A 72,089-nucleotide genomic window follows, 5' to 3' on the forward strand; every position below is an offset into this window, starting at 1 on the left:
TTAGTTCTTATCAAGTTACAATATATCTACTAAGTCTCTAATGTTCATCAAGTTCGAAGCTATGTTGAGTGATTAGTATGAACTGAACCTCTACTTCTACTGAATGCATGACGATGCTAAGTAATGTAGTAGATGTTGAGTATCAAAAGGTCACCAAGTTAGCTATTTAGAACCTAAGTTTCAACATTTGGGCTGACTTAGTAATATTTGTGTTAACTTGTGTTTTGGCTGAGCTTGCAAATATAAAAAATTGGAATGGTATATATGTAATGTATTATATCATTCTTAAGTATGATAAAAAAGTAATGTTTTGAGAAGAGTGAATGCAAATTAGTAGTAGAGAAAAGTATTTAGCAAGGTCTATAAAGATTAGTGAAGTTACATCTATCGCAAAGAAGTGATCAACATTCCAAGGATCTAATCAGCAATCAAGTTGTAAGTTAGATCAACTATTCCATCCTAATAGGTGAATCAAATTCAAATCCTTTAACAGGGTAGACTTAATAGTGTTTTCTTTAAATCTCTTAACAAAGTGCATACTTCATTGTATGTTTGTAAAACCTCTAACAAGGTGGACCTAACAGTACTAATTGCTCGTAAGAAGGCATATCATCTAAAGTGATCATTGTAAGTCTTAACAGGCCAACTTTATACTGCACTACTAAAGTTTTGTGAGTATCATCCCGACCCTAGTTTTACTTTATATTTGGAAGGTTTCTAGGTCACCAAATATTGTGTTCATGTGCTATGAATGTTTATCTTTCAATTTCTCATGCATGTAGTAGATTAGATCAATTAATGGTGAATGGATTATTTTGTTAAGTGCTAAATTTGTTAAAAGTTTTGAGGTTATTGATTCACCCCTCCCCTCTTAGTAACCTAGTTAGTCTTGATTATTTCCAACAATTGGTATTAGAGCTTTTTATTTCTTAGGATAAAGTTTGACAACTTGAGAAAAGATCAAGAACAATCAAGATATTTAGACTTGGCAAAGCTATTGATAATGAGAAGCTAGATCTAGAGATGGCCATAGCTCAACTCAAGGAAGCAAAAGAGCATCTTTCCCAATCCCTAAAAAGAAGGAAGGAACTTGCAAAATAGATGAATGGCCATTAGTATGTTGAAGAAAAGATTAAAGATTTTTTCCCTTAAAGTAGTTCAGATGAAGAAAATGAGGCAATCAAAGAACTCCTAGAAAAGAATGGTTCCTAGCAAGAAGAGGTAAGAAAGTTGAAAAGAGAACAAGAAATTCAGTCAATAAGATTGTGTGAAATTTTGAAACAAAGGAATAAGGCAAGTGAAGACTTGGAGGCAAGAAACAATGAAACTTAAAATCAATCTCTTGAGTAAGAAAGTCTTATCAATTAGCTCTCTAGTGCAAATGAGGAAATCATGAGTCTGAGATCTGAAAATGAAAGGTTAAGGAATGATCTAAGTACTAAAAGGAAAATAAATGAAAGATTGAAAGTTGATCTAAATTATGAGAAGCAACTCAATGAAAGAATAATGAAATCTCAAGTAGACATGGATCAATTGAATCAGCAAAGTGAATACAATCTTTATAGGTAAAAGGGTAAAATAGGACCTGGATACAATGAAGAAGGTGAATCCTCCAAACAAGGTGCTCAAAGGAATCAAAACCCTACTTGCAGTCACTATGGTAAGATGGGTCATACATCAAACAAATGTTGGAGCAATAGAAAGGTAAAATTCAATGGAAAATGCTACAATTGTAGTGAACATGGTCATAAAGCTAATGAAAGGAAGGAGAAACCAAAGTTTGAAGGTAAATGTCACAACTACAAGAAACAAGGTCACAAGGCATCTGAATGCATATCTAAACCATCTAATCTAGCTAAATAATTTGTAAAGGCAATATTTGGTAGGGACTAAAATACTTGGTGTAGATGTCATTACTATGGAGAATATGGACACATTGGCATAAACTATGCAAGGCATCACTTAAGAAAGAAAGATACAACAATAGGATGTTATACATTCACTGAACTTGGTCATATAGCTAAGAATTGCATGAATATAGGTAGATTTGAAGATGGAAAGAAAGCTAAAGTTGATAACATTAGGAAGCAAATGAGATAGCAGTGGATTCCCAAATCTACTAAGAAAACTAGTTCAAATGATGGTCATGCCACTCAAGAAGTGGGTGACTCCATCATTTCCAATTAAGTTCTTAACAAAGAACTAGAACTATACTCTCAGGCTCATATCTCAAGTAGTTCTAATGAATGGAAGGAAAGATCCAAGTTAGTATTTCAGATACAAAGAGATCATAGGAAGTTTAGCACCAAGTGAGGCCAGATCATACCAAGTGAGGTTGGAAGTAACAAGTTTTTCTTAGTCACTGAGTTACAAGGTTCTACTAAGTTATCTGGATAGATAGTGGATGAAAGCCTATCAAGCACTATGTCATTATGGCTCTCATTGTACTACGCATTAATGGAAAAATTTTCATCAAAAGGTAGAATTTTGACTTCATTTTCACCACAAATTTAGTATATCCAAAGTAGAGTGATTTTTAGAGCATCTAGACAATCTTGAGCATAGCTTGTAGGGAAATTTTCAAAGAAGTTTTTCTTAGTCTACCAAGAAATCATGACATCCACTAGTAGCAGCAACAAGGTGAAGAAAGGTTCTGAGATGTTGGTGCATGGTGTCGAATGGAAGGCTCCAAACTTCAAGCTGGTGCTAGCAATTGCAGAATCACTTAACCCTAATAGAGCTCAGTCACAAATTCTACCAAAGGTACTTCTTATAAATGATATTCATACTCATTTCAAATGTGTTGTGCAAGAAATTAGAACCCTAGAAATGGACAATGCCCTAGCTGAATTATGTCTGGATGGAACCCTCAAACCTGAGCATAAACATCTAGAGGAGAAAGGTTTGACCCACATTTTGCACCTACCAAGAAACTTCCAAATCAAATGGATTAGGTATATTTTGAGCCATGTGTAGAATGGTTAGTTATGGTTAGAGTATCTCATCTTGATAACAAAGAAGATGATTCAAATAATCACGGTTCTCCCTATGCTCACCAAGGTTAAGGTTACCAAAACCCTAGGTTAGGATGGTAGAGGACTAAAGATTAGTAATGTATCTAATGTGGAACTTAGGTTTGGTATTCATATCATTGTACATAAGATATATAGATCCAGAAAATTGAATAGTGTGCCATGTGAGGCTATGGACCTAGCTTACAAGGTAGTAAAGAAGAATTTGGAATTTGATTTAGCAAATTTAATGTTTAAACAACTTAACAAGAACATGGAAAGTATCAAGACTTCAAAGAATAATCTATGTAAATTTGGTTCTTTGTTAACTTGTTTGTTCCTTTATGTAGAAAAGTTTTTCCCCTCCAAAGGATTAGTGGTATGGAGAAATGATACTCTAGTTTTATACCAAATCAATGAGTTTATTGCAGAAATGGTTGAGAATTTTGATAATATAATGGATAACTATTTTGAAGTTTTCGAGGAGAAAATGAATAACAGGTTCCAGATTCCACCAAAACTAGTTGAAGGCTATAAGGATGATGTTTTTTTCATGGTTGACTATGATAGAGTATACATTTAGGTAGTTAGGCCTAGAATTGTGTAGGGCCCATTTGCCGTTGCACCAAAAGCCATGACTGTTAGTGAACATGGAACACCACATAATTAACCACCTGTGGGCAGGGGAGCGCATTGCATCACCCAACAATCTCCCCCTCGACGTGCATACCAGGTGCTTACACGGGTCGGGAAGGCACCGGGGAGATTTGAACCCATGACCAGGCCAAAACCAGGCTCTGATACCAATTGTAGGGCCCATTTGCCGTTGCACCAAAAGCCATGACTGTTAGTGAACATGGAACACCACATAATTAACCACCTGTGGGTAGGGGAGCACATCACATCACCCAACAAATTTTATGGGTGAAACCTCTTCCCTATGAGGTTAATATTGATGAAAAAAAGGAGATAATTGAAGCCCTAGTGAATGAGCTAGTAGATCCAAAGTTTCCCATCTTTGAAACTTATGATGAAGTAAAGGCTAGAATAGAGCTTGAGATCAAGCTACCTCAGGTGATAAACAAGGGTAAGAGGAAGGTAGCAAAGATGAAAACTGCAAGTACTCCTCTTATGCTTACCGAGTGCAAAGGTGAAGACAATGAAGAATCTGAGGATGAAGAGCAAGAATCTAAAAAGGAAGAATAAACTATGAAAAAGAAAGGTAGGGTGATTATCACCAAGCCACCTAAGGCCTCAACAACTATGTTTACCAGAAGATTTAAGAATAAAGGAGATAGTGAAAGTGTGTTTAATAAGCTACCTCCCACTTTTCAAGAAAGACTCAACCAATTAAGAGTAGGTGTTGGAATCAATAACTTCAATGCACTCAATTATGAAACTAGGTCTCCAACAGAATAGGAAGAGGTTGAAGATCTAATCATGGACAAGTTAGGAAGATGGAAATTATCTCTTGATTAGTTTTCTTCACAAATCCCTTTAATTTTGTTAAACAAGGTCAAGGTTAGATGGGAATCAACCATGCAAACTGCAAATGATATATTTGAGCAATCTCTAAGATAGTTGCTACCGAGTCTTACTAATGTAGATGTTAAGGAAGTAATGAAGAGAAGATGATGATGAGATTTCATACTTGTTTGATTTTAGTCAAAGATATTAAGCATGTAGTTAAAGATGCTACAACTATGTGGAAAGATGTTTAACATTTGTACAAGCCTAGTGAGGATCCAGTGGAGATAAATGATGATAATGATGATAGTGACAATGAAGAAGATAACACACCTTGTGTTACTATTGATGCTAAATATTATTGAGAATTAAAGGATGGTGAGGAAGAGAAGGATGAAGAAGCTAAATAGGAAGATAAGGAAGGAGGAGAAGAAGAGAATGATCCAATAAGGATAGCTACACAAGTTATAGTCTCCCTTCCTCACTCTCCACAAAAGACTGCTACATCATTTGGCATGGAGACAACTTCAATAAGTGTGATTGTAACCCAATAGACACATCATCTGCTCAATCACTCTTTGCTCTCTCTTAGCTCCATGTATCTCTAATGGAAGTGTCTACCATTTCATCCATCAAGTTGTAGCCCTCCTCTTCATCAACTCCCAAGTCATGGACATCAGTAGTGTGTTTAGCATCAAGTTCTACAATTTTTTCTACTTCAATTTTGCATGATCCTATAAGTACTTCATTTGTAAATATTTGTAAATACTTCTATTAGTGTTCCTATTGTATGTACTTTAGTCAGTGTTCCACCTATTATTACTTCAATTTTGGGTAGCACTTCTATTTTGGATTCTATTAGCACTCTAGTTAGTATTCCTTCAGTAGGCCCTATAAAAGTTTTCACAACAAGCCCTACTATTTCTACAATTGTTTCTATTTCTAAGTCCATCTAATCACTGGAAAAGAAATTGATGAAGATATAGATTTGGACAAAGAGATTAGAATTCCTAAGTTGGATCTTGATAATGCTACTATGGAACAAATGAGATTGGTCAGCAAACTTCTGGAACAAAAAGCCAGACAGATGTAGCTTAGAGAGGAAAACGATAGAGAATTCAAGATAATTGAAAGTGCAAAGAATATCCTAATAGAGGCTATAGGAGTAGATGTTGATTCTTCTCAACATATTTTTCTACAGTTGCTAGAAGTAGTGAATAAATTGAATGAGGACTCTACTGGTCAAGAAAATTTGATTGAAAAAATTGAGAAAAAGTTTGACAATAAAGTGCTTGAGCACATTGCTTAGCACATTGCTATTCACTAGGGAGAGCTTTCCTCAATTTTGGCTAATCTTGAAAATTATTTTACAAATGTAACATCTCTTTTTTCTAAGCTTTGTGATGTTACCAATTACACTAAGGAAATAAAGGAAAAATTGAATAAAATTGATGAGGATCTAAAGGCCAACACCCAAAAGTTGCAGCTTGACCCTAGTTCAAGCTTTGCACATCACATAAAGGTTAGGTTTCTATTAGACATGCATGCTAAATTATTGAGAAAGGAATCAAGGATCATGTCTACATTAATAGACATCTAGAACATGATCCTACCAATCATGGACATAATGTAGAAACACAACTTATTCAAAAATATTGATCCATGATAACAATTTTTCAATTGAAGATCATATGATTGAACTTTCAACAGAAGTTCAAGTGAAACTTTACACCTACAAAATTTTGCAAGAGAACTAGAATAAGACATTAGCTCTTATTCTCAAGGTACATTATGAGTTTTTCTCACATTTTAGTGTCTCTATATAAGTATGGTCTATATAAATGTTGGGCATTATTGTCAAAAAGGGGGAGAAAAAGAGATATTTGTGGAGAGACATATGTATAGTACTAAATAAAAAGGAAGAGACTTGTGCATAATAATAAAGAGAGACTTGTATATAAAATATGGTACTATGCCTTATATAATATGTACATTGCATGGGGGAGATATGTGAAAATGTATATACAACAAAATTACAAAGACAAATTTTGAAAAATCAAAAAATCAAGATGACACTATACATAAGTTTTGGCCAATAAGAGTTTTTGTCACTAATGCCAAAGGGGGAGATTTTTGGCATTAAGTTATGCTTTTCATTAGTGACAACACTTATTCATAATTCTATATGGTTATAGAGTTCATCACTCAATTTCCAATTTTTTTCAAGAAATTCAATGGTTACTAGGTTTCATAGTTCATATCAAGCATTCCAATGGTTAATGAGTGAGTTTAGTAGTGCAGCAGTTCAAATTGAGTAGATAGTGGTTATCAAGCTTTGCAATATTTATCGAGTCATTAGTTGTTGTGATGTGAAGCCAATATCAACCAAGTGATGGGATAAGCAATGTTTATCGAGTGCAAGCAAGGTAAACATACTATTTAGTTCTTATCGAGTTACACTATATCTACTAAGTCTCTAATGTTCATAGAGTTCAAAGATACATTGAGTGATTAGTATGAAATGAGCCTCTACTTCTACCAAATGCATGATCATGCCAAGTACTGTAGTAGACATTGAGTATTAGAACGTCACCAAGCTAGCTATTCAGAACCTAAATTTCCATATTTGGGCCAACTTAGTAATATTTGTGTTAACTTGTCTTTTGGCTGACCTTATAAATATAAAAATTGGGATGGGATATATGTAATGTATTGTATCATTCTTAATTATTATAAAAAATGTATTTTTTTGAGAAGAGTGAATGCAAATTAGTAGTAGAGAAAAGTATTCAGCAAGGTCTATAAGGAGTAGTAAAGTTTCATCTATCACAAAGAGGTGATCAGAATTTCAAGGATCTAATCAGCAATCAAGTTGTAAGTTAGATCAACTATTTCATCCTAATAGATGAATCAGATTCAAATCCTTTAACAGGGTAGACTCAGTAGTATTTTCCTTAAATCTCTTAACACAATGCATACTTCGTTGTGTGTTTGTAAAACCTCTAACACGGTGGACCAAGTAGTCCTAATTGTTCCTAACAGGGGAGATCATTAGAAGTGATGATTGTAAACTTTAGTAGGCCAACTTTATACTATAGTATTGAAGTATTGTGGGTATCATCCCCACCCTAGTTTTACTTTCTATTTGGAAGGTTTCTGGGTCACCAAATATTGTGTTCATGTGCTATGAATGTTTATCTTTTAGTTTCTCATGCATGCAATAGATTAGATAAATTAATGGTGAATGGATTATGTTGTTAAGTACTAAATTTGTTAAAAGTTTTGAGGTTACTGATTCACCCCTCCCCTCTCAATAACCTAGCTAATTTTGATTATTTCCAACAGAATTCTCTTTTCCATTTAGTCAAGAACTAGACCTTCAGTCTGAAGAGATGTTTTCTTTTTGTAATGACAATTGAAATACATATAATCTATGGAGTAGAAAAAAAAAACCTATGACTGATGGAATTCCTCCAACACTACAACCAAATCCTCTTGATCTGAGGGCAAGTAACAATCTAATACCAATTAAGCCACCATATGAAGGACAAAAAAATTATAATCAAGAAAATGTGCCAATAATCTTGAAAAATCCTACTTGGTCTACTAAAAAATATAATGTGGTGGAAGATTTGAAACAAACAAAGGCCAACATGTATATGTTTGACATGTTACAAGACTATCCCTAGCAACAAGAAGCACTGATGAAAATTCTAGATCATACAAAGGTATCCCATCACATGAATATTGTCCCTCAAAAGTTAGTATCTCAACAAGTTATCACTTCAAAGGAAATGTCAACTATGTTTAAAGACAAGGTTGAGGTGCCCCTATTTTTTCTTAGCATCTGGATATATGTGAAGAATCTTCATAATTGCCTAATTGATTCAAGAGCCTTGTGTAATTTCATGTCACTATCAATAGTGCGAAGGATGGGAGTCACTCCTTAGCCCTCTAATTAGACAATGATACAATTGGATAAGATAGAGGTGAAAGTCATTGGTGTGTTGAAAGATGTTTGAGTATAGTTGACAGTTGACCCCTAGGTCCAAGATGTCATCAATATACATGTGGTTCATTTTCTAGAAACATATGGATTACTTCTAAGAAGAGAATGGATGAAATTCCTAAGGGGATGGTTTTCTCTAAATTTAACTCAGTTATGGTTACCATAGAAAGTGTTGAACAATCAAATCAAGATAGATGTAGAGCCAAAGTTAAAAAAAATGATTATGGAATACAATGCTCCAAATGAAGTGGCATTCTTGCAATTTGATCTAGGCTCTTACAAAGTGATGAAATTTGATACAATTTCAACCAAAATATTAGATGATTGATATGAAAAATCCAAGATTCTGATCCCAAAGGATGAGATCATGAATAATTCATAAATAACATGGTAGCTAACATACAATTTTTAGGAGAAGGAGCTTACCCTAGTATCCTACTTCTCCTAGGATTTTGCCAATTATATAAAGTTAGCCATTCAGAGTTTGAATGTTCATTATGCCAAGAAGCAATTGCTAAGGTATTAACACATATGATGGAAGTCAAGAGTGATAACATTACAAAAGACCAACTTGCAAAAAATAAAATTCCCATAAACATACCTGAATCTATGGAAATGTTTTAAGAGAAAATCTAAATCTGTTATATAGTGATACTTCTTCAGATGGTTGAGGTATGTCTTCTCCATTGCGAAAGACCAAAGTTCAAAGAAGGATACTTTATGCAAAAGGACAAGGATGGATTTTAGTAGTCATTCATCATAAACCCAAAGTGGATGAAATTAAAGAATTGATAGGGGAAATTTAGAAAAAAGAAAAAGAAAAAAATTCATTTCCTCTATCAAGGAGTAACGATGGAAAATATTCAAGTCCCCCAAGTGAAAAATTACAATGGGTTCCTAAGAAACAATCCTTTTAGGCCCAAGTGAAAGAGAAGTTAAGGATGAATAAGCACAAGGTTAGAAAACCCAAGGAAGATCCAATTTAGACACTTCATTTTGATGGTTCCAAATGCAAACTAGGAGCCGACATAGGTATTGAGCTAATCAATAAAAAATGTAAGTCTTTCTACATGGCATATTGATTACAATTTAGATGTACTAATAATGTTTTAGAATATGAAGTATTATGATGCAAGTGGTTAGGGTACTGAGAATCTAGGTTGGAAGAGATCAACCCACAAGAACACCTTAACAAGGTTTGGAAACCCAAACAAGACCCAAGACCCCACACTTGCACCTTGACAACAAAAATGGCTTAACACATGAAACCTAGTCCAAAGATGGGACCATGAACTTAGACTCAAGGAATTTTTTTTTTTGCATCAGCTTGAACATGTGGAGTTAATATGAAGACCCCACGCAGAGAAAATGGCATCATTCCTTTGTCAAGTCCTAGCATTCCTAGTAGCCCAAGGAATGCGTCTTTGGCCTACAACTTGTATATTTTGAATGGAAGAAAGAACTAGACCACCAAGATTAATTGATATTTCTAATATTCAAATAGATCACAAAGTGTTGAGACTCCAACAAGCAAGCAACTGCCCAAACCATCATGACAACCACTAGGCCTAAAGGGCTAATTAGGCCACGTTTACAAAGGAAGTCCTCTTTTGGCACATGAAAAAAACATGAAACCAACTAGGTTATCTAAGGAATTCCAAAAATATGCTATGCAAAAGGTTACAGACCATGAAATGAAGTCTTGAGGGTCCAAAATCTAGTTACAACCAAATTGTGCATTGGTGCATACATGAGATATACACCCAGGGCATCAAAATTATTCCTTGTACCTGTATCTCTTCAACTAAAAACACAAAAATCTCAAAAAGCATTAAGAATACAAGGATTCCACCAAAGGCCATAAAATTCCTATGGTGGAACCTCAAGTTATAACATGATTTCAATCAAAACCCTTAAAACCCTCAAATTCTGGGTTGTCAGCACTAAAATGAGTATAACTTGAGTTCTAGGATGTATTAAGACCTCAAACTAGTTGAATTAGAAATATAACTTAGATATGCATCCAACCATACTAGGTTTAGACTTCTATGCATCTGTATAGGTCTATACCATGTAGAAAACTCACCCAAAATGTAGGAAAATATGTTATTCTTTATTTATTTCAAGGCAAAATTATACATCATGCCTTTCACCTACCTGAAAGGGCTATATGAAGGCCTTCCCCAACTAATCCAGCCAATTTTAAAAGGTTATGACCATTGGAGGACTAATTACAACTTGTTTTGCCTAATTATGCAAGAAGTTGCAAAGTTGCATAACAACTTTTGTAACTTTTATTGCATTTTTACATTTTTGAGCCTAAAAGGAATTTTAACTATTCAAATGAGTCCTAATTAACTAAATACAACTAATAGACCCTAGATTACAAGTATATGTAGTCAAATTACATAAATTGTGCCCTTGTGGCCTCATTGACCAATGGGCTTATAAAACACCCAAATTGCTAATGGACCATACAAAAGGGTTAATGATAAACCTAGGAGTCAAAAACCATTACCTTATTGAAAACATGGAAAGAAAACTAGAAAGAGTTCATAAATGACCCAAACAACTTGACTTTTGATTTCATGAGGGGGGTGCTCCTACACCATGCTGCCCTAGGGAAAAGAAACTCAAGTTCCCACTTGAGTTGAGTTGATCAAAAGTGTAGCCATGTTGTTAAATCTGATCTTGAATCATCCAGGTGGCATCAATGGAAAGTAGCCCCTTCCATTTTACCAATTATTGAAAATAGGTTTGATTCCTTATCTTTTTGACAAATTTGGAGTCCAAGATTGCTTCCAACTCTAAGGATTGAGAAGGTGTTATATCCTTCAACCAATTTTCACGTGAATCTACTATAGATGTACCTATAATATTAGAAGAATCCTTGAAAATAGTGAGGTCAGCCACATTGAAAATTGGTGAGATGGCAATAGTAGGTGTTAATGAAATTTTATAGGCATTAGGACCAAACTTATGCAAGATTGTACAAGGTCCTATTTTCTTCATTAGGAGTTTGGTATGATGACCTTTAAGGAGTCTTTCCTTTCTCAAATATGCCCATACTTTGTGACCTACTTGGAATTGACCATCTTTCCTCTTCTTATCTACTTGTGCTTTGTATTTTTGTGAAGTATGTTCCAATGTATCCTTCACCTTTTCTTGTACTTGTTTGATAAGGTCAGCCAATTCTTCTCCTTGTCCACTAACCTTGATGTCATTAGGTAACTCTCTATGTTCTAGAGGTCCCTTAGGATGATAGACATAGACTATTTGGAATGGTGCCTTTCCTGTAGACCTATTGAATGAATCATTGAAAGAAAACTCAGCTTGTGGAAGAATTTGGTCCCAATTCTATGCATATTTCTTGGTGAGGCATTTAAGGAGGTTTCCAAGATATCTATTTACAAATTTAGTTTGACCATCCATTTAGGGATGGTAGGAAAAACTAAATTGTAGATTAGTGCCTAATTTTCTGTGCAAGGTTCTCCAAAAAATGTCCTTGGAATTTAGTGACTCTATTTGAAATAATAGAGTTAAGTAGAACATGAATTCTTACAATCTCTTTAAAGAAGAGATGGGAACTATGAGAGGCATCATGAGTGCTTTTACAAGGTATAAAGTGTTCCATCTTGTTAAGATGGTCTACAACCACAAATACATTATCATATCCTAGTTTTGTCCTTGGTAATCCCATCACAATGTCCATAGATATTGCTTCCCAAGGTCTAGAAGGGATTGGGAGGTTTTGGTATAACCCTTGGTTAGTTTTAGTACCCTTTTATTTTTGGTAGATGACACATGACTCTACATATTTCTTGACCTCATGTTGCATTTTCGACCAATAATAATATCTCTTGACAACTTTTAATGTTTTATCAATACCAAAGTGACCACTCATGCCTCCATAATGTTTTTTTCCTTTACTATATTGTCCCTCATAGAATAGTTTGGAATAAAAAGTTGATGACCTTTAAAAAGTAGTCCATATTGAATAAGAAATTTAGAAAACTCTATATGATACCTATCCACAAGAGTAGTGCAAACTTGATATATTTCTCCAAAATCTGCATCATCTTTGGAGAGTTCCTTTAATGCTCGTATACCTATGCTTTAAAATTATATTTCCTGTACCAAAATAATCCTCATACTTAGAGAATCGATAAATTTCTTTTATTGTCATTTCTTGTGCTCTATGGTGAAGGAATAGGCTTGTAATTGTTCCATCCACTTGATATGTTTCACACTCAACTTTTCTTGAGAATTTAGATAACTTAGAGCATGGTTATCTGTAAAAACCACAAATTTTTTAAGTAATAAATAGTGCCTCCATTTCTTGAGGGCTTGAATCATAGCATAAAGTTCTAAATCATAAGTTGAATACTTCTTTTTAGCATCATTTAGTTTTTTAGAGAAGAAAGGTATAGGTTTATTGTCATGACTTAGGACTGCCCCAATTGCTAGTTTGCTTACATCTATGTCAATAGTGAAAACCTTATTAAAATTAGGAAGAGTGAGTATTGGATATTGTGCCACTCTTAATTTTAAATATTCAAATTCATCATTTTTTGCTTTAGTCCAAACAAACTTTACATTTTACCTCATTTGATTATATCTAATATAGGTGCACTTACATGGCTGAAGTTGTTAATGAACTTTCTATAAAATGTTGCTAAACCATGAAAAATTCTTACATCACTTGCATTCTTTGGAGGAGGACAATTAATGATTGCATCTACCTTTGTTGGATCCATCTTTAGTGTTCCATTTGAGATCAAAAATTCCAAGAATGTGAGTTCTTTCTACAAGAATGAGCACTTCTCAAGGTTTATCATTATTTGATACTCTTTTAACCTTTTGAGAACCAATCTAATGTGTTCAAGGTGTTCCTCCAAGCTGCAACTAAAAATTAGAATGTCATCAAGATAAAAAACCAAAAATTTTCCATTATAATCATGAAATATTTCATTCATTAGCCTTATGAAGGTAGAGGGGGCATTTCTTAAACTAGATGGAATTACTAGCCATTCATAGAGACCTTCTGTAGTTTTGAACACATTCTTCCATTCATCACCTAGCTTGATTCTTATTTGATGATAGCCAGATTTTAGATCAATTTTTGAGAAATATGATGCATTGTCCAATTGTTCTAGGAGGTCTTCAATCCTTGGCATATGAAATCTATATTTGATGGTGATTTTGTTAATGGCTCTACTATCAGTACATAGTCTCCATTTACCATCCTTTTTAGGAGCCAAAACTAATGGGACATCACATGGGCTAAGACTTTTTTTAATAAGTCCTTTATCTAATAATTCTATAACTTGTTTGGATATTTCAACATTTTAAGCAGGAGTTCATGTGGGGTTTTGTTAGGCAAGGATGCTCTAGGGATGAAGTCTATTTGGAGGCTTATGTCTCTAATGGGTGAGAGGGATGGGGGTAAATCCTTTGCAACCACTTCCTTGTATTATTTAAGAAGCTTTTGAACTTCTTTTGGGACTGGTTTATGCTTGTTAGGTAATGGTTCATCTTTTGGTTTTAGAATTAATGCATATCCTTCTTTTTCTTCTTTTATCATTTTTAATATTTCTTTCTCTCCCACTATGATAGCCAAAGGTTCTTTTTCCTTTTTAGGTTTAGGTAGAGGCTTAATATTATAAGTTTTTCCATGCCTCACTATGGTGTATGTGTTTTTTTCTACTATTATACATGTCATCCATATCATATTTCCATGGCCTTCCTAAGAGGAGGTAAACATCCATTTCTACAATATCACATAAAACTTTATCTTTGAAATCACCTGAAGAGAACTCGACCATGGCTTGTTCAGCTACAAGTGTTTGTTTTCCTTTTGTTAGCCAAGAAACATTATAAGGATATGGATGAGGAATTCTGTCCAGTTCTAATTTTTCAACCATTTCTTTAGAAACTAGATTTTTTGTTGATCTAGCATCAATTAACAAATTAAATACCCTTTCTTTGCATTTGATCCTTGTCTTGAACAAGTTCTTCCCTTGTGTTGGCTTTTGAGCATGAGGTACTTGTAGGAATGATTTCCTCATCATTAGTGAAAAACCTTGTTTAGCCTCTAAGTTTCTTTCTCCTTGATTGTTGTTGTTTGGTTTTTCACAACAATTGTTTAGATAGTGTCCTATTCGATTTCATCTAAAATACTTAGGTTATCCATTAGATCTCCCTCTTCCTCTATTGAAGCATCTTCCTACTCTAGAGCTTCCTCTCCAACTAGATTCACCATGGTCTTTGCTTGTTTTCTCCATGGATTTGTCTTCATTGGATGATTGACATTTTTGCCTCTTCCTCTATTGGATTGTTTATTTCTCCTTTTTAACTTTTTTTCCACCGTTAGTGCAAGTTGCACACATTACTACATGGTGGTTATTGTTGTCAAACTCAATTCATATTGAATAGACAACTTGAGACCTTGCAAGTATCTTACCAACTTGATACTTTCAAATTCAACCTCTTGTATTCTCATCACCAATGCTTGAAACTCATTACTGTAGGCTGAAACTGTCATGTCTATTTGCCTCAAATTCATTCTTCTTCTATGAAGTTGGACTTCATAGTCTTTAGGAACATGGGCCTTCCTAAATAACTTCTCCATCTTTTTCCATGTGGTTATTAGACCTTTTCCATTCTTTACTCTATCACCTTGGGTGATGTTCCACCATGTAAGAGTAGTGCCTTTCAACTTGGACTTGCCTATCTTTTTCCTTTATTTCTTAGGAATCTCATCACATTCAAAGAAACTATTTAGGGCATCCACCCAATCAACTACAACATAAGGGTTCATTCTCCCATCATAGGTTGGTAAGTCTAATTTGGCATCCAAAAGGATTTCTTCATTACTCCCTTCATCAAATTCTTCAAAGTTCTTGGCTTTGGAAAGATCTTCTCTAAGCATTTTCAACTCATCACTCATTTGCTACATCTCAATGTTTCTAAGTTCATCTATGTTCCTTTGTGCATCTTCCTTTATCTTCTACTCCTTCAAATATTTCACTATATCTACATTAGTCATCTTGGATGGTAATCCATCATTCTCTCTGTCTAACATTTTGACAAATTTTTAGAAGCCCAAAGATCTAGATGGGCTCTAATACCACTTGATGTAAGAGGTCAAGGTACTAAAAATTTAGGTTGGGAGAGATCAACCCAAAAGAACACCTTAACAAGCTTTGGAAACCCAAACAAGACCTGAGACCCCACACTTGCACCTTGAAAATAAAAATGGCTTAACACATGAAACCTACTCCAAAAATGGGACCATGAATCTAGACTCAAGTAATTTTGTTTTTACATTAGCATGAACATGTGGATTAAATATGAAGACCCCAAATTGAGAAAATGGCATTGTTCCCTTGTTAAGTCTTAGGATTCCTAGTAGCCCAAGGAATGAGACTCTGGCGTGAAACTTGTATATTTTTAATGGAAGAAAGAGCTAGACCACAAATATTATTTGATATTTCTAATATAAAAACAAATCACAAAGTGCTAAGACTCCAACAAGCAAGCAACTACCTGAACCCTCATCACTCACTAGGCCTAAAGAGCTAATTAGGCCACATTTACAAAGGAAGTCCTCTTTTGGAATGTGAAAAAAAAATTAAACTAATTAGGTTAGTTTAGGAATTCCAAAAATATTATATGTGTAAATTTATAGACCGTGACATGAAGTTTTGAGGGTCCAAAAGCTAGTTACAACCAAACTGTGCATAAGTGCATACATGCGATATACACCTAGGGCATTAAAATTCTTCCTTGTACCTGAATCTCTTCAAGTAAAACCATAAAAATATCAAATATCATTAAGAATAAAAGGATTCCACCAAATTCCATAAAATTCCTATGTTGGAATCTCAAGTTATAACATGATTTCAATCAAAGCCCTTGAAACCCTCACATTTTGGGCTGTCAGTACTAAAATGAGTATAACTTGAGTTTTAGGATGTTTCAAGACCTCAAACCAGTTGCATTAGAAAGATAAATCAAATATACATCCAAAAATACTAGGATAAAACCTATAAGCATTGGTATAGGTTTTTACCATGTAGAAAACTCTCCCATAATGTAGAAAAACAAGTTATTCTTTATTAATTTCAAGGCAAAATTATACATCATGCCTTCCAACCTCTTGAAAGGGCTACATGAAGGAATTCTCCTAATTGACTCAATACAACTAATAGACCCTATATTACAAGTATATGTATTCAAATTACATAAATTGTGCCCTTGTGGCCTCATTAAGCTATAGCTTATAAAACACCCAAATTGCTAATAGACCACACAAAAGGGTTAATGATAAACGTAGGAGTCTAAAACCATTACTTTATTGAAAATATTGAAAGAAAACTAGAAAGAGGTCACAAATGACCCAAATAACTTGATTTTCTAATTTCATGAGGGGGGTGCTCCTGGACCACATTGATCTGAGGACTTCTTTTCACACTAGAGAAAGGGGTCACAACTCTTACAATTGGGGGAGATTCTTAGTTGGTGATATGAAAATTAAAATCATCATACTCCTACAATAATAAGATGTTACTTTCTTATAGGAAAATATTATGGGATTTAGTGGATGATTTAGAAGATTTGAACATAAAGTCCATTCCAAGAAGGAAAAACATGGTATCAGATGCTCTCGCTATTTTAGCTAGTGCATTAGAACCAATCAAAAGAACCAAATTAAAATGATTTTTAGTAGAATTGGTTGCTGATCCATCTATTTGAGACAATATCACAAGCTTCCAATTTTTTAGGATGATCAACATATACTCAAATTTATCATGTGTGGTAGCCACTTTAAAGGGCAAGAGATTGATGACACTCTAGATGATAAACCAGCAGATGATTAACTTGAAGATGAAGATGGGATCCTAAATTTAAAAGCCAACACTATTCCTAAGGGAATGGTTGAGTTGTAACATATTTTTTATTGTGATGAATCAACACTTAATAGAAGAATGGCCCAAGAAAAAGGGATCAAGGAATGTGACTCATATAACTTGGTTATCAATGAAGATCCTAGGATGATAAGGATAGGAAAGGTGTGCAATGCATAGGAAAGGGAGGACATGCTCAAATTACTTATTGAATATAAGGATGTTATTTCTTGGAGCTAGGAAGAACTAAGGACATATGATCCTGAGATTATTACGCATGAGATTCTCTTGAAACTAGATGCCAAGCCTTTCTAGTAGAGGCAATCATTTAACCATTGATAATGAAAGAAGTTAAAAAGTTACTCGATGCCAAGATCATCTTCCCCATTCACCATTCTACATGGATGGCTAATTTGGTTTTGGTACTAAAAAAGACCAGAGAGATTCGTCTTTGCATGGATTTTCATAACTTGAACCTTGCATTTCAAAAAGACAACTATCCTTTACCCTCACTAAATGAGGTTTTGCAAATTATAAATCATTCAAAGATATGTCTTTCTTGGATGGATATTTGGGATATAATCAGGTGATGGTTGATAAAGAAGATAGGCTAAAGATGGCCTTTACAACTAAATGGGGAACTTTTTCTTATAGAAGAATGCTTTTTGGGCTGAATAATGTAGGGGGCACATTTTAACATGCAATGGATGAAGCTTTTAAGGGTTTGATAAATAAGTGTATAGTCATTTGCATGGATGATTTAATTATCTTTTCAAAATATTGAAGCACTCACATTGCTGATTTAAGATAGGTATTCAATAGATGTCATAAATAGGACATATCCCTTAATCCAAAGAAATGTTTGTTTGGGGTTACTAAAGGAAAGCTTCTAGGCTATATCATCTCTAAAGATGGATTCTCCATTGGTCTTGATAGAATCAAAGCTATTGTAAAGTTATCACCTCCTCAGTCAAAAGAAACTTAAGTCTTTCTTTAGGAAGATAATTTTTGTGCAAAAATTTGTAAGTGGATTTATAGAGATAGTTTGTCCCCTTAATGATTTACTCAAAAATGGAGCTAAAATAGAATGAGTTCTGAAGATCAAGAAATCATTTGAGCATATCAAAGTGGCCATTTCTATGACCCCAATATTGGTAAGTTCTGATTATGGATTACCCTTTAAAATATACACTTTTGCTTTAGAACAGTCATGTGCTGGGATTCTAACACAAAAGAAGGAAAAGGAAGATGAAAAACCCATTGCCTTCATGAGTTTCCCTCTAAAAAATGCCAAGTTGAATTATTCAAACCTCAATAAATTTTATTTTTCTTTAATTAAGGTGGTAAATAAATTCCATCGTTATATACTGAGAAGCAAAGTATATGTGATTATATTTGATCCAATAGTCAAGACATTGTTGATACAAAATGAACATGGCGAAAGATGAGTAAAATTGATGGGAATACTTCAAGAATTTGATCTAGAGATCCAACCCATGAGGTTAGTTAGAGGTCAAGGATTATAAAAAATGATAGTAGATAACCAAATTGAAGATAAAAAGAAGTTCTAATTTGAGGGTGAAACAGATGTGGAAGATCAGGAGAAGATTGTAGTATCTCAAATTTATATTAATAAGGGAATAATAATATATTTTTGGTACAAGGATGTTGTTTACTATATTTTACAAAATCAATACCCTAGTTGGATGAATAGTTCATAGAATCCTTTTTGTTGCATGATAGGAAGTTATATAAGAGGAACTATGAAGGAATCTACCTGAAATGCTTGGGACATGAGGAAGTAATAGAAGTTTTGGAACAATTCCATGATAAGTATGGTACATGGCATGGTTTAGCAAAAGAAATTGCTCATATGATTTTAAGATCAAGTTATTTCTACAAAATGATATTCAAAGATACATTTGAGCATGTGCATACTTTTCATATTTGTCAGACTAGTGCTAATAGAGAAAGACATCATACAATGCCATTATAATCAGTGTTTGAGATATTATCTTTTACAAAGTGGGGCCCAAATTTTATTAGTCTAGTTAATCCACCATCATCAACAAGACACACTTTTATTCTTACAACTATTGATTATTATACATGATGGATAGAAGTGGATAAATTTAGAAACTGCACAGCTAAGGTGATTATGGACTTCTTGGAAGAACACATTGTTACTAGATTTGGGATGTCATTCTCCCTAGTGTGTGATAATAGACCAGCTTTTGCATCAGTATTCCTAACTCAATGGGCATTGAAAAAATAGGTTATCATCAAGTTCTCTTCAAATTTTTATCCACAAAGAAATGGGGTAGCTAAATCTACAAATAAGAACTTGACCATAGTAATAAGATGTTTTTTGAAGGAGAATCCTAAAGATTGACATACATAGATCAAATATTCTTTATGGAAAAATTGAGTAAGGGTCAAGAATGCTTCGGGGACATCTCATATCTACTTGTTTATAGACAAGAGGCAATATTCCCACTTAATCTCAAGATTCTTGTTTTGAAATTCAAGAGTGGATATGCTAAAGATGCTGATAGAGTACAAATTAGATTGATGAATCTTTTAGAGATGTATGAAAAATAGACAATTTCTTTAGAGCACATGGCTAAACATCTAGCTATCATCAAGAGGTGGTTTGACAAGAGGGCCATGATAAAATCCTTTAGAATATTTGACCTTGTTTTACTTTGGGATAAGGTGAAAGAAAAGCCAAGTAGCCACAATAAGTTTTAGTGTTTTTGGATTAGTCCCTATCAAATGTAGAAAATTCTCAGAGAAAATATTTTTAGGCTGAGTTCCTTACAAGGAGAATTAGTTTTATTGCTAGTCACTGGACAATTTTTGAAACATTACTTTGAAGCCTAGAAGACCTAAAAATAAATGAAAAATTTCTTTATTGCAAGTGTGTTTCTTTTTAGTTGTGTGTTTTCTTTTAGTCATGTGTTTATTTTCAAAGTTGCATTTGTGTAGGGGGTAGGTGCACTCAGGGTTTCATCTTGACATATTTTACTGACTACTCTTTTGGTTCTAATTTTCAAGAAGAGGTATTTCTTTGTCAAAACATTTTTTTATGATTTTGTTTCTTATACCAATTGAGGAATGGATGTTACTTGTAGTAATAGGGTATTTTAGTCTTGAACTCAGAATTGTAGATCAAAAATTTCTCAATACTTTACAAATTTAAAGATCAATTATCTCATGTATTGCCAAACCAAGGTTGAAGGCAACACGGAATGGCCCAAACACCACTAGTTCAAATAGAAGGGTCTTCTCAAAGGAATTGCTAAGATCTTTGTTTAGTGTGAGAGTTTCTAAAAAGTTCTTAAAAGAGGAATGCAAGGGATGTTTATAAAAGATTAAATCCAAGAAATGACATTGATGTCATGGCCACACACTCTAACCATGGTTAGGACACAAAGAAAATAAAAAGAAAATAATGGTGTTAAGGATGGGGGATTCTACAAATTCTGAGAAAGCTAATCTTATTATATAGATATGCACTCTAAATAAGCTACCTACTATCAAAAAATTTCTTCATCAAAGAATCAAATCACAAAATTATGAGATACATTGAGCAAGTATTAAAAATATTGCCTAAGTCTTCAAATGAAAAAAAAGTGATGACCCATTAAGAGCCCTCGGAATTGATTCTCTCATTTGATTAGCTAAAGGATTGATAAACAAATTTCACAAAGATTCCTGAATCATGGATTAGATGGAGTGGGAGATTTTTTTGAAATTGTTGGAAATTTTTGATAGACTACATTCTAAGATGTCAAAGGAAATGAATACACTGAACACACACTGAACTTGGAGATTCAGGATGCTGAGGTTTTGATTGTAAAGTGACTTGAAATATGCTTGGAATATTTAAGATGCAATTGGTGTTTGACATATGTCAAGAGAAATGTTTGTTGTTGAAGAAATGCCTTTGTCATTTCTTCCTTTTTGTTAGGGCTATTTGTTGTGGTTTCACAATGCATGCCCCATTTTTTCAAGAAATGGGGACCCCCTATTTTTATTATTTGGCTTTTTGGATCTATAGTCTAGGGTTCAAGTCCTTTTGATATTTTATCTAGTGTTCTTAGTCAAATTATAGGTCTTGGCTAGAAAATATAGTTTCCAAAAATCAAACATTTTGGATGGAGGTGGTCATTTTTTTGTAGAAAAAGAAAGGTGCACCAACACACCTAAATAGGTGCACTCATGCACCAAAAGTTAAAAGGAAATTATTCTTGTGGGATGTGCAGTTGCATAGCATAAGAGAAAGTGAGGTCCTTTGGTCTATTTAAACCTCCCCACCCCATTTTTCTCCACATTGCTTTCCTTTTCTTCATTTTTTCACATTTCTAGCTTCTGAGTGCAACACCACACCTGTCTAGGTGTGCCATCTCCATTCCACTTATGGAAAACATAAACTAAGTTAAAATAGATGCAAATAAGGTGTGCATCAACACATCTATCTAGGTGTGTTGATGCACACCTTATTTCTTAAAAGTCCTTTAAAAAATAAAAAAAATCTTTTAAAAAATAATCAATCTAAAGAAGCTCCATAGGTATCCTAGTGATAGATTTATTCTACTAGAGATTTATTGACAAATCTTATTAGCATATGATAGAGTTAGAAAAAAACATAAAACATGTTGGATATGGCCTATTGCAATAGGACCATTCATGGTGGATTAGAGACAATAAATTCCATCTTTTGAATGTCAATGGGATCAATATCCCTTAGAAGAGTACAATTCACCTTGGCCATATTTTGACAATATCGGTTGAGTACAGTACTTAGTGGATAAAAAATTCTAGCATGAAGAAGCAATTGAAGATTACTAGATGAGTGCAACAAATAACTGCGATGTCCACATAAGGGATAATTATAGGATAACTTTGTATCTAGTAGAGAGGGCTTTAAAGAAAAGACCCCATTAAATATTGTGCAACAAGAATTAGAGGAGTTGGTCAACCCATTGTTCAACAAGGATAGGATTGGCAATAGCCCTATCATGAATGTTGAGATAGATAGAGAAGAAAACTCGGACATAAACCATAGGGTGAGGAACATCATCAAATTGATGCATGATTGGATTAAGAAACCATTCAAAATTGATCCAATTCCTCAAACTTTAGTCTTTCATGCTCAAGCCCCCCAACTAAAGGTCGAGGAGAAAAGGTCACGGTGCCCACATTTACAACCCAGTTACCAGCAAGACCAAAAATGATGCACCAACTTGATAGGCTAGTTCATTACTATCAATCTTAGAAAGGTAAAATTAAAGGAAAAAGGAAGAGGTATTCTCCTTAACAAGTTGAATAGTGATGAAGTAGGTATTCAAGAGCCTAGAACAAGATAGAGCAGAATTGATAACACTTTGGTGACAAAATGAAATCCTAAAGGGATATTTGAGAAAATTTCTTTGTCCCTTAGATCCTACAAACCTTGAGGAAACCTTAAATATGACAATTGAAAGAAGAAATAAGGGTGTGGTATAGTTGGACAAATTTTTGAGAGCTTGTTAGCAATGGCAAGAAAGTTTTGAGGAGAAAGGCATATTGATTATTCAAGGAAATAGTAAGTTATTACATGTTATGTAGGAGAATGAAAACAATCTAGTAGCACTTTTGAATCAAGATTTTGGTCTAATGGATGAGGTACATACTTGGGGGAAAGACTTGCAAGCATTATAGAAATCAAAGGCCAAAGGTATTGGATGTTGATGGATGTATATACAGCTGAGGAGCTAGATCAAATAGATGATCCGATTGAAAAGATTATAGATGGTAATAAAGTAATGGAGTCATTAGATGCAAAGATTCATAGGCTCAAGGACCAAGCCCAAGAGCAAATTTTGAAGGCTAACAAACATTATAGTGATGTGTGTTTGGACATTTTTGAAGCTGATACATAGAAAAAGTTAATACCAATAGAGGTAGTAGTTGAGAAATTTTGGAAGACTTTTGAAGAAGTTTCTAATGACGAGGATAATTTACATGCATTCAAAATAGAAGAAGCTTTATTAGAGCTTGACACAAAACTTGAAGATTTTGTAGAAACCCATATACAAGTGGATAACTATAGGCAAAAGTAAGGGATAAGTATAATGCCTTAGATTTTCCAAATGTGATTCAAGTCCCTAAGATAATCAAAAAATTTAAGGGAAAATATCCATACATAGCTTTGGTATAAAGCGAAACAAAACCTAGAAGCCAGAATTTCAATTTTGACTACTTGGTAAAATTTCACATTTTTTGCCTCTGAGGTGCATTGTTGCACCAAGTGCATTGGTGCACTTTTTGAAATAGTTTCTTGGAAGATTTTGAGGAAGTTAGAGGTGCACTGATAGTTAACTACTAGTTCCAAATTTAGAGCTTTCCATGCATCAGAAGCACATTCTCACAACAGTTTAACTTTGATAGACACCTAATGAAGATGGAGCTTCTATTTTCTACACTTTCAGACACTCCTACATCAACTGAAGGCTCTCTTCTTCTTATTTTCTTATGTTTTCTTTTTTTTTAAGACATGTAAAGGCTCATGCATCTAATTAATGATATAAAGTGGATGGAGTCCTATTAAGCACCAGTTAGAGAGTTAGTTTGTACATAATTAGATTTGTTTTATTAGTTTAGAAGCATATGATTGCATAAAGATACCTCACTCTCAGCACAAATTGAGGAGAAGATTTCTTATAAATTTAGGAATGTAACATGTATTCCAAGATGCCATTATTTTGCAATAATATATGCTTTTGGTGCTCACATTTGGAGTGTAGTATTTTTTTCCTAAGTGTATTATATTTTGTGAATGTATGTTCATGGAATGTGATTGAGCCAAAAATTTTATTGCATTGTTTCTAGTTGTGTGATATTTTAATTTTGGTGTTTGCAACGGGTCTACAAATTCCACTAACATACATAGTTTGAGAAGAGATCACCATATTGTTCTTGCATAGCTTTTTGTCTCACATGAGCACACTTTCATGGCCTTGCAATTTGATGAAAAGTGAAACATTTTATGGCTACTAAATTCCCATTACCAGTTGCATTAGTGAAATTAAGGAATTGCTACTCCTATTTTCATTGGTTAACCACCAATATTTAAAAAAAATTGTGCTACTCCTATTTTCATTGGTTACCCACCAATATTTTAAAAAAATTAACTCCCAGACGCATTATTTTCATGTCTTATGTCTGTAAGGATTTTACTTTCATGTTATTTGGTTAAAATTATTTGCAACCTATCTTTTTTATTTTATTTAATAACCCCTTGTTAAATAAATAATTTATATTAGTTATATTGTTAGATTTCATTCATCATACAATTAGAAAATTACAAAAATATATTTCTTTTGTGTTTTTTATTCTTTTGAAGTAGTAAACAGATTCTACATCTTATCCAAATTTACCAAAACCAGTAAAGGCCTCCACATGGACACTTACATTTATCTTCAACTGAGCGGATTTTAGTAGGTTGCAAGATCACCTAGAACATTGAAGTTCATCCCCAAGATTAACTTTTCAAGAGAGGATTTTGCAAGGATTCTTGCCATTAAACATCATGAAAATTGATAGCTCAACAATACTAAATACAAAACTCCCACTAGAACATTATCAATTGAAGACATTACTTAGAAGAAGAATCATAACATCATGATGATTGATATTGCATCTGCTCTCAATCATGTTGAATTTGATGAGGTAAAAGATTGTAAAACTACTCATGAAATGTAGACCAAACTAAAAGATATCTATGGAGGAGATGACAATGTAAGAAGAGCCAAAGAAGAAAGTCTCAGAGGACAATTTGATCAAATGAAAATGAAACAAGATAAGAATATTGCAAAATATGTGGAAAGAATCAAGGCTAGTGTAAGTGCAATCAAAGCATCTAGAGGAGACATTGAGGCCACAACTATTGTAAGCAAGGTACTTAGAACTTTCCTTCCTATTTATGTAATTAGAATGTCTACAATTGAAGAAATGAGATGTGATACAAATTTAAAAAAACCTTGGATGCTCTAGTTGGAAGACTGACATCATTTGAATTAGACAACTATCATAACTATGTTCCTCTTTCCAAAAATATTGAGCCTACATTTGAATCCAAGCTCTCACTTAAAGAAAAGAGAAATAAATCAAAGGTCAATCAATTAGTAAGTGAAGAAGAAATTGAAGAAAGTTCTAATAGTGATCTTGAAATTGTTGAAGCCCTACTTGCAAAGAAATATTCCAAAGGAAAAGGAAACTACAAAGGTAAAATTCCTCTAATCTACTTTTCTTGTGAATAAGTTGGTCATATTGCTACTAGGTGTCCAAAAAGAGAAAGCAAGGATTAAAAGAAAAACCATAAGCACAAAGGAAAGAAGGAATTCAAAAAACACAAGAACTACAAGGACAAAGGTAAGAAATCTTGTTTTATGGTGAAATATTTTGACAATAGTGAAGATGAAATGGTGTTTACTGTTGTAAAAGATGAATCTGATGATGAAGGAGATAAGATGAAACTTATCTCTCATGTTATAAAAAATGATACATGGATTATTGATAGTGGATGTTTATACCATATGACTAGAGATAAAAAAAAAACTTGAATATTTTGAGCATTATAATGGAGGTAGTGTAAGATTTGGAAACAATGAACCTTGTTGCATAAAAGAAAAAGGTCATATCTCATTAACCAATGAACTTATATGTGATAATGCCTATTGGGTCGAAGTATTAAAGCATGATCTATTGAGTGTAGTACAACTAAACAACATTGGATTCAAGGTAGAATTCATGAATGTAAAGACAAAGCTGCTAGATGAAAAAGGAAATCTAGTTGGATCTAGTAAGCAAACAAAAGGTAATCTATTTTATATTGATCTTAGTGAATGTTCATGTTCTATTACTCAAATAAAAGAAAATTGGTTATGGCACAAAATACTATGTCATGTAAACTTTGATAATCTAGTTAAGATAAGAAAACATAGAAGAGTATGAGGTATTCCTAGTTTGAAGAAACCTAATATGGGTTTATGCAAGAATTTCTAAATTGGTAAGATGGGAAAGACTAGTTTCAAAAGAAAAAACAATCATTTAGAAGAAGTCTTAGAAATTGTACATACTAACTTATGTGGACCTATTGGTATAGAGAGTTATAGTGGAGAAAAGTTTTTCATTTTTTTTGTTGATGATTATTCTAGAATGATGACTATAATGTATCTAAAAGAAAAATCAAAAGCTTTTGAAAAATTCAAATAGTATCTAGCAAGAGTATAAAAATAATTTGGAAAGAGATTGAAATGTTTAAGATTAGGCAGAGGTGGTGAATTCATCTCCAATGAATTCAATAATTTTTGCATTGAAAGAGGGATTAAAAGACAAGTATCAACCCCTAGTACACCTCATCAAAATGGTATAGTTGAAAGAAGAAACAAATCTATTATGGATTGTGCAAGAACATTGATGATAGACAATAATGTTGCAATCAAATACTAGAAGGAAGCTATCAGCACTGTAGTTCATACCTTGAACAAAGTTCAATTGGAAAAAGACACAAATCAAACTCCATATGAACTATGGTATGGTTAGAAACCTAATGTGAGTTATTTGAAAGTATTTGGTAGAAAATGTTATATCTTGAAAAAATCTAGAAAAGGAAAAATTTGATGTAAAAGGTGCTGAAGGCATATTTATAGGATACTCCTATAGAAGTAAAGTATATAAAATTTTGAATTTTTCTATTCATAAAATCAAAGAAAGTGCACATGTGAGAATTGATGAGTTTATAGAAAAGAATGAAGAAGAAAGCAATAAAGAGCTAGAGGATTATAGAAGATTTTTTTACTATGAACTTGATACCCTACCAAATCCATCTAAAAGAAAGGAGACTTCACCTCCCAAGTCCCCAAAATCTCCAATAGTTACTGAGTTATAGATAGTGCAACTTGAGTTATAGTCTAAAGGCCCTGAGTCATAGTCAGAAGCTACCAGGCTAGTTCAAGTCAAGTTTGGAGGACCCAAGTCATAGTTAGAAGTTACCGAGCTAGTTCAAACCAAGTTCACGGGACCCAAGTGATATATAATGGGATCCAAGCTTGATATTGAAGTTCATGATGAAAATAATGGGACTTATACCAAATCTAAAGAATCTATGTTAGCAAGATATTTTAGAAGGCATCATGCACTTGATTAGATCATTGAAGATAAATATGATGGAATAATGACAAGAAGAAAATTAAAAGGTACATGTTTACTCACTAAATTTGAACTAAGAAATATTAAAGATGCATTAGATAATGAAAGTTGGGTTGAAGTAATGAATGAAGAGATAGAATAGATAGAGAAGAACAACACTTGGACTCTTGTTCCTAGACTCAAGGACAAAAATGTAATTGTTACAAAGTGGGTGTTTAGAAGTAAGATGAATGAAGATGGAAAATTTTCAAGAAACAAAACAAGATTGGTATGTAAAGTTTATTCTCAAGAGAAGGTATTGATTTTGGTGAAACTTTTTCCCTTTTTGTAATATTAGAAGGTGTTAGAACTTTACTTGCATATGCAGCTCACAGAGGATTTAAAGTCTATCAAATAGATATTAAATCTGCATTCCTGAATGGAATTCTTGATGAGGAAGTCTAAATCAAACAACAAGAAGGTTTTGTAGATCCTAAAAAAAGAAACATGGTTTGAAAATTACACAAGACATTATATGGTCTCAAGAAAGCTCCCAGAGCTTGGTATGAAAGACTAGATAACTATTTGGTACATATTAGATTTCAAAGAATAAATGATAATAATAGCCTATATATCAAAGAAGGACTAGACAAGAAGATTGCATTGGCAAAAATATTTTTTGATGACACTTTATCCAAATACGTCAAGGAGATACTAAAGAAATTTAGAATGGAAGGTTCAAGACTAATTGGAACCCCTATGTCTATTGGACATAAGCTTTCCAAAAATGATAATCCCAAAGAAGTCGATTATACCACATATATATTAATGATTGGAATATTGTAGTATGTAGTGCATACAAGGCCTGACATTGCATTAGTAGTTGGTATGATGGCAAGATTCTCAGCAAATCATAGAGAAAATCACATGATGGAAATCAAAAGAATCATGAGATATTTGAAAAGTACTGAAGACTATGGCTTATTGTACAAACTCAGAGGCAATATGGGCTTAAATGTATGTATTGATGTTGATTGGGTAGGAAGTATTGATGACATGAAAAGCACTAGTGGTGGAGCATTATTTCTTGGTAAAAGACTGGTGTCTTGGACAAGCAAGAAAAAAAATTGTATCTCTCAATCCATAGTAGAGGTAGAATATGTGGTAGCAACTATTAATTGTTCTAATAGTGTTTCATTTAGACAACTGTTGGAAGGAATGAAGATAGAGATCAAAGATATAGTAGTAATATATTATTATAACACTAGTGCAATCAATATATCAAAGAACCCAGTGATGTATACCAAAACAAAGCACATTACTATAAAATATCACTTCTTAAGAGAATTGGTTAGACTGGAATATGTACACAAAAGAATAGATTGCAGACATATTCACCAAGCCATTATCTAAGGATGCATTTTTGTATCTAAGAGGTAAGCTAAGGGTCATTACCCTATTTGAGGCCCACTAAAAATAAAGTTTACTAATGCATCAACCATAGCAAGTTGAAGATCAATTAGTTGGTGTAGAATTGACAAGAGAATATTGCAAATGAATCAGTACTTAAGGTACATTGATATTAATAGAGTTGTTGTTTTTGGCATGTGTTGTCAAAGAGGGAAAACTTTGATATCATAGAAACTTTATGAAGAGATATCAAAGAGGGAGAATGCACTTAGCAGAAGTTGTTGTAGATCAAAGTATTCTGACATAGGGAGAACCTAAATAATTTAAACTGATAGAGGGAGTTCTCTAAATGAAACTAAGGAAATTTTTCTCACTTTATTCTTGTTCCAAAATTTCATTGTGTTATGACATGTTGTGTTGCCATCAATGCCAGAGAAGGAGATTGTTGGATATAATTGATTAATTGTGTATTATTTTTGATGTTACACAAATATCATATCATTATCAATTAATGTATTCTGAGCTCACTTAGGTAGTGAAGATAGTTTTTTATGTCTACCAATCATTCGTATGCTTTCCTAGTTTAGAAGGCAATGTTTATGGATTTCACTTGGGCATTGAAGGAAATTCTACAAAAGATGAGTGTTAACCAAGCTCACTCAGTTAATGAAAGAAATATTGGATGGAACTAGTGCTAACCAAGCTCTCTCGATTGCCAAAGGAATTTTTTATTTTGCAGTGTTAACCGAACTTCTACTGGTTAATAAAAGAAAACCATTTTTGAGTTAGTTTCTATAGAGTTGGGTTAGCTAATGAATGATTTTCCTATTTTGGCATATTAAGCTAGATTGATTTATCTATTGATTCTAGCTGTCTAGTATTATGAATGCTAATTATTCTAAGTTTTATTCTAGCCAACTTGACAATAGAAAAAATATAAGTATAAGGTCAATTTATAGGATAATATGTGTAAAAAAGGGAAATAATTGAAGATTTGATAAATGATCAAAGGAAGCAAAATTGAAGATAAGAAGAATGCATTTATGGAGCTAAAAAGATACATTTGATTGGGAAGGATCATGTACAAGCTAGAACAAATATCTGTAACTAGCAAGTCAGTTGCATCTAAATCATGTCATTTCATTGTTACTCTCTAGACATTGTAGTAGTGATCTAAATCTCTTAACAGAGCTGGCTTAACAACTATTTCTAAATCCTCTAACAAGGTGGCAATTCTATTGAATTATTTAAAGACCTCTAACAAGGCCACTCCTAATAGGGTAATTAAATCTTCTAATAGGGTCACACCTAATAATGTGCTTTTGTAACCTTTAATAAGGTTGGCTCCTAATAGGGCTTACTTCAAAAAAGTGAAAATTAGTAACTATTTGCAATTGGTGGTTTTCCCAAATTAGGTTTCCACATTAAATCTTGGTGCCAAATGTGTTCATGCTATTTCTTTTTATTCTTGCAACTAAGTTAAAGTAATGATAATCACTAATAACATCTTAATATCTATAAAGCTAATTCATTACTAAGTATATTAAGTATTTACCAAGCTACAACATTAAATGTGTGTATGTCGAGCACCAAAAATTTAGTTTTCAAAGTTTATTTTGTATTGACCTCTAAGGGATCTAGGATTTATTTTTGTAGTAGTTGATTCACCCCTCCCCTCTCAGTTACTCATCTTATATTTCCAATAGAATCATCAAAACTTTTGCTAGAATCATTGACAAAGGACTTGACCGATCTCCCTTGTATGCAATTTTAGGTATAGCACAAAATTTTGGAGGTTCTCATACATCATTACTAATCAGTTGAATATTAGTAAGTATGCCTTCTTTCCTTTCTACTTTTGATGAAATTTTTGTCATTTTAACTTGCTAGGGTTTGAAAATTGTGAAACAATATAACTTGACATAAGTGAAATTCGTTTTGATTTGATGAAAGTTGTCATGTAGTAGTTGAAACACCTTTGAACTTACTAGAATCCTCTTTCAAAAATCACCTTCTTTCTCTTTGATATATATTAAATGCAAATGACTCAAAAATTGACTATAACCTTAAAAACCTTGCATTTAATGCTTAGTTCCTACATAGTTGTAAGCTCAGTTGCTATAAGTCTTTTCAATATGCTCAGTCAACATGTCTAACTCAACAATCACTATGATTCCTTCATTACTTGGAAACTACGACAATTCTTCCAATACTTGGAAACACCACAGAAAGTATCATAATGATAGATTGTCTCTTTCTTCTAATCACTTCTTTCCATCTTAATTCATACTAATAAATATTTTTCATTCCTCAAATTCTTAGAACTAATGAAAAATACAACATTTCAAATATTAGTTCTGCACATACCTTTGATTGCCTAGTTGGGGGTTAGGTGATCACTTGATCCATTAAATAAAGTGACCTCATCTAGATTTGATGTGCTGCAATATTTCTTCTTTCTCCATGTCTCGTTCATATGCATTTTTGTCTTTTCAACATCTACCTTTTCTTTGCCTTTGTTGAATTCATTGCTTAGTACAAGTGACCAAGTTGGGTAGTTTTTGCATACATGACTGACCTTAAGACAACTAAAGCATAAAATCTCTCCATTTAATCAATTTTTTTAATTGTCTCTAAATTTAGTCCTTATGCAATTTACAACAACATTACCATATTCTCTACAATAGTGGAAACTATACCTTTTATTGTAATCCAATTTTTAAGAATTTCCATGAAGATGTACCTTTGCTTGTTTGTTTGATGTCCACTTAGGTTTGGATCTATATTCATATGCTTTATGTCCATACTTCATAAAAATGCAACAAATATCCTTCAAATTTTTGAGTGTTGATGGTCTTGGTTCTACATTTATGTGCCTAATGCCCTTGCTTCTTGTAGTTATGGCAATGTCCTTTGTATTTCAGCTTAGGGTTTTGATTACCAATGTTACTCCTGGAGACATTTTCTATGTGACCTATTTTTCCACAATGATGACAAGTAGGTTTTTTGGTCTTTCTCTTATTATTCCTTTGTTCACCACTTTTAGATGATTCTCCTTCCTTAGTAGTAGAATATCCCAATCCAATAGTATCATCATTTTTCTTGGTGTATTCATTAGTTTTTCAAGATACATTATGGCTTCACTAGGGCTATTGAACCTTTCAATAATTTTATTTTCTTTTTTCAGCTCATTCTATAGTAGGTCATTCAGTGATTTCAAAGATGTAATCTCAATGTCTTTCCTGTTCAATTCTTGATTTGCAATCATTAGTTGATTCATTGTGTCCAGTTGCATGTTTGCTAGTTTTTTCACATCTGATGTCTTCTCCTCAAGTTTTCTTACTAGTATTCTTTTATCTTCTTCAATAATGACTTTATCTTCCTTAGCATTCTTTTTTAGTTTAGATATCTCACACAACATAATTGTTTGAGTTTCTTGTTCCCTTTTCAGATTCCTGACTTCTTTATTTAGAGCATTATTCTTTTCCATCATATTTGCAATTGTTGCATCAAATTTTTTGGAGTTCTTGTCCTCAAATAGTCTTGTAGTTTCTTCTTCTTGATATTGAGTGTCATTTTGTTGAATGGCCAAATCCTTTCTTCTCTTTAATGATTGTTGCAGTTCATCTCTTGCCTCCTTTATTTGATGTAGGGCAAGCTGTATCTCAAACTTTTGGTTCTCAATAGTCCTTCCCAATTTTTAGACTTCCATCTTCAAGATCTTTCCTCTCAAGTTGTCAAACTTTACTTTCTAGAGAACTCAACTGTGATAAAAATTGTTGGAAATATAAAGGGGAAAGTAAGTTCTAATGGGGGGTGAATTAGTACTCAAATATTTTAACCATAAAACATTTCACTATCATCCATCTCATAGCTTAACAAATAAACTAAAATACCTAACCATGCATCACATCCATAGCATAATGTAAATCAACACATAACACAACAGATTTTGGTTACCCAGAAACCCTACAATGAGAAGATAAAACTGGGGTGGGGATAACACCCACAAATCATCCCTACTACAATAATAAAGTGTGGAAAATTATGGCTACAAAGTTTTAATCATAAACTATGGTCTACCCTATGAAAGGTCTACCTTGTTAAAGGCTTACAAGAATATTAGGTCTCACCTTGACTAAATGATTTAAACTCACAATTAAGTAATTACTCTATTAGGAGATTTATAGAAGTCTACTAGTTCTTTTGTTAAGAGATCTACCCTATATCATCTATGAAAATGATTCAGTACCTAATCCTTTGATTAGCACCCTTCTATTAGATGTTAGGTCTAATCTTTCCTAATTATATTTTGATCCTTCTGGTCAAATGTGGTGTTGGAGCCTCTATTCCTCCACTCTCTAAAGCATCCACTACAACAAGATCTTCATGAGTTTCACTCAAGGGTACTCATGCCTAAGAGTCTTTTAATAAGTTTTAGAAGTACTTTTTTCATTACAAATAAGCCTACTTGTAAGGCCTAGTCACCATTGGTGTTTTATAGACCATGGGTTTTTTACTATTTTCATTAGGCACATCTTAGTCCTAGGATAGGGTAGGTGTATTCTTAGGCTTCTAAATTGTGTACTTGGTTAACACAACACTAGTACATTTGAGGTCATTTTTTGACCATTATTGGTTGAAATTTTGACCCAATTTTTGACCAAATCTCAACCAAGTTTGCAAAAAAAATTTGGTCAAAATTTTGACCAATACATTGGTTGAAACCTTTCAAAAATGTTGGCACAAGTTCTACCAAGCATTGGTCAAAATTTTGACCAATGCTTGGTCAAAAATTGGCAAGCATTGGTCAAAATTTCAACCAATGCTTGGTCAAAATCTGCCAAGCATTGGTCAAAAAAAGCCATGCATTGGTCAAAATTTTGACCAATGCTTCGTAGAAAATTGCTAGGCATTGGTCAAAATTTTTTTGAGGCTCACACTTGTTGAGGTCCACTTCAGCAATGGCCCTTCCTGTGAAATTTTTCTGTAAAACCTTTCTAATGAGATAATGTGTTATGAGATCTTCATCAGTGGGATGGAATGTGAATCTAGGAGGTAGTTGTGCGTCACCCATATCATGACTGTAACTAAAGTTAAGAGCCTCTATTGTTGAATTCTCTTAACTTTAGTTACAGTCATGATATGGGTGATGCAAAACTAGCTCTTGGATTCACATTCCATCCCACTGATGAAGAGCTCATAGCACATTATCTCATTAGAAAGGTTTTACATAACAATTTCATAGGAAGGGTCATTGTTAAAGTGGACCTCAACAAGTGTGAGCCTTAGGGAGGCTTCAATTCCCTCCTTTATTATTCACTATGCATATAATCCCACACACCCATTTGATCTTGAATGATGATATGTACTGAATTCTAAGTGTCTATGCTGAGTGCTCCAAAATGATCCATTTCATGCCTTCATCTATACACAATGTCTTTCTAGTTTCTTTCTACTCACACACCCATTTCATTTCATATGATCATCTAAAAATTGTGTCACTCTAAGCTCTCAACTATTTCCTCTTGATTGATCATCTCATAACTATTGAATGAGAGCTTTGGGATAAGCTATAGGCATCCATCAAAGTATAAAGGATTTTCTTAGATGATGTAGATGAAGTAGTAGCATTTTCCTTGGGAGACATGCTTGAAAAATGGAAGCATAGATAAGTCATGTGAACTATTTGACAGGATGCCTGAACGTAATGTGGTCATCAAAAGCCATGGTTGTTGGATATGCAAAAAATAGATATATTGAGAGAATATATTTGTTTAAGTTGCATCTACCCTAGTAGACATGTATGCAAAATGTGGAATCATAGGTAAGTCATTTGAACTATTTTATTGACTACCTCCATGAAATGTCATCTAAGGCAAGCTCTCCATGTTCTCTACACCCCTCAAGTAAATCTACTCTAATAAAAGAGGTAATAAAAAACTAGTTCACTTTGCATTAATAACCTTGGGTAGGCTCTTAGCAACATGCTCACATTGAACCTTTGATGTAAAGGAGAAATAGACAAGCTCACAACCCTCAGGAAGGCTTTCTTAGATAAGAAGTTTTTGAGCAAACACAAATCCTCACTAATAATGCTGCTGCGATTTTCTTCTTTAAATTCAAAAAAAGCTATATTATCTTGGGTAGAGGAGACTACTATTGTTTTTCGTTAAGGATCCTTTAGGTCAATAGAATCACATGCAAACTATAATAAGATCTAGGAGCATGCCTAGTGATTAGGGCTTGAGATTGGACACTGCATGAAGCATTTGTAGGCATTTGAGTCTGAAGCATCACTAGCACAAAATCAAACTGAAAAGGAAACTTGGCAAATAAAACTAAATAAAAATAGTCCTCTTGAGTAAATATCAAAATTGTATGAAAAATACCATTATAGTGCACTATAATTGGTACAAATATATTGTTGGCCGAGTCCCATGACATAATGCCAGTTCCTAGGTACATCAATATGCCTACTTATCCAAGTATATCATTTTCTTATGGATAAAGGAAAATCTACTAGAAAAAGAAAAGACCACTTTTTACAAATTCACACAGGTATAAACCCATTCATCTCTGAAGGACTTGAATCTTAATGGAAAGAACAAAACCACTATTTAACCATCACAACATGCCAATGTGGGCTTTTTAAAAAAGGTTTCAGCTGGGATAGATAAGGCCAAGTTTTTGTGTGCAAAATCGGCATACTATGGCTTGAATTTTAGCTCTTAATTTTCCATGTATTAATGTATTATCAATCATACACACAAATTAGATTGAAAAATAAGGTAATTTTTACATTATGCCATAGCAGGATTTAGTTGCATAGTTTTTTGAATCAAAGTTGTTGACCCATAATTCATCAAATGCGGATCGTAGAAAACCATCTCATGGGCACGAATGGTCAACTTGTCACTTTTCAATTCAAGAAATGCTCTAAGGGGTAAGCATCAAGACTTCCCAAGAGCTAACTTATCTTGGAACTACTCCAACTAAGAATCATTAGCATTGTACAAGGATGGGTGACAAACACTTTGGTAATTCTTTATGTCTTGTTAGATAAAGATGTAATCATGTTTAGCAAACAAAAATCTAAAACTAGTAATATTATTACAAAAACCAAAAATTTCACATAACAAGAATAAAAGGATCACTAATTTTAGTATCCCAATGTTTTTAAGTTCCATTCCATTAGAAGTGAGCTATTTGTGCATAGTAAACAACTTTGCTCTGCCTCAGAGAATCATTTCAATACTATGATACATGTAAACACTATATCCATTGTGACACATATTGGAAGGAAATGAGAATAATTTAAGATACAAGATAGATAAATAGTCATTACCAAAAATCTAAATTAAATTGATTTTGTATGAGAAACCATGCTATTAATTCACTCCCTAATATGTCCAGTTGTTGTACCCAACAAAGGAGCTAGCTATTAGCGCATCACAAATTGTAGTTTCCCGATCATGTGTAAAAAGAATGAGATGATTAGAGGTATGAGAATAAGATAATACCATTGCAATGTAATTTTAATAGGTGTTGTGAGACATGAAGTGAAGATATTAGCTAGAAATTTAGGACTCTAAGGAAGAATCTCATCTACTCCACAAGTTGCAAGTAATATACAATCCTTCATTACGACTGCAGAAGAAATACCAGAACCCAAGTCTTGATGCTACACATCAACCAAAGACACTATCAAGAAATATATTATATATACTCAAACAAATAATTAACTTATAAAGGGGCATATGTATTTCTTTGGATTAATCATAGAAGATTCCATGTGCTTCACAATTTATTGAGTAAAACTTATCTCCAGAAATGCATTCACAATCATACCAGCAGTAGAATGATCAAACACATAAATTAAGGGTGTCACAAACCATGATTATAATTCATAAACTGATAGGGAAATGTATTGTGTGTAATCCTGTACTAAAAAAAAAAGCTTTCAACCACCTGACAAGATTATAAGAGATACAAAATTATGTTCTACTAAGCACTTAACATTAAATGTAACCTTGTTAAACAACCATGATACCAACATTCCAAGATGATGTGCTCTTAGTATCCCAGCGTTTATTGAAAATTGTAGAGGAGTCAAGTAACAATGAATCTCATATTTAATTTGCATAAAATAGGAAGGAAAGGAAAATTTTCAATAGTTTTCTTCAAATCTTAAATTACACCAAACAAATTTGTATAAAATGCCAAGCAGCCCCACTGCTTTAATATCAACATTTTCTTAGCAAAAACCCAAAAAAGCTTACCTCTACATTCCTTGTTCATGATTCTAATGACCCAAAGTAGTCTTATTGTTGGTAGGTATAAGCTAAAGTCTGAAGGATACAATGTTGAAGTAGCCTCAAAAAGATCATCTGAAGGACATGATATGCTCAGGCTGAAGGAGCTTTGAGATTCATTACCATAGTCGGGAATGGGCTCATATTCAATCTTTTGAAGATTGAAGATGAGCCCATTCCTAAGTGTGGTAATGAATCTATAACCTTGACACCCATCTCTTTGTAGACTTGTACACAGGCTTCAGAATATTGATGACACAATTCATTTTTCTGTACTATTGGAGAAAAAATACTACTATAGAATCCAAAAAAGTTAGGCCAAATAGGTAGATTATAGAATCATGAAATTGTGAACCATTACACACACACAAGAAGAATAGTACCTTGAAGCACTACTAATCAAATCTTCATTAACAGGTGGGCAACTTAAAAAAATCAAGCATGTCAACTCTGAGAGGTCCTGATTAAAGAGGTGAACTGCATCCTGGGTGAGCCAAAGCAAAAAATATATTAGACTGAGAATATCCAACATTTGCATATAGAGCAGCTGCAACACCAAATTCCATATCAAACACATGAATAAACTGTTGAAATGCTAAAAAGTATATGACCTCATCTCTATGGTAATCATATTATGGTTTTGCTATTGTTTGGAGGACAAAAAGACTAAGTCAATGTTAACATATTATAAAGTTGCTTTAGGAACAATGTGAAAATTTTACAATTTATATAACTATCCCTAAAAAACCTATTCATATGTCTTTTGTCAGTCAATGATATGGAAAAATGAAGCAGTTCACAATAATAGTAAATAATGGAATCATATTCACAGTATGATTGTTGCTTTATAAAAGAGATTTGAATCAGATCAAACTAGTTTGTATAGTCAACACACACACACACACACACACACACACACACACACACACACACATGTAAGGAAACTTGGCAATAAAAAATATAACTGTTTCCACACAACCCATAATAGATCTAAAATAAACATGGAATTAAATACGAAATTAAAATCCACATGCAAGAGAATAGACAACATACCAACAAAATTGTGACACAAGATATACCTTGGGAAACCCTCATTGAGGGAAAAACCCAGCCTCCAAAAGCATCCATCACCACGTATTATTCAGCAAAAATACCATTGCCATACAACCATGGAAGCCTTCATGGCCATAGCCACAACTGAGAAAACTATATGAACAAGCATGAATCCACACATCCCATGCCATGCTTCCAACTTTCACAAATGCTCCCTTGGCTAACCTGTCAAGCCTTGTCCTGCTTGACTCTTGCCTTTTGTCTTCTCCTTGTCACTCTTTCTCACACTTTTCAACAACTACCCTTGTGGCTGCTTATATAGTAGCAAGTCCCACAAAACTACTAAGTGGTATTATATAAACCATGTGCTAAAACCATGTGCTACCTAACCCACTGACCCCATATTTAATATTGGGCATTTAATTCTTTTCCCCAATATTAAATAATTACATGAAATATTTTCACAATGTTACAATCAACTCATTAAGAATATTTCATAGGAATCTTTACATGTTGCACATCCATCTAGGTACAACGTTACATAATAAAAATAAAATAACAATATTATGCAATGTGTGCAACACCCATTATCTCAACAATCTCCCACTTGTTGTATACATTGCATAGGGTCAATCCGTAGCCACACAAAATGAACAAGGGAACAATCCCTCCCAACACATCCACCATCATGGATCAAAATACACCAAGTGCTCCATCCTAGTACCCGCAACAAAATCAAAGTATCCATCATCTCAAACATGAATGATCTCACCTCTTATTATGCCACTCCCACTGGACATACATAGAAGCCATCCAAAGAGAAAACCACCCAACCTATTGCATTAGAAGATCATAAAATCCTGTACCAACTAAAAATCCAAGCACAAAAAAAAACCTGATCCAAAGGTAATCACATGTATCCATAGTTGTCAAAATATCCATAGCTGAAATATCACCCACAGCAAGTGCCAAACCCATCCAACTATCCATACCTCAAAGGTATAACAAGTGAATCTTATATCACCGACATATCCAATCTATAAACTGCAATCACAAGCCTCAAGAGCAATACCTACCACATATATACCAAGAAGCTCCCACTGCAAAAGATAATGTCAAAACTATAACCAATCCACTCAACACATCTCAAAGAAGTGAATCCATGTAGTATCAAGGACATCCACAATACATAAACTAATATCCTACAAGAACAACTCTCATAACAAGTCTCCAATAGACTCTCAAATTCTCCACAACCAACAGAGGAAAGAGATAAAGAAATAACCATGTCATCTCTCACATGACATACATGAGCACAAACTAGTGATCACAATCTCTAACCAATCTCAAATCCAATGTAGGCAAAACTGAAAATCCAAGAAGATAACCAAGACTAGAGAAACCATGCAAATCATAACCTGTATCATGTCCTTCTACACACACCTCTAGATGCAAACTGTGCAAGTATGATATCCTCTATAAAACCCCAACAAGAAGCCTCGACAACACCCAAACCATTCCATATAACTCATCATGGATGTAAGCCTCTCACAAGAAGATCAAACTCATAAACCCATTCCTAAACCAAGGAATAACCATTCCTAATCCAAGAAAAATGCCCAATATAAAACCATCTCCCAAACTCAACCAACATAACAACATATGCACATGGAGATAAACAATGCTAAACCATCTCTCAAATGAACCCTCCAGAAGTAACTCATGTACCATAGCTCAAGATCCATATCCATGAAAGACAAGCATAAATATAATGCAACTGAGAGAAACAATGGGCTATACCTCTCAAGTAGCAAACTGCCGAGTAGACCAAGAGTGGGGAATGAGAATGCTCATCAAGATACCCAAGTCTCCAACCAAGACTCTTCTAAGAACAATCTCCTCTCAAGTCCATATCAGGTGACTGCCCCTCGGACTTCCTGCTGAAACCATCAACCGTCCCAACAAATACTTCTCTAATCCAAGAGAAATTAGCATCACCACCGTCTCTAAGTATCAATGAGCACCTATAACCAATCAATCCATGCCAACTCCAAATGCAACATAGCAATATCTTGAAGTATCCAGCTTATGATCAGTGTACTCAATACCAAGAAACTAAACCAAGATCAATGTCAAAGTTCCAACCATGGCCTCAGGAACATAAACATGACAACATGATCTTACCATCTCAACTAAAGAGATAACATGCTCCATATGCACATACCATAACATGTCACAACTCTAAACATGTATCAAGAGTATACCATGACATAATAATGAAACCATCCTCACACCAAGGATAACATGCCAAATAAAAGCATAAACCACACCTTTTCCAAGAACCTTGTAAGTCCTCAAGATGCAACCATCTCCACACACCATGAAGAAAACCATCTCCATATACCAGGAAGAACCATCTCCACATACCATGAAGATAACCAAGAACTCCATGAGTCCTCAAGATCTAACTATCTTCAAACACCATGAAGATAACAAGTGCACCATGCAAATGTCAAAGATGCTTCTGCAGCAACAGGATCTAAGAAAAACCTCCAACATCTACAAACACTCAATAAATATATCAATGCCAACAACTCCCACTCAACCGTGGTACCAAGTCACCTTTGGCATCATAAAATCCATCTTCTCCAAACCAAGAAGATATAAACCAAACCAAGAACTAATCCTACACTGTCACCCCATCACTGTCACAAGCTCCCACTGAACCATGTATCCAAGCTATCCATGACATCATGATGAAAACCCATCCTCTAACCATGAGAATCAACCAAGGCATCAAACCATCAAAGAACTCAAAATGCACATCATGAGCTCCTCAAAAGAAACTAAATAACCATGATCCTCAACTAAGAAGATATACCACCATAACCAAATCAAAAAATCCAAGCTAATGAACATCAAGGATGTACCTGTATATCCAATCATGTGATGCCAAAATCCATGGCACCATGATCACATCCATGAACTGAGCATCTGGCTCTCAATATGTCCAACCTGTCAGCATAGTCAACCACAATCCTCTGCCATGACTGTACCTGGTAACAACATATCATCCTTTCTACATGAAGAAAATAGTAAATCATGTGACTTAGGGCATAGACAACCCAAATCCAAGCCACCAATCTGAATATGCATCAATAATGAAAGATCAATGGGCAAAGACAACCCATAACCAAGATATAAATGCAACCTATAAGTATAGACCGCTTACAACACTGCACAACTTGTAGACCCAACAAGTCATCATGCATACCCAAATCCAAACATTGATAATCATATCATCATGAGACCAATCTAAAATATGAACTGAGTATACAATGACATCAAATCTTAAATCTTCAATGCCATAAACTCACAATGTTACCATAGTTAAAATATACCTATAAACTATTCAGATCAATATATCAACAAATAAATCATGCCAAACCTGCACCAAATCTGAACCAATGTGTAGAGCTCTCCAAGAGCTTTTTGTTGACTACTTGAAGTCCAAAATCTGACTCTGTATGCCCAAGTTATGCCTACACCATGTTGTAGTGCTCTGAATTAGCTTTCCAATGCCTATAAGAACTCTGAAATCCGATATTGTGAGAGAAAGTTATGGTCATTTTACTAAGATAGTATTTTTAACATTTTCAGTATGATTTTTTATTTTTTATTCTTTTCAGTGACGAAAATTCCGACGGGATTAAATTTGACTGCCATCATGGGCTGAAACAAAAAAATTCTTTCATTTCCTCTAAACATGGCCAAACTAGGGCATATTATATATCAAAATTTATGGAAATGTCGACCCGAATCCAATGGTGAGGTCTATTTTTACCCAGGAGGTCATTTTTGCATGCTACCCCCCAAAACCCTCATTTAAATGAAACATCCGAAAAAATCTTTTCTCTAACAATTTCCCATGCCCAAATATTTTAACATCCCATCATAACAAAAAATCCAAAACCGTCAGATTTGCAATAAATAATTCATATATCTTGCCCTTTCTTTTATCCTCTCATGCATTCCCATGGATTCAATCTAGGGTTACAATAATAAAACCATAGCTCTGATACCACTTGTAGGGCCCATTTTCCATTGCACCAAAAGCCATGACTATTAGTGAACATGGAACACCACATAATTAACCACCTGTGGGCAGGGGAGCGCATCGCATCACCCAACAATCTCCCCCTCGACGCGCATACCAGGTGCTTATGCGGGTCGGGAAGGCACCAGGGAGATTTGAACCCATGACCAGGCCAAAACTAGGCTCTGATACCACTTGTAAGGAAACTTGGCAATAAAAAATATAACCATTTCCACATAACCCATAATAGATCTAAAATAAACATGGAATTAAATACGAAATTAAAATCCACATGCAAGAGAATAGACAACATACCAACAAAATTGTGACACAAGATATACCTTGGGAAACCCTCATTGAGGGAAAAACCCAGCCTCCAAAAGCATCCATCACCATGTATTATTCAGAAAAAATACCATTGCCATACAACCATGGAAGCCTTCATGGCCATAGCCATAACCGAGAAAACTATATGAACAAGCATGAATCCACACATCCCATGCCATGCTTCCAACTTTCACAAATGCTCCCTTGGCTAACCTGTCAAGCCTTGTCCCGCTTGACTCTTGCCTTTTGTCTTCTCCTTGTCACTCTTTCTCACACTTTTCAACAACTACCCTTGTGGCTGCTTATATAGTAGCAAGTCCCACAAAACCACTAAGTGGTATTATATAAACCATGTGCTAAAACCATGTGCTACCTAACCCACTGACCCCACATTTAATATTGGGCATTTAATTCTTTTCCCCAATATTAAATAATTACATGAAATATTTTCACAATGTTACAATACAACTCATTAAGAATATTCCATGGGAATCTTTACATGTTGCACATCCATCTAGGTACAACATTACATAATAAAAATAAAATAATAAAATAACAATATTATGCAATGTGTGCAACACCCATTATCTCAACAACACATGTTTATGTATGAGAGCAATAATCAGATAAGAATGATGCTACAAATTCAACAGAAACAAACATTTTGCATGTTCATCCACAACACATGGGTTCAAAATAACAAACAATTCATATTATTGGCAATTTAGGCAAGAAGATCCTTTTATTTGTATCCAAACATGATGGGTGAAGTAACGAAACATACCCTAAGCAACAGGGTCACTAACTTGACCACAAAAACTAGGTATAGTAAGAAGGGTTGGTGAACCCATGTCATTCCTTTTCATATACATTCATTAGCCATAAACTTGTATATACATTATACACACTTGAGGTGAAGCATCAAATCCGATAATTGAAGTCACAGCCGAACTATCATAATATTGTAAATAGTTGATTGCAATCTAGAAGGCACATATCCATCCTACATTTACATCATATTAGAATGAACTTAATATAAATTTTAATCGTATAGTAGAAATATCAGAGCAGGGTAAGAGTTAACACTTGGGTGGGTACGACATTACATATTTTTCCAACATTAACATGCTCTTTGTGACCACATCTTATGACAATGTTTTGGAATGTATTATGTCTATATAATGCTATCCTTTTATATTTATAAAAACACTTACCTGGAAACATAACGAAGTGTTCTCCCATTAGATTACTTTCCATTTAACAAACCAAGGAAAATTCAATAGATATATTTATCAACAAAGAAATAACATCAACGAGAGAAACCATGCCATCTCTTAGCATTCTCAGTATTGCCATTGGACATAAAGAACTGGGCTACACTTCACAATGCCAAAACCTTGAGTAGAATTCACTGTGGGAAGAAGCAAGTTATGTTTCCTTGGTAGGTGTTAGATAGCAATAATTTCATATAAAATCTTATAAAAGAATTCCTAAAGATAACCACATTTTGAAATGAGATAACAACTGATATATATCATTTCAAACTCAATTTATTCCTATTTTTGCATAACATTAGCAAGTTAGTGTTATGCCAAGAGAATGGAATTTATGTATCCTCTTGACTCTAACAAAGACAAGGGGCCATTCTTGTCACTCTTTAGAGGTAAACCATAAACTCTAAAGAGACACTTAGCCAAAATTATTGGGCACACAAAGGTCAAAAAAAATGGTAAATGTATAGGACAAATAGAGCCAACTTTTATGAAAATGATAAATATCTCCTAGCAACAATTGAAAAAGGTTCAAAGCACATGCCTCCTCATACAACTTTAATAGCATTTCTGGATGAGATGTTATCACAACAGACAAACACTTAGCTACTGCCCTCTGAACCTTCCAACTGATATCCTCATCATCGCTATATTCATTAGCACTCTCTCTACATCAAAGGAATAGTATTCACATGTTGGTCATAAAATTCATAATTACATGAAAATAAAAGACACCATTGTGCAAAAATTAAATTTTCTCAAGCAAATAATTCTCTTAAGCAATTTTAACATACTCATCCTCCTCTCCATTACTCTCTTCTATATCTTCTTCCATATTATCATTGTAGTTTGGATCATAGCTTATGTAGTCTAGAGAAAGTTCCAAAATCGTGTCACAATAAACGGCCACATCTCTGGCACAACACAGGAAAAAACTCTCCAATGCCTAAAAATTGCATCTTTAAGGTGATTATTTATAGATTTTTGAATAATTAGGGTTTTCTATTTGAAGAATGAAATCTGATCACAAAACATACATATACTTTAAATATAGATGATATGAACTTTTAAAATGGAACCACTAATGTTAACAAATATTGTGAGATGAAAATACATAATTTCTCTACAACCAAACTCTTTTAAAACTTGCAAGCTATATTCTCTTAGCTCCTCATCAGCTTCAAATGCACTTTTATAATAGTTAATAAGTAGGGGAATAGTTTCATTTAGATGTGGTCCAAACCTATACCCAACAGCTCGATTGCAAGGGGAAAGGACATATATTAGAATAAGACTATAGCTTATATAGCTAAAGGCCATTGATGATACATTGATGAACATGAGGACTACAAGATTAAAAAATGGAAACAAAATATAGAATCTCATTTTTAAGTAACATAGAATTTCACAAATATTATATTGTTTTTATATTTTCTATATCAGTTACAATATTAAATTATTTTTCATAAGGCCTTCACTTTTTTAGCTTCTAAAACCATTTTTCCCATAAGAACCAACCATTAACTACCCAACATGGCAATATATTATTAGTAAGTAGGAGATATTTTCCACAGCAAGTCAAATTATGATATTGCTATGCAGATTCAACTTTGTAGATTTTAAGTCAAACTCATTGACCCATGTTTCATAGTAATAGTTCACAAGGACTCATCTCTCATGAGAATGAATGGAACACTTAGCACTCATTGCAATTAGATGATGCTCATAGGTGGTGGATAAGCTAATATTATAATTTATTAACTATAAACTAACACTATGGATCATAAACAAAAAAAAGACTAGTAGACTAAAAATGTGCTCTTAGCAACAATAGTTGTCTATTCATTTAATGTGACAAGAATGTATTTAGAGCCATGCATGAGAATCTCCAAAGAAGTTCAGCCTTCACTATTTGACTATCATGGCTATACTACGATAACTATAACATGATTATTGTTGTTTTCTGGAAAGCCTTAAAGAATCTACAAATGTAGCAAACTAAGGCAAGCAATCACATTTTAATATGCAATAACAAATAATTCATGCACTCTCTTAGGTTACCATACTCAAGGCCCTAGAGGCACTGGGCTCTAAAATAACAAATAAAACTTCAAACTAAGAACATGTAGCATGAAATTGATTACTAACTAATGTCATAATGTCAACATCATTGCTGCACTGCATCCTAGAATAGTTTAACAATATACACTAGTTCTAACGTATGCGAGCTAGAAAGAAAATCTAGGTAACAAAAATGAGGGTCAATATCAAGGTCAATGTTTTACCCTGCCATTTAGTAGAGTTAGTCAAATATATTCAACCCGCCCTTGAAAAACATGAGATTTGTTGAACATCCTTAAGATTCATTTTTTTTTCCTTACCTGTAACTTGTGGTATGCAGAATAATATTGTGGATATCTTCCATTTGGCCCCCCAAAAGCTTCTTGCCATATATCTAGCAGGACCAAGATCTTTTCTCTAACATTTAAATTAGGCTGCAAAATAAGATACAAATAAAACCCACATAAAGGATTGCTGAAAATATGCACTAAGAGCACAAATCGAAAATTGTTTAAGCTACAACCTAGAAAAACATGTGCAGGTTACACAAAAGCTTTTTTTCGAGACTTTTTTCTTTACTATCTTGACCATTTCATGTAGCACATCTCTCTCGGCAACTTGCAAGTGAATAGTATCACCACAATTTTTTGTAAGTGTCTCTAATAGTTGCAAAAATAACTAGGAAAATATTAAATCAAAGTTATCCATCAAAGTCAATCATAAATGAATTCTTACTATAGTATATTTTTTGCACTCATAATTCAACCAAATATCTTAGTAAAGATAACTTAAAATAAATAAAAATGTATATAGAATTTTATAATATTAATCAACACTAACTGTTAGAGAAAGAATCTAGATCTTAGGATTCTTATTGGCAATACGTTTCTTAGTTGCTTTGATTACTTCCTTTTCTTGTCTATTCAAACACAATCATATTGATCAATATAGACCCTTCATTAATATCACCATATCCAAATGTCCATTTATAAGAAATAATTTAGAAGATAGAATTGTTAACCTGCTCTATAAAAACCATACCAACATCTCTTATGAGAACTCTATTCATTTAACAAAGATGGGATTACATTCTCCAAACATGGACTACCATTAATGCATAATACAAAGCGACTACCAATCAAATAATGTCAAATTGGATTTGCAAAAGAGGATAACAATGTATTAATATTTGCAAAGCATAATCAAGAAATCTGAACCTAAGGTGGATTGAAGCAATTTAGCTTGATTATATTCCTTGTAACTCAGAGATGAAGGTATTTCCAAATATTTTGTATGACTTCTCATGTTAGACAAAAGATTATATACACATGTCTTATAAATATAGCCAAGATAGAATATATGACAAAAGGAGTAAGATTTCTTTGTGCCATTCAAGGTTCTTGGATAGGCAGAATGAATAAAATGAAATACTTTCATTTCCTTAAAAACTCTTGAAATCCATGTTTGATTGTGACTACCATACATGTTGATTTGAGCATGCTTGGCTCCCAATTACTGCTATGAAATAGTTTAAGATTACTGCTGTAACTGATAAGTGGTGATGTAGATGAGAAAATTTGGATAACAGTTTCTATATGTTAAGTGTCGAGAAGCTTCACTTTACAATTTAAAAAATGGTTCTACCATACATGCTATTTTATTTTGTGTCATCTTGGAAAACATTGGATCATTCATGTAAACAAACCTAACAAGATCTCTTGTGTGTTTATACTTAAGTTCTAACATTTCTTTTCCAGCTTGCATTAGAAGACTCTTCTAAAAAGTAATTCAACATTATAACATAATTATGAGCTGTGGAATCATCAACTATACCAAATCCTTACATAGCTGAAAACTATATAACCCATCACTGAAAAGTGATCAATATTACTCAAAAGATGCATTTTTTAAAACCATTGATTGATCAAAAGATGCATATCTTGTTTCTAGCTCTTACTGTTTCCATTTCTTAATCTATTAATTCTCTGAGCTTGACTATTCTAACACTGTGCATAATGCTTTTATTGTTCCTTCCTATAGGCTCTAAAAGGTGTTAGAGAGAAGGTGCATATTCTAACTAAGTTTGGATTGACTTGGAGTAATGGAGAATTTGGTGTGAAGGGAGATCTTGTGTGAGGGCTTCCTATGAAACAAGCCTCAAGAGGCTTGATATAGACTACATTGATCTTTATTACTAGCACAGGGTGGATATTACTATACCCATAGAAGCTACTATAAGTCTTCAGATTCTAAACCCATAACCTTACACCAAAATACTATTTTGCCATGGCATTGTAAGTTTTAAGATTCAAAATCTGTACTACTGTGACAGGTTTATTATTTTAATCTTATTTATAAAATTTTGGGCAATGGTTTTTCTCCAAAAACTACATAGTTGAATCTTGAATTTGATTTGATGTGAGAAATATATTTTAGATATCAATTCTTGAGATTGACAAGTATGAAATATTTTCTACAGCAAGTCAAATTTTGATTTTACTACAAGGATTCAACTGTGTGGTTTTGTAGTGAAATACATTGACACAAGTTATTTTAATAGTGGTTCAAAAGAATTCATTTTTCATAAGAATGAATGGAATGCGTAGTACTCTTTACATTTAGATGATTCTCATAAGGTGAAGCATTAGGCCTTTCCAGAAGGTCACTAATTGCAGTACTACTCCAACTTATTGTCATGAGAGATGAGTTCTTAGGAAGCTAATGTAACATGAGTCAATGAATTTGTCTCAGAAACAACAAAATCAAAATTTCAAACCTCTAATTTCACTAGAAAATATTTGTCTAATAATCAAGGTTGTATGGTTTTGGAGGGCAAGATTGTATCCCTCTGGCTCTTTACTGAGGCCTAGCAAAACAAAAGAAATTTGATAACAAGCAAATGAGTTTTCCTTTTATACAGATGGGTGTACTGAAGAAGTTGGTAGAAGAGGGAAATATAAAATATGTGGGTCTTTCTGAAGCCTCTGCTTCAACAATCTGTAGGGCCCATGCAGTGCATCCAATCACTATTGTGCAGCTTGAATGGTCTCTTTGGAGTAGGGATTCTGAGGCCCAAATTACTCCCACCTCCAAGTAAACATTGTGATGATATAATACCTCAACAGTTAGTGATTCAATGTTTACTTTATAGATTGTAGAGAACTAAGAATAAATATTTGTGAATTGGGTTCACATTATATACCAAAAGTTGAAGTTTTTAATAAGATTTTTTTTTTGAACTTTGTTCAATTTGAACTTAGATAAGGAATATAAACTTATTTCATTTCATTTTATATCGGGATTGTTCCATACAGTCCTTTAGGCATGGGTTTCTTCAGCACAGAAGGAAAACTTCTTCAAAGTGTGACAGATAATGACTTCGTAAGGTAAAGGATAGCATTAATTTTTTTCTATTTAATAATCATACCATTTTAAAGATGATTTGATGTTGAGTTCAAACATTGAGACTGAACAACAAAGTAAAATCTAAACAAAAATCTACATGACAAGACTAATAATAAAGGTGAAAATTAATTTGATTTGATTTTGTCATTTTTGATTATTTCATATCATAATAATTGATTTGTTAAATAGGGGAATCTTAGATTTTAAGGTGAGAATCTTGAGCGGAACCAAGATCTATTCCTAACGCTAAGTAAGATAAGTTTAAGAAAAGGGTGTAGCCCAAGCCAGGTTGCTCTTGCATGGGTTTGGGACCAAGGAAATGATGTTGTGCCCATTCCTGGAACCACCAAGATGAAGAACGTGGATGATAATATATTCTCTCTCTCGATAAAATTGATAGCAGATGACATGAATGAAATCGAAGCCATCTTTCCTGTAGATGTTGTAGCTGGAGACCGACATAGAGCCATTGATTCACAATTGACCTGAATAAATTCAAAAACACCCCCATACAACACTCTCCATTGAATTAAAGCACGTAAATGTTTTTGTTCTAGAGTAAAACATTTGCAATTGAGCTAGATGAATAAAGGGCTCTGAAGAGTTAGCAGCGTTAAAAAAAAAAATCTAAATAAATGTATTTTTTAGCCTTGTACTATATTAGTTATAAATGCTTATTATTGAAAATGTAGTATTTTTAAAGTCTATAAATAGGGTATTTTCAAAGCCTATTAATAGAGAGCTTTTGGTAAATGACTCTATAAAGAGTTTTATAAACCTGGTGGAAATATATTTCGTTAATAGTAATGATACTGGCATTTTAACATTTACACATGACAATATTTATGGACTAGTGATAAACCCAAACCCTTCCACATGGATCTTAAGCAAGAGTTAGTAATAAAGATCCAATAAATGAGATGTAATGTCTCCAAGGTTCTCTTAGAGACTTCAATATTCAATCATTGTTACTCCACATAACTTGTGGGCTTGGACATCAGGATAACAATACACCATTTATTATCAGTGCATGCCAAGGATACATTAGAGCTTTTCACCCCATATGTCAAAAAATTCACTTTTCTAAGTAGATAATCTAGAATTTCCATCTGGTGCCAATTACATGTTTTATTATCAATGAAAAGCACAAGAACCCATAGCTACAAATAAATCCAAATTTCCTTGAATTTCTTTGAAACAACATGAAACACACTCAGAGAAGTAGTATAAAATTGAATAAGATCCATATTACATTACAAAAACCATATAAAAATGTCAAAGTCTTTCTAATACAAATTTTGAACACATTTATGATCATATTAATTTAAACAAAAATAAGTATATAATGGTAAGAAGTTACATGCAGAAATTATTTTTAATATTGCATTCAAATTCATTGATATGCATAGAAGTAGTGTGATGCAGAGTGCGAGAAGGGTCTATGTTGTATGGGTATGTCTCTCTTGATACAAAGGTGTGACACCTAAGAAAGAAATGGTAGCCCTCGTTCACTATGTTGTGTACATAGATGTCACTTTTCTTGATACTTCAAAGTCTTAGACACTAATAAAATTATTGTAGGGAAATTTAGTCAACTTACTAAATCTATTATGACACCTCCATTCTAAATGGCATTATCATATTAGACTTTGTGATCCAACCTATTGAAGAAATTACCTTAATATTGAAGAACTAATACAAGTGATGTTGCAAGTGTAGTGAGATTGCTTCCAAATTCTGACTCTTCCACAATACCACTCTAAATATATAGTCCATGTCTAGTTCCTTTGTACTCATTCCATTATGAAGACTCTAATTGAAGGAGTGAACTAGCAAAGCCAAAATTAAATGAAGAATCTTATCAACCAAAGGAAGCCCTAGGCATATTCTTCTCCCTACTCCAAATTGTATAAGCTCAAAATCTTGTCCCTTAAAGTCTACAATAGCTTCCTCTCCCTCCAAAAACCTCTCTAGCATAAATTTGGAAGGCTCCTTCCACACAACAGGATCCCTTGCAATTTCCCACACATTAACCCATACTTGTGTGTCTTTGGGGATCACAAACCCCTTATTTCAATAGATCTTGATGCTTTATGAGGGATCAAAAGAGGACCAGGAGGATACAGTCAAAGCACTTCTTTCACCATTGCATGAAGGTAAGGTAGATGATCAATATCAGATTCCTCCACTCTTCTACCATGACCTACAACCTCCTCTAACTCCCCTTGGACTCTTTCCATTTTATGTAGATTATGAATGAGTTCTACCATTTCCCATTCTATTGTTGCACTAGTGATGTTGAAACCAAAAATTAACAGATCATGCATTATCAAAACATCCCATCTTCATTAACCAATGCCACCACTCTCATCTTCAACCCTAACTTGGCCTCCTCATTAGCAGATGACAACATCAATTACAAGGATTTCATTAACACTGCCATTGCCACACCTGTCTCCATGCACCCCCTATACATAGATGCCGCTTTCTCAAAAACCTTTGCCTTTGCCTCATCCAGCCTGTGAAACCCTTCCTCCATTTTTGCCCTCAGCAACAATGAGTTTTTCCCACTTTTTTTTAAATTTTAACATATGAAGCCCATGTTGGTTGAAAATTTGACCAACATGGGCATGGATTTATAAAAAAAAGATATTTTTCCTTGCATATTCTGACAAATCTAAAACATTTTAATAGATGGTCAAAAATTTTGATCTAAAAATGAGATCAAATGTACTAGTGCAAGGAATCCCTTTGCTAATTGACACAACCTAGTTAGCATAGAGTTTATGCTAGAATTCCTTCAATAACTAACCCAATTTGATCAACACTATCTTTGAACTCTGTTAACATTGAACACTTGACACATATAGGGAACTATCTTCAATGCCTGAGTGAGCTCAGTTAACACCATTTTCTAAGTAGAGGTTAATAGTTTCTCATTACATTGAACAAAATTTCACTTAATCACTCCCAATGGTCACAACCTTTGAATTTTTTTTTTGATTAGTTGGGAAAGGCCTTCAAATATCCCTTTTAGGTGGGTGGAAGAAATAGAAAATGCACTTTGATAATTTGAATCAATAAAATCTCCTATTTTTCCTTTTAAATTATGACATTATGTAAGTGTATAGACTAGCATGGATTGGAAGGAGTAAATGAATGTTGAATCCTGAAATTTGAATGTCCTAGGAGAAGAATGAAAGTGGTTTAAAGTAGTGAAATAATAAGCATCTAAAGATACTTAACATTCTCCCTCAAGTGCACTAAAACCTCCATTTCATTGGCAAGTTTTGGCAAAAAATGCCCTAACTTGCATTTTCACCTTGGGAACCCCATACTACTCAAAAAAATGCAAGTTAGGAGGGTGTATTATAAGACCTCTAAAGGATGGGAGATGGAAAGCAAGACTTCTAATTTTGCAAGCCAACTCTAAGCCAAACATCTCTATGTGTTTCATGCAAGACATTAGTTATTGAAGTATTGTAGGCACTTTAGGGATGCATGAAACCTTTCTAAGGGTGGAATATGATCTCTGATAGACACCTCTAGTGGTTAAGTCTAGTCATTAGCCTTCCTTCACAAACCCAATGGCTAATTGAGACTCCTAGACCTAAAAGCCAATTTTACTATTTGACACTATTGGAATAAGTTAGACTATTCTAACCCATAAATCTAAGTTTTTTGAATGTTCAAGAAACTTTCTTCTCCCCTTTGAACACATAGGTTCCCATTTCAAGCATATCCCTAGTATTTAGTGGTTTTGTGCTTAGTGTTATAGTTGTGCTCTTTTGAGTACCTAGTTCATGTTTGTGAGCAAGGTTTATATAAAGGTGTATAGCCCTCTCTTGACTCCATTTTGGGGTATTTGAAGTAGTCTAAGGCCACAACACAACCTAGTTGCCTATATAAGGGAGAGCTATGCATCAAGTGGTATCAGAGTAGCCTTAGATCCCTTAGGGTAAAGGATTTGATAACACCATGGAAGGAGAAGATGAAGGTGGGTTATCTTCAAGGATGACCAATGTAGAGATTGTGAAATACCTTAGAGACTAGAAACTAAAGCAAGATGAGAAAAGGAAAAAGGAGATGTAGTTGATGATGCAAGAGATGGATACACTTAAAGAGGAGCTTTGCAATACAATTAGTGAGAACTCTAAAGAAGTTAGACAATAGAGTGATTAAGAGCCCCTTGAATAGGAGGAAGAAGCATGGCCTACTGACCAAAGAATACTTGTGAAGACTCTAAAATCTATGGAGAAAAGAACCATGGATGTCAAGCTTGATTTGACTACATACAATGGGAAGATGGACCTAGATGTTGCAATTGATTGGGTAGATGCCCTAACTAATTTCTTTGATTGTAAAGAAAAACTTGAGAACCAAAGGGTGAAGATTTCCAAGTCTAGACTCAAGGGATCTACACTCACATGGTGGAATTTCACTTAGGATGACAAAGTGAAGAATAAGAAGAATCTAGTTTCCACATGGAAGAATATGGTAGCTCTACTTAGAGAGACTTATGTCCCTAAGGACTATTAAGTTCAACTTCATAATAAGAGGATGAGTTTGAGATAGAAATAGATGGGCATCTCTATCTATACTAAAGGATTTCAAAAGTTAGTCATGAAGTATAAGTTTGTTGAACCTGAGAGTGTCAAACTTGCTAGATACATGCAAGGATTAAGAATTTCCTTTCAAGATGAACTTAGTCTAGCAAGTCCTACCACAATAAACCAGTGCTACCAATTTTTACTCAAGATTAAAGAGAAAGTAAAAAGGATAAGTGAACAAAGTGGTTGAAACAAAGGAAAGAATGATAGAGGAAGAGGAAACTAAGGAGGAAGAGGAACACAAAACAATAGACCACAAGGAGATTTTGATAAGGAGAATACCCAAGGAGAAATTAGTTCTAGAGGTGGATACATAGGAAGGAGAGGTAATGGTAGATGTATAAATGGTGAAAGAAATAATGGGCATATAAAATGCCACAATTGTAACCATATATGCCACTATAAAAAAAAGTGTCTTGAGAAGCAGAACAATCAAGGAAAAAGAAGAGAAAATCTTGTTCAAGATGATGATGAGGAAAGTGGAAGAGACTATGCTAGTGAAGAAGGGGCTACTCTCATGATGAAGAGGACATTGATTCAAGCACCCATGCTAGTGGAGCCTCATCAAAGAAAGACTCTCTTTAGAACCAACTATGAAAGCCATGGAAAGGTATGCTAGGTAATTAATTATTCTAGTTCTACTGAAAATCTTGTTTTTAAGGAAATGGTAGACAAATTAAATCTATACTCCACTCAAATCCCTCCTATGTATCTTGGTTGAGAAAATGGAAACAAACACTAATAAATGAATATGCTTGAGTACAATTTTCCATCAAAGACTACAAGTATAGTTTCCTTTGTGACAATGTGGACATGGATGCCTATCTCCTTTTGCTAGGACATCCATGGTAGTATGACCTCAAATCCAAGCATGATGGGGTCACAAATAAGTACCAAATAAATCAGAATGGTCACAAGTATAACCTACTCCCTCTCCTTGATCCTCACCAAGAGAATACCAAAGAACAACTAGTCATAATGACAGGAGAACAAGAAGTGATAGATACTATCAAAGAATCTCAAATAAGGTATGTCATACTTCTCAAACCTAAGATGAAAAAAGTAATAAAGAAGTTCCTAAAGAAGTAGATGGTCTACTATAGAAGTACAAAGGGATACTTGTAGGAGACACATTAGATAAACTCCCACCATTGAGGGATATCTCACACTAGATTGAATTCATACCAAGTGCTTCTCTCTCCAATAAGGCTACATATAAACTCACCCCTAATCAAAATACATAGGTATCCAAATAGATCAGCGATTTATTGGAAAAATGACTCATTCAAAAGAGTCTCAATGCTTGTGCAGTTCCTAGTGTATTGGCCCTTAAAAATGATGGAAAATGGAGACTTTGCACTGACTCTAGGGAAATAAAAAAAATAACTATAAGGTATAGGTTCCTTATACTTAGGATTGAAGATCTACTAGAGAAACTTTGAGGAGCATGCTATTCTTCTAGAATAGACCTTAAATCAAGCTATTATTAGCTAAGGATTAGGCCTAGAGATGAGTGGAAAAAACATTTAAAACCACTAAAGGATTATATGAATGGCTTGTCATGCCATTTGGTCTAAGCAATGCCCCTATAACCTTCATGAGGCTGATGAATGAAGTGCTTTATTGATTCATAGGTAAGTTTTTGGTGGTCTATCTAGATGACATATTGATATTCAATAGTTCCAAGAAAGAACATATGAGACACTTGGAACTAGTTCTTTAAAGTCTACATGAAAAGAAGTTAGCAATCAACCTTGAAAAGTGTACATTTATGAAGACAAAATTGACATTCTTGGGCTTTTTCATTACTAAAAGAACTTTAAAATGGGTCTTGAAAAGGTAGAGGCTATCCTCAGTTGGCTAATACCTAAGACAATAGGGGAAGTTAGGAGCTTCCATGGATTGGAAACATTTTATAGGAAATTTATCAAAAAATTTAGTCATATTTGTGCACCTTTGTTGGATACTATCAAAGGAGGTAAGAAGATAAATTTTCAATGGACAACACAAGTAGATGAAGCTTTTGAGTATCTAAAGGGTAGAGTAGCACAATATCCAATCTTGGCACTACCTACCTTCAACAAATTATTCATAGTGGAGACTAATGCTAGTAACCTTGCCATAGGTGCAATCCTCAGTCAAGAGGGAAGACTGGTGGCTTTCTTCACTGAAAAACTCAATGATACCAAGAAATACAATACATATGACCTAGAATTCTATGGTATGGTTTAGGCTCTCATGAAATGGAGGCACTACTTTCTTCCTAAATAATTCATTATCTATACAGAAAATCATGCACTAAGCTTCCTAAACAACCAAGATAAGTTGAGTTGTAGACACATGAAGTTGATAGAGCAACTCCAAGACTTTACATTCTCTATTAAACATAAGGAAGCCATTACAATCAAGGTAGAATATGATCTCATCAAGTGTGTCACTTTAGTGGAAGAAGTTCAAGTGCAAAGCATGGGGTTCATGCCCTTAAAGCCTATACAAAGATGATCTAGATTTTGGTGACAACCATAAAGTTTTCTCTACCTTATCTGATGCCTATAACAATATATATTCTAAATATTTATTTCAAAATGATCACTTATTTAAAAGAGGACAATTTTACATTGCAAGATGCTCTGTGAGGGAAAATTCAATTAGAGAGAAGCATTATGGTACATAATGGAGGTCACTTTGGGATTGACAAAACTCTAGAGCTCCTAAGGAGAAACTATCATTGGCCAAAGTTACCCCACCGATGTTAGAAATTTTGTTGAAACTTGTACCCTTTTTCAAAGAGCCAAGGGATTAAGGAAAAACCAAGGTCTTTATTAACCCTTAGCTATTCCAACAAAGCCATGGGATAGTGTGAGCATGGATTTTGTCTTGGGTCTCCCAATAACTAGACAAGGTTTTCATAACATTTTTGTTATTGTGGATAGATTTAGTAAAATGTATAATTTTGTTCCTTGCAAAAGCTCTAATGATGCTTCACATATTGCTAACCTATTTTTTAAGGAAGTGGTCAAGATTCATGGATTACTGACATCTATTATCTTAGATAGAGATGTGAAATTACAAGGTCATTTTTGGAGGACCTTATGGAAACATTTGGGCACAAATATATCTTTCAGTTCTGCTTGCCATTTGTAAATAGATGGGTAGACTGAAGTAGTGAATAGATCATTAGGAAACCTTAAAAGGTATCTAACAAAACAACATGGCTAGACATGGGATGCTATCCTCCCTCAAGAAAAAATTGCATTCAATGACTTAGTAAATAGGTCAAAAAGGAAGACACCATTCCAAGTGAACTATGAGTAGACACTTAAAATCATCATAAAACACTATATTAATTTATTAATATTTATCTTGACACTATAATTGATTATTTATTAATTAATTATATTTTTCATATTATTCTACTTATTTAATTAAATAGGTTCACTTCTCTAATGTATTTAAATTTAATTTGAATACTTTCCCCTAATGTGTTAAATTTATTTAATACATAGTGCTCCATAAATCCCCCTTTAAATAAATTCTAATTTATTTGATTCCTTCCACTTTATTAAATTATATAATCTTATGATTAAATTAAAACCTATTTAATTTAATCCTAATCCCACCTAAAGCCTAGCTTACCACCCATCATTCTCATCCTTCTAAGCCTACCCACTAGTTAATCCCACTTTTTCTATCCTAAATACCCTCTTAAAAACCTTTTAGCCCCTAAGTGGTTTCTCACATATGTGTGAGAAACTCAAAGCCCAAGGAGCCCCCATTTAATTAGCTTCTCCCAAAATCCTCTTACACCCTTGTCTTGCATTCCTTTCCCCAAGATTGCTCACAAATGTGTGAGCACACCTTGAGCCATCTTAATCATAAAAGACTGATGTTTAATTTTGCATGGCTTATCCCTTAGCCCATGTATCTCTCTTGTGGCACCTATGTGGATGCCACATCCTCAAGACCTCTATCAAGCCTATATAAAGAGACCTTGTCTCAAGCACTTTTAATCTCCTTCATTGCATTGTTATCATGCTAGTTCAAGTTTAGATCATTTTAGATATTATTGCTAACCCTTTGATAGATGTTTGATTTCTTGCATTGTTTTTTCATTTTCATTTAGCATTGCATCATTAGATTTACTTGTTACCTTCACCTTCACATCCTTGAATTCTTTCAAGCATGGTTGCTTCTATAGCCATTAGTTGAAGTGTTCTTCACTCATGTTAGCATAGGTTCATTATCTCTTTTTCATACTTCTATTATTGTGGGATTCAATCATAGTTGTGTTTGAGGAGAGCACATCCACATCCCTTATTATTGAGTACACCAACAAGGCCTCTTGTGGGTTCCCTTGTTGAGCTACTTTGAGGTTAAATGGGAAATCTTGTCTTTCAGTTATATTATTTTTTATATCTCAAGTAGAATTAGTTGTATTTTGATTTACTTCAATGTTTGATATACATGTACAACTAATGTTTCCTTGTCTATAAATGCTCCTAAAAAACTAGGTTTTCACGTATACACTATGGAATTCATCCTAGAGGAGTCATGGAACTAAGAGATTTACTAAGTTACTTTAAACTCAATGCACAAGGTGCATAATTCTAAGCATGGATCAAATAGATTCATGATCAAGCCAGAGACACTTTGAATCAAAATACTATAAAATACAAACAACAGGAAGACGAGAAGAAGAAACATGTTTTTTTCAAGGAAGGAGACCAAGTATGGGCATACTTGAAAAAAACATGGCTACCTAGGGTATATACCAAGTTTTAAATGAGAAAGATTGAACCCTATTAGATATTGCATAAATTTTGGGAAAATGCATATAAAATTTCATTTTCCCCTACCATTTCTATTTCTCCTATCTTTAATTTTTGTGATCTCACCCCATTCAAAGGTGATGTAGGGACTAATGATGTAAAGTAAGATTTTGATGATGGAAAGTAATAATGGATAAAAGACTTGCCACCTAGCCAACCACTATAGTTGGAGAAGATTTTGGATTCAAAGATGGTCAAGAAGACAAGAAAAAAGACTTACACATACTACTTGGTCAAACGGAAGGGTCTTCTAGATATAGATGTTGTTAGAGTAAATAATTCATTAATTATTTATTATTTATTCTATTACTTAAGCTTACTTAGTTTAATGCATGTAGTTAATAATTATAGTGATGAGTTGTTGACAACACAGGAGTTTGTTCCCTTCTAGCATGTTCCACCCTTTTGTGCAAGTGTGCTTAGTTGTCAACCTTATCTTCTACCACATTCTAGCTTGTTCTAAAAGCTCCCTTGAGGCCTTTATATTTGGTCTCTCTCTCATTGTAAATTCATCCATTCACATAGCAATTTCATTTTTCCTATTGTAAAATATTTTCTCTTGCATTGTTTGCTTCAAGCTCTTGCTCCTTTGGTTTCTCTTCAGCAAGCTATTTGCATGCAAGTGATCTTGGCACACTATGGAGTTGGATTTTATCAACTCCTACATGGTATCAGAGCCTCCTTGCTACTTCTTGGTTGAAGGATTTTTGAAGCCGCAATCTAGAGACATAAATCCTAGTTTGTTTGTGATTTTTTCTTCAATTAGGAGGAAGAGAATTTTTTAGTATTTGGAGAAAAAGGAGAAAGAGGGTTTGACATAATAGATCTAACATTTTTTACGATTTTTTCTTCATTTTTTGGAGGTACAATGGAGGTGATTTAAAAAAAAATAACTACAAAGGTGATTTTCAAACAACAATATCTCCCTCATACGAACTCATTTTTTCGAGCAATTTTTTGTGTTTTTTGGTAGAATTTTTTGATCTATACATTGGTGCAGGTGGTTTGATATCTCTGAACCTCAATTTTTTTGCAACTCACAAATCTCAATTTTTTCCCCTTTAAATGCTTTGTATGGACTCATCTTGACACATAATTAGGTTCCATTTTTTTGAAAGTGCATATATTTTTTTGTCTACTTTCTAGATCTGCAATTACATTATAGGTTATGTGGAAAAAAATACTACTTTCAAAAATAGGCCTTAAATTGGCTATTGTAATCACACTAAGTATAGAGTGCCCAAATCATACATTAGGGGGCTTAATTGATCTCTTTTGCATTGGGGGCATCATTTTATTTTCTATAATTTACTCTAGAATAAGACCCTTTTGCTTTTATCTTCTTCTCTCTCAATGGTGGATCCATTTTTGACCCGTCTCACACCACATAACTATCACACTTGGAAGGCACGAATGAATAGGCTTCTCATGTCAAGGGGCTTTTGGTCATGTTTGGATGAGAAACAACCTATTCTTACATGCCATTTTGAGGTTCTTTAGCATAGGAATAAAATGGACGAGGCCATGGGATTGATTGCATTGAATATTTTAGATAGTCTACTATTTCACTTGGATGGTTTGACCACTCTATGGGCTTATTGGCTCAAATTTTGGACTTTTTTTTGGCATAGTGAATGAGTTTCAAGCACTTTAGCTTGATGTAGAGTTGAATTCTTTGACACCTAAAAAATTTCCCACCATTGAGGAGTTCTTGATGAAATTAAAATCTTTGCATACACTTTTGCATGGATGTGGGAAAACCAAGACAAATGATGAGCATATCTTTTTGACACTCTCAAAGTTGAGAGGCCAATATCAGATCTTCTCTTCCACTTTCTACTCCACTATGGATTCCTTGGGTGATAGACACAGGATGCCTTCATTTGAGATATTGTTTGATTGGTTAACTCATGAATAGTCCAAGATCAATCAAATGGATTCACTTTTAGGTTCACAGTCCCAGACATTGCTTGTTAAGCATACACATGAGCATAATGAAGCAAATATTATATCCCTCTTCTATTGGTTCATCATCTTCTAAGAAGAAGGATAAAATGAAGACTGAGACTCCTACCTATTCCTATTGTGGGAAAGGATCTCATGATGAGGCACATTATTTTTAGAAGAGATTTAATGGCTATGAGAAACAAATTGCAGATTTGCAAGCTCTTCTTTAGAAGACCACTATTTCTTCTCCATCCTTTTCTACCTCACAAGGGTCTACCTTTTAGTCTTCTTTCAAATCTTCACCATGTACATCAGATCTTGTAAAGGGTCATCCATTATAGGATTCCATTGGATCTCCTTCACAGGCTCCTTGGATACTGGATTCAGGTGCTTCTCACCATATGCCATCTTCTCAAAGTGTCTTCTCTACTCTTGAGGCTTCTCCTATTCCTCATATTCTCATGGGGAATAACACTACCCTACCAATCTATGGGAAAGGTTTAGTTCACATCTAGGATGGTATATTCGATGATGTATTGTATGTTCCATCTTTGTCTACCAACCTTCTCTCAATTTCTCAAATTACACGCAATAGATTAGGGAAGATAGTTGAGTTCACTACTAATTCAGTCTTCATTCAAGATCATGTAACATGAGTTCTTATTGCTATAGGGGTAGTCGATCCTTCCACTCATCTCTACATCTTCTCACACTTTGGTCTACCATCTCCATTGTTGGATCACAACTCTTCTCTTTCGCAAGAGCATCATGTGGTGTAGTCAAAATACTTGAACCTTTGTATTGTTCTTGAGATCCCTATTTTGATTGCCACACCACATCTAGTTGAGTGTTTTTCTCCTCTATAGGGTTCTTCTTCCACTCTACCTAATCCTCCAACTTCATTCATTGAGGCTCCAAGTGCACTTGTTGCGGATACTATAGTGAACATTCATAAAAGTGTCATCACACCTACCTTGGGGATTCCATTTTAGGATCCTCATCCTTTTTCTTTTGGGCATTAGCTAGGCCTTCCAATTTCCACTCTCATTCAGGGGTTTCCTTATTATGAGCCTTTGTTCCTTCCACATTGGAGTTTCATTGGTTTGATCATTCCTATAGGAGCTCTATCATTCTGGGGGGACCTTGGTGTCTATTCTCATGGGGGACTAGTTGTACTTATGGTTTTGAGAGAGTCTCTTGAGCCATTTCCAATCATTTTCCTTGGGGGGTCTTTTTGAGGCCTTCCTTCCTTCATGGTTTTTTCAGCATGTTTTACCTCTTTTTGGGGGAGGGTTTTTCTCATGAGGTTTTCACTCTTTCCCTATTTTTAGAGGTTGCATTTCTTTGCATTGTACATGGGTACCTAACATGGCTTTGTTGCTAGGATCCATTCTGCATTTCATCTTAATTTTACAAGCTTAAGGAATTCCCCTAATTTGCACTTAAGGGAAGGTGTTAGAGTAAATAAATAATTATTTGCTAATTATTTATTCTATTACTTAAGCTTACTTAGGTTAATTCATGTAGTTAATAATTTTAGTGATGAGTTGTTGACAACATAGGAGTTTGTTCCCTTCTAGCATGTTCCAGCTTTTTGTGGAGGTGTGCTTAGTTGTCAGCCTTATCTTCTACCACTTTCTAGCTTGTTCTACAAGCTTCCTTGAGGCCTTTATATTTAGTCTCTCTCTCATTTTAAATTTATCCATTCACATAGAAATTTCATTTTTTCTATTGTGAAATATTTTCTCATGCATTGTTTGCTCCAAGCTCTTGCTCCTTTGGTTTCTCTTCAACAAGATATTTGCATGCAAGTGATCTTGGTGCACTGTGGAGTTGGATTATATCAACTCCTATAGATGCTACATGAATGAGTAAAAAATGCATTTCCAAGCATGGTACTTCTATTCAACAACTATCCTAAAGTGGGACTTGAGTTTTTAAAACATGGGAGTATGGTTTAGGAGCACATATTCGTCTACTCTCCAAAGCATCGACTACAACAAGCTCTTCATGAGTTTCACATAAGGGCACTCATGCCTAAGAGTCTTTAATAAGTTTTAGAAGTACTTTTTTCATTAAAAATAAACCTTCTTATAAGGCCTAGTCACCTTTGGTGTTTTATAAACCATGGGCTTTTGACTATGGTCATTAGGCACATCATAGTCCTAGGAAAGGGTAGGTGTGTTCTTAGGCTTCTAAACTATGTACTTGATTAACACAAGGAATCCCTTTCTTAATTGACCCACCTTGGTTAGTACAGAGTTTATGCTAGCATTCCTTCATTAACCAACCCATCTTAGTCAACACTATCTCCTTACTCAGTTAACACTAAATTCTCAACACATATGGGGAACTGTCTTTAGTGCATGAGTGAGCTTGATTAACACTAACTACTCGGTAAAACTGATAGTTTCTTGTTACATTTAAAAAAATTTCACTTAATCACTCCCAATGATCAAAACCTTAAGAAAATAGTTGGATTAGTTGGGAAAGGTCTTCAAATAGCCTTTTCAAGCAGGTGGAAGACACATAAAATGTACTTTGGCAATTTAAATCAATAAAATCTCCCATTTTTCCTTGTAAATTGCTGCATTATGTAAGTGTATAGACTGATATGAATTGGAAGGAGTAAATGAATGTTTGATCTTAAAATTTGAATGTCTTAGGAGAAGAATGCAAGTGGTTTGAAGTAGTGAAGTAATAAGCATCTAAAGATACTTAACATTCTCCTTCAGGTGTACCAAAATCCCCATTTTATTGGCAAGTTTTGGCAAAAAATGCCCCAACTTGCATTTTCACCATATGAACCTCATACTACTTAGGAAAATACAAGTTAAGAGGGTGTATTATAAGACCTCTAAAGGATGTGATATGGAAAGAAAGACTTTTAATTTTGCAAGCCAGCCCTAGGCTAAAACATCTCTATGTGTTTGGTACAGAACAACAAGTATTGAAGTGCTATAGGCACTTAGGGGATGGATGACACCTTTCTAAGGGTGTAATATGATCTCTACTACATAGCTCTAGTTTCTTAGTTGGTGGTTAAGTCTGGTTATTAGGCCAATGTATACTTCCCTTACAAACCCAATGGCTAATTGAGACTCATAGGCCTAAAAGCCAATCTTACAATTTGAGACTGTTGGCATAAGTTAGACTATTCTAATCCATCAAGCTAAGTTTGTTGATTTTTTAGGAAGCTTTACATTCCCCTTTGAACACATAGGTTCCCATTTCAAGTATATCCCTATTATTTAGTGGTTTTGTGGTTAGTGATCTAATTGTGCTCTTTCAAGTACCTAGTTCATGTTTGTGAGCAAGGTTTATACAAAGGTGTAGAGCCCTTTATTGAATCTATTTTGAGATATTGAAGTATTATAAGGCCACAACATAACCTATTTTCCTATTTAAAGGAGATCTTTGCATCAAAGTGTATCTTCTCTGACCCTTCACTACTTGTCTTCTCAACTGGTTCTATTCTCATCAACTGGTTCTACAATTCTATTCCTTTAATTAAGCATCTTCTCCATGCCTCCTTTCACATATGACACTCCTCTTTGTACTCTATCATCTTTATTACTTCCCCTTAGGTTTTTCCTCTCTAAATAGGTATTTGGAGATGTTCTTAGGTAATAATAAATGGCTCTAGTTGAATCTTATTTCTGCTAAATGCTTCCCTTTTTGATTGGCTACATGGGTTGCATAAGGATGCACAATATGGCTTGATCCTTGTCTCTTAATATCAAAAATTCAAGATTATGTTGGCCAAAAATGGTTTACATAAATTTTGTACCATTGCAAACTTGTATGCCAATGACTAGTTCACTTGGCATCAATAGACTTCTGATGCTCAGTCGTAACTATTCTCTCTACTATTTACTCATCTCTTAAATGGCTCAGAACATACTATTTTCTCATCACTTGAATCACTCAATTCATATTGACTACTTGACACCTACTAGTGCTTAGCACTAACTTTCATATCACTCGACATGTATTGTCTGGACACTAATGTTCGACTTGCACTGATCACTTGGCTCGCTCTATTCACTCAACATGCACTATTCACTTAGCCTAAGTAGTAGCTTGGTCATAGTGATAACCAAAAAACTATGTTAGATAATGACTAAGCATTTTTTTACTACTCTTCAAAACCATAATGTGATTAACACTTCATTATTTATCATCTTAGATATTTATCTCAAGCTATTAAGATTTTACCATGCTAGAGGACCAAATCTCTAATACCAATTGTTGGTACTAAATAATCATCTAAAAAAGATTTTTTTAAACATCTTTAACCTTTAAAAGATAAATAACACAAATTCAAAAAGTAAAATAATCTATCCCATAAAATCGTTCACATATTTGACACAATTTTTATGGTTATAGGGAAACCCAACTTGGATCAAAACCATGGTGGGGATCAATACCCATAAATAATTGTATGCTTATGAAGTATGTCCTGTTAAGGGCTTAACCATGTTATAATGATTTAGAATAAATGAGAGGTAGGTAAATCAATTATGCTTATGTCCAAATGTATCAATTGAACTTTTAAACACTTCAAACAACTTAAACAATCTCAGATACCCACTCGGTCTCTATAGTATATTACCAATAATTTAACATTTCATGCAATACCTTAACTATCTATCATTATATGTGCCAACTATTATTAAATAAACTAATATAAAATATAGCATGTAAAACAATAAAATCCATACATGATAATAACACTTTTGACACCAAGATTTAATGTGGAAACCCAATTTGGGAAAATTCACCAACTAACATGGTACCAATGTTTTACTCTTTTAAAGTAAGATAAATCAATAACCAACCCTATTAATGGTTATACAAACAACTATTAAATATGACCATGTTAAAGGATTTAATCACCCTATTAGGAGTGACCTTGTTAGAGGACCTTAGAACATTCAATTAGAATGTCACCTTGATTAAAGGATTTTGGACTAATACAATGGTTAGAATGTAACAATACATTTTATCTATAAAGTACAACTCCCTTTGCAAATTTAGATCTCCATTACTTATCTGCTAGTTCATTGATTGGCCTTCGTTCATATCTCCATCACTGATATGCTTAGCACCTCCTCAAGCAATCACACTTTGAAAACTATTCACACTTCACCTATGTTGTTCTCCCCTTTAAAAATTCTCCTTAAGATCACCAATAATCAAAGAAGAAACCTTTGAATTCATTCCTTATGCCTCCTTATATAGGAAATTTTGATATTTTATCACTTAAACTTCACTGTAGATCTTAAGATTAGGTTAGATTCATCAAATCCTTCTATCCTTTTGTTCTTCTTAATCTTCTAGAAACTTATGATCAAATCATTTCCTTTGATAATTTAACAAAATCTCCTTGTGCATTAAATATTCCAACTCATCAATCATTATCTTCCACACACTTTGACTAAATCAAAATCCCAACTGTATCAGCCTCATACTTAAATCTTTCTCAAACTATACTTTTGTTGTCACTCAACAATCATTGTATTCTTCAGCTCAATTTTTACTATGTAACTTGACACACACTATAATTTATCACTTGACCATTACTATGCTCAGTCACAACTACACTTGTTCAATAATAACTAGTGCTCGACTCGAACTATTTGTCTTGACTTCTTCATAAGTTCCTTAATCTTCTACTTCAATTCCTTCATTGACCATGCAATATTCATGCTCCGTCAAGCTTATCCTTTTGAATTTTTTCAACTCTTAGCTTCATCTAACTTTCATCTACTCTTAGTTTATTGATTGAACAACACATTATCTTCTCAAGGACTAACTTATCAAGTGTCCATTATATTTACATAATACTTAACACATCTTAACTCAACCTTTCACTAGGTCATCACATGATCTCTTCTTTTCAAATACTCTTCATCAATCAAATGATATGACACTCTACACTATTAGTAAATGTCTCTCTATCTTACCAATAGGTTTGACATCATTGACAACATAACAATTTCTCTAATTGTAGCTTCCAACAATTTGCCTCTTTGGTATTGATGGCAACACTAGTCAAAATTAGCTAGTTACCATGCAATCCAAAAGCTTCAACATTATATTTTCTTCTCTTTTTGTGCTTGTGTTATCACTTTATTAGTTTCATTTTTATTCTCATTCAATCAATCTCAGGATGCTCCCTTCATCAATTAAGTACACATATCTTCGACAACTAGTGCCACTTCAACTGCCCCTTACAAAGATGGTAGAAAATGATAGGTAAATTATTCTCTAAAGAGACATATTAAGACTCTTAATGAAATGATCGATCCAAAGTTCCTCATTCTTCATGTAATCAATATATGGGAGGAGCTCAAGAAATCTACTCTCATACTATGTCATTGTAAGACCTCTCTGCTAGAAATCATGGAACTCCTTTATTTGTCTCTACCTAAATGCTCTGAGAGATACCTATCTCTAAATTTTCCCACAAATGCCTCCCAAGAAAGTGTATCTACACTCACTCCACCTATGGCCTCCTCTTGCTACCACTAGTTTGAGGGGTTATCACATAATAGGTGAATGGAAAGTCATACCTTTAGATTGCTCTGATAGGAACACAATCCAAAGCATTCCTACAAGCTCTACAACCATGTCTTTGCCTATGTTCCATTTGTAGATCCTATGAATATGGGTGGTTGGAGTCATAATGGCTCCCTAATTTCATCTTCTATGTCTCTAGGTGCTCTCGCCACTGCTTGTGGCTTTGGAACAAGTGGTGGCTCCATCTAGTGCACTGATGCTACCTCATGATCATCTTGACCCTCTACATGACTAGGCGGGGGACTCCTACTCCTCTCCTTGATAATAGTCCTATGCCTCTCTAAATCCTATTGATCTAGCTATGGGGCTATAGGTGGTAGCCTCTACTGAAATACCCCAATGAGGTTTTGGATAGAATTCATAATATCCTAGTTGAGACTTTGAGGCTTCTTAGGTGGGGGTACCTCAACCTCCTACTCTACCTCAACATGTGTTGCACATGCAACTCTAGGGAATCTAGCTCTTCGATGACCATTACGGGTGACAACATGAATCCTCCCAATGTTGAAGTTTTCATATGTGGAAATGTAATGGGTTAGGTTCCTAGTGTTGAAACCATGCCATGATACCAGAATGTCATGCCCAAAAATTCATGGCAAAAATACACCACACACACACACACACACACACACACACACATATTAAAGGGTTAACATAAGGTTTCCCAATTTACTCTAGAATTCAACCATATCAAATGTTAGTTAACATTATCTATGATGCAATTATAGTTTATGAAGGCATCCTTTATGAGTTTTAGACGTCTAATATAGCACTCTATATATTATTGGTTGGAGACAAAATTTAGAAGAATGAAAATCAATTACTAATGTTTGAGCAATATACCTAAAATATTAAAATTTATACTCAAGAAAATAAATTCACCAACAACTCAATTTTGAGTTAATAATGAAAAAACATATACAAGAATATATTAAACATATTATATATATATAGTATAATTTATACATATATGAAATACATAATGCACTTTAATAACCAAATACTATAATAAACTAACAACATATTACCTATACTATCCTAGTACCCTTACTAACTTTATTTATAACCCCACAAACTAATTTCCTACCCCCTAACCTTTCTACCTATCTCCCTTACCCAATCTACATTATCCCCCTCCATACCTATTATTTTTTCCCCTCCCACTAACAAACCTATCCTTCCCAAAAACTCATCTGAATGGGACATCACATGAGCCAAGAGGTAGGCCACTCAAGCACAAATAGATGTAGAGTGAAGTGCACAGTACACGTGTTCCCTGAGCTCTATGGGATGGAGTGAGAGGATGGAGAATAGATGGGATGCGAGGTGTACATTTTTTCGGGGTGGGGAAGGGGGGGTACCAACTATAGTGCAACTTATTTGCACCATAGAAAATTGTGTCAATTCATACCCTATCCTTTGCGCTAACAATACATTGTCCTGACATTTTATTTAAGTATTTGACTTTAAGTTTCAAATAATCTTTTATTATATAGTTCATTGAATTGTTAATAATTTATTTAATTATGTAAAATACATTATTTTTTAATAATAATATTAAAAATTATTTTATATTTGACAAAAAAAGGTTACCTGTTAACTTCAACATAGGAATAACATTTGTATTTCAAATATTTGAAGTGGTTGTGGAGTATGTTTTTAATATTATAGGATATTAAATTTAAATTATAATATTGTTAAATAATTTAATGAATTTAAGTAAATAAAAAAAAATTTATTAAGTAAATTATTTAACATTTTTTAGTATATTGTTTTTTGTATTATTGAATAGAATTATAGACAAAAAAAAAAAAAAATTAGTTCATATTTTTCTAATAATATATTATCCTAACTTATTATTAACAATAAAAATTAAACAAAATTTTAAATGATATTTTATTGAGGAAGTGAGTCAAAATAAAAATATGATAGTAAGGTATTGAAGAAAAATATAAATATTACTTTAAAATTTAATATAGATAATTAATAAGTATATTCAACTAAGAAATAATAAACTTGATTTTAATAGTTGAAAATTGAATAAAGTAATAATTAAGAAAATGTTTTCATTACAATTATTTTTATTTTGTCTTCTTTTCAATCAAATTGTTAATATCAATTTTTTTAAATATAATTTTTACTTAAATATAAAATTTCCCATCTTTTAAAAATGAATTAGATTCTTAAATATAGACATTTTTAATATTTAATATAAGTATTTATATATCCTTTTATTAATAATTAAAACTAAAATAATAGTTAATTATCTTTCATTATTAAAGTATTTTGTGACTATTGAATTACATTATGTCTTGAAATACACACACACATCTAATATTATATTATTTAAAAATTATATTATAAAAGAGATGAATTTATTAAAACACATTTGTTAAAGGATGTGTTTGAAGTCTATAAGACATGGCTTTTTGAGGGGCCACATGTTGATGTCAGGGACCCATTGGGCCAATTGGATGTGGATGATAGCTAGTAGTAATATAGACCAAATTAAAGGATGTGTTTGAAAATTAAAAAGTATATAAAAAAAGTTTATTGTATGAGTTGTGTTGGTAAACAGATTTGTCATAGTAGAATTGCCCAACGGAGTGTGTGGCAAACCATTCACAATAGTTGGATAGGCCCTTGATATCCGGCCTTCCTCTGCATTTTGAGGGGCAGCTCCCTCGTATGATATAATTTTTAATAGATTTTCAAATAAAGAATTCAAACTTCAAAGTTCAAGGAGAGAGTCATGGAAGACGAATGCACCACACGCCCTCACAACCCTCTGTGGTTAACAAGATCGATAATGGTGGTGTCCAAGAACTACGCTTGAAAGCAACCAATGTTGTTAAGCATATTCATTATCATTTGTAAACACTCGCATAGCACCATGAGAATGTCTACCACAACGTATAACAATTTGGATTTTAAAATAAGAAACCCAAAGCACATCTCATTTCTTTTTCTTGCACCAAGAAAGCAATAGAGATTTTTCAATTTAGAGATAAAAAGTGTACATACTTTCCAAAATTTATCTCTAGATCAAAATTTCAGCATAGTGTTCCCTTATTGTTCCAACCAAAAAGTCCCTTTACAAAGCCCAAAAGAGCCCTTATATAGACGCAGAGGTTAATAACTACCCCTCTGTGGTTAGTAACTACCTCCCAAATACGTGATTTGGGTGAGGTTAATTAACCTCTATAGAATTAACCCAGTGTGACCTGAAACTCGAATTTTACATCTTTTGAGAGGAAGGTTGCATAATAAATCCTTGCTGATCTTCTTTTGATATTTGAATGATTCACTCAAGTTTTATAAATGCCTCACACATTAGTGTCTTCTGTAACCATGCTATGCGAGCTGAGTTGAGGGTGGCAAATGAGTTTTAATTTACTAGAGAATTTAAATGTTCTTTTGTGTGAAATTTGGTCAAACAGTTGATGTGCCTTGTAATCACTTAGAGACATAGAGGCATGATGCAAAGCTATTTGGACCTACTCATCGCATGCAAATGGATTTGGTCCACCCTTCACAAGTCTTTAAACAACTTTGAGGTTGCCTTGAGATGCAAATTCACACAGAAGCTTTATAGAATCAACCTTATCAATATATGTTTTGCTAGCTCTTGGATCGGACAGGCCATCTTGCGAGCAAGAATTACTTCTCCAAGATACATTATTGTGCATTTTGTCAAACACATGCCTGCGCATAGTGAAGAGGATCTCCATATTTAAGCATTGAAAGAGAAATAATGAAATATCCAAGATCATTACTCCACTGACATTGCCCACTTTTACTCTCCATGTCTGCCAACTCTTGTATGCCTGGTGCCAACCTCATATTCATAGGGATTAAAATCCTCACAACCGGATTTGATGGTAGAGTTTGTTCCCGACTTGCATATATCCAGTGCAAATATTTGACCAAGGCAACCGCCAGATTTCCTAGAATCACATCATTTATAGTCCCATTCATAGCTTGTTTGATAGTTTTGACGTCGTCCAAACTGAAACTAATATGTGCCAAACACTTAGGTATTGATCCCACTTTTCTCGATCCTTTAATGGGCATCTTACTATCCTTTATAATGTTTGAAAGGATACCCACCATTCCCGTAAGGTCTCGATTTGTAATTACAAACTATGTCAACGGATCCACATCTACTACATAATCATTGTCTTCAGCATTCTGACCCAATTCATATTATTAACTGAGGTCAAATTAACCACTGCGCAAGCATGGTACGGGACAGTGAGCGCATGCTTTAAGAATAATCACAAATGTAACTAGTTCAGAAGAATAAAAGTCTACTTCATTTCACAAAAGATTCTAAGGGCTTCTGTTCCATTCCCATTTTGCACATATCTGGCAATTATTGCATTTCACAAGAGCACGTCTCTGCAATACATTTTATCAAACACCTGACGTACGGCTTCTACACTTCCACATTTTATATATGCATTGATGAGTGCATTTCTGGCAAAGATACCATATTCACAACCAATTCTGATAGTGTATGAGAGCACTTGTTTTGTTTGGTTTATAGAAAATAGCTGAGGTGCACGCACTGAGAGAGGAAACAAGTGTGACATGATTCAGATATTC

General features: G+C 33.8%; 1 protein-coding gene and 1 pseudogene across 1 annotated transcript; one reads left to right on the forward strand and one right to left on the reverse strand.

Moving 5' to 3' along the window:
* Positions 1–2,613: 2,613 nt before the first annotated feature.
* Positions 2,614–49,999, forward strand: LOC149544683 (putative aldo-keto reductase 2; annotated as a pseudogene).
* A 21,175-nt stretch (positions 50,000–71,174) lies between these two features.
* Positions 71,175–71,594, reverse strand: LOC149544684 (wax ester synthase/diacylglycerol acyltransferase 5-like). Its single transcript, XM_089795998.1, has one exon. It carries the CDS (start codon positions 71,592–71,594, stop codon positions 71,175–71,177), a length of 420 nt encoding a protein of 139 aa, XP_089652124.1.
* Positions 71,595–72,089: the final 495 nt, after the last annotated feature.

Source organism: Cupressus sempervirens, chromosome 8, assembly GCF_028749045.1.
Source record: "Cupressus sempervirens isolate cs-2001-9-10 chromosome 8, ASM2874904v1, whole genome shotgun sequence".
NCBI lineage: Eukaryota > Viridiplantae > Streptophyta > Pinopsida > Cupressales > Cupressaceae > Cupressus > Cupressus sempervirens.

What these genes read in the sequence shown, in the direction of transcription:
- LOC149544684 (XM_089795998.1), bottom strand. Translation starts at nt 71,594, where the DNA reads ATGGTGGGTATCCTTTCAAACATTATAAAGGATAGTAAGATGCCCATT.